Raw genomic sequence first — 72089 nt, 5'->3', positions numbered from 1 at the left:
AGCATTTTAAGCAGAGTTGTGCACTTTTGCATGAAAAGTCATATTTCAGCCTGAAACGTTGATTTTTCACTCTAAACTGCTTTTCTGAGCTGGAAATCACTTTAAACGGCTTAGAATGCTCCTGTAAGCATTTTAAGCAGAGTTGTGCACTTTTGCATGAAAAGTCACATTTCAGCCTGAAACGTTGATTTTTGCCTCTAAACTGCTTTTCTGAGCTGGAAATCACTTTAAACGGCTTGTTTCATCGTTAGAATGCTCCTGTAAGCATTTTAAGCAGAGTTGTGCACTTTTGCATGAAAAGTCATATTTCAGCCTGAAACGTTGATTTTTCACTCTAAACTGCTTTTCTGAGCTGGAAATCACTTTAAACGGCTTAGAATGCTCCTGTAAGCATTTTAAGCAGAGTTGTGCACTTTTGCATGAAAAGTCATATTTCAGCCTGAAACGTTGATTTTTCACTCTAAACTGCTTTTCTGAGCTGGAAATCACTTTAAACGGCTTAGAATGCTCCTGTAAGCATTTTAAGCAGAGTTGTGCACTTTTGCATGAAAAGTCATATTTCAGCCTGAAACGTTGATTTTTCACTCTAAACTGCTTTTCTGAGCTGGAAATCACTTTAAACTGCTTGTTTCATCGTTAGAATGCTCCTGTAAGCATTTTAAGCAGAGTTGTGCACTTTTGCATGAAAAGTCACATTTCAGCCTGAAACGTTGATTTTTCACTCTAAACTGCTTTTCTGAGCTGGAAATCACTTTAAACGGCTTAGAATGCTCCTGTAAGCATTTTAAGCAGAGTTGTGCACTTTTGCATGAAAAGTCATATTTCAGCCTGAAACGTTGATTTTTCACTCTAAACTGCTTTTCTGAGCTGGAAATCACTTTAAACGGCTTAGAATGCTCCTGTAAGCATTTTAAGCAGAGTTGTGCACTTTTGCATGAAAAGTCATATTTCAGCCTGAAACGTTGATTTTTGCCTCTAAACTGCTTTTCTGAGCTGGAAATCACTTTAAACGGCTTAGAATGCTCCTGTAAGCATTTTAAGCAGAGTTGTGCACTTTTGCATGAAAAGTCATATTTCAGCCTGAAACGTTGATTTTTCACTCTAAACTGCTTTTCTGAGCTGGAAATCACTTTAAACGGCTTAGAATGCTCCTGTAAGCATTTTAAGCAGAGTTGTGCACTTTTGCATGAAAAGTCACATTTCAGCCTGAAACGTTGATTTTTCACTCTAAACTGCTTTTCTGAGCTGGAAATCACTTTAAACGGCTTAGAATGCTCCTGTAAGCATTTTAAGCAGAGTTGTGCACTTTTGCATGAAAAGTCACATTTCAGCCTGAAACGTTGATTTTTGCCTCTAAACTGCTTTTCTGAGCTGGAAATCACTTTAAACGGCTTAGAATGCTCCTGTAAGCATTTTAAGCAGAGTTGTGCACTTTTGCATGAAAAGTCATATTTCAGCCTGAAACGTTGATTTTTCACTCTAAACTGCTTTTCTGAGCTGGAAATCACTTTAAACGGCTTAGAATGCTCCTGTAAGCATTTTAAGCAGAGTTGTGCACTTTTGCATGAAAAGTCATATTTCAGCCTGAAACGTTGATTTTTCACTCTAAACTGCTTTTCTGAGCTGGAAATCACTTTAAACGGCTTAGAATGCTCCTGTAAGCATTTTAAGCAGAGTTGTGCACTTTTGCATGAAAAGTCATATTTCAGCCTGAAACGTTGATTTTTCACTCTAAACTGCTTTTCTGAGCTGGAAATCACTTTAAACGGCTTAGAATGCTCCTGTAAGCATTTTAAGCAGAGTTGTGCACTTTTGCATGAAAAGTCACATTTCAGCCTGAAACGTTGATTTTTGCCTCTAAACTGCTTTTCTGAGCTGGAAATCACTTTAAACGGCTTAGAATGCTCCTGTAAGCATTTTAAGCAGAGTTGTGCACTTTTGCATGAAAAGTCATATTTCAGCCTGAAACGTTGATTTTTCACTCTAAACTGCTTTTCTGAGCTGGAAATCACTTTAAACGGCTTAGAATGCTCCTGTAAGCATTTTAAGCAGAGTTGTGCACTTTTGCATGAAAAGTCACATTTCAGCCTGAAACGTTGATTTTTGCCTCTAAACTGCTTTTCTGAGCTGGAAATCACTTTAAACGGCTTAGAATGCTCCTGTAAGCATTTTAAGCAGAGTTGTGCACTTTTGCATGAAAAGTCATATTTCAGCCTGAAACGTTGATTTTTGCCTCTAAACTGCTTTTCTGAGCTGGAAATCACTTTAAACGGCTTAGAATGCTCCTGTAAGCATTTTAAGCAGAGTTGTGCACTTTTGCATGAAAAGTCATATTTCAGCCTGAAACGTTGATTTTTGCCTCTAAACTGCTTTTCTGAGCTGGAAATCACTTTAAACGGCTTAGAATGCTCCTGTAAGCATTTTAAGCAGAGTTGTGCACTTTTGCATGAAAAGTCACATTTCAGCCTGAAACGTTGATTTTTGCCTCTAAACTGCTTTTCTGAGCTGGAAATCACTTTAAACGGCTTAGAATGCTCCTGTAAGCATTTTAAGCAGAGTTGTGCACTTTTGCATGAAAAGTCATATTTCAGCCTGAAACGTTGATTTTTCACTCTAAACTGCTTTTCTGAGCTGGAAATCACTTTAAACGGCTTAGAATGCTCCTGTAAGCATTTTAAGCAGAGTTGTGCACTTTTGCATGAAAAGTCATATTTCAGCCTGAAACGTTGATTTTTCACTCTAAACTGCTTTTCTGAGCTGGAAATCACTTTAAACGGCTTAGAATGCTCCTGTAAGCATTTTAAGCAGAGTTGTGCACTTTTGCATGAAAAGTCATATTTCAGCCTGAAACGTTGATTTTTGCCTCTAAACTGCTTTTCTGAGCTGGAAATCACTTTAAACGGCTTAGAATGCTCCTGTAAGCATTTTAAGCAGAGTTGTGCACTTTTGCATGAAAAGTCATATTTCAGCCTGAAACGTTGATTTTTCACTCTAAACTGCTTTTCTGAGCTGGAAATCACTTTAAACGGCTTAGAATGCTCCTGTAAGCATTTTAAGCAGAGTTGTGCACTTTTGCATGAAAAGTCATATTTCAGCCTGAAACGTTGATTTTTCACTCTAAACTGCTTTTCTGAGCTGGAAATCACTTTAAACTGCTTGTTTCATCGTTAGAATGCTCCTGTAAGCATTTTAAGCAGAGTTGTGCACTTTTGCATGAAAAGTCATATTTCAGCCTGAAACGTTGATTTTTCACTCTAAACTGCTTTTCTGAGCTGGAAATCACTTTAAACGGCTTAGAATGCTCCTGTAAGCATTTTAAGCAGAGTTGTGCACTTTTGCATGAAAAGTCACATTTCAGCCTGAAACGTTGATTTTTGCCTCTAAACTGCTTTTCTGAGCTGGAAATCACTTTAAACGGCTTAGAATGCTCCTGTAAGCATTTTAAGCAGAGTTGTGCACTTTTGCATGAAAAGTCATATTTCAGCCTGAAACGTTGATTTTTCACTCTAAACTGCTTTTCTGAGCTGGAAATCACTTTAAACGGCTTAGAATGCTCCTGTAAGCATTTTAAGCAGAGTTGTGCACTTTTGCATGAAAAGTCACATTTCAGCCTGAAACGTTGATTTTTGCCTCTAAACTGCTTTTCTGAGCTGGAAATCACTTTAAACGGCTTGTTTCATCGTTAGAATGCTCCTGTAAGCATTTTAAGCAGAGTTGTGCACTTTTGCATGAAAAGTCATATTTCAGCCTGAAACGTTGATTTTTCACTCTAAACTGCTTTTCTGAGCTGGAAATCACTTTAAACGGCTTAGAATGCTCCTGTAAGCATTTTAAGCAGAGTTGTGCACTTTTGCATGAAAAGTCATATTTCAGCCTGAAACGTTGATTTTTCACTCTAAACTGCTTTTCTGAGCTGGAAATCACTTTAAACGGCTTAGAATGCTCCTGTAAGCATTTTAAGCAGAGTTGTGCACTTTTGCATGAAAAGTCACATTTCAGCCTGAAACGTTGATTTTTGCCTCTAAACTGCTTTTCTGAGCTGGAAATCACTTTAAACGGCTTAGAATGCTCCTGTAAGCATTTTAAGCAGAGTTGTGCACTTTTGCATGAAAAGTCATATTTCAGCCTGAAACGTTGATTTTTCACTCTAAACTGCTTTTCTGAGCTGGAAATCACTTTAAACGGCTTAGAATGCTCCTGTAAGCATTTTAAGCAGAGTTGTGCACTTTTGCATGAAAAGTCATATTTCAGCCTGAAACGTTGATTTTTCACTCTAAACTGCTTTTCTGAGCTGGAAATCACTTTAAACGGCTTAGAATGCTCCTGTAAGCATTTTAAGCAGAGTTGTGCACTTTTGCATGAAAAGTCATATTTCAGCCTGAAACGTTGATTTTTCACTCTAAACTGCTTTTCTGAGCTGGAAATCACTTTAAACGGCTTAGAATGCTCCTGTAAGCATTTTAAGCAGAGTTGTGCACTTTTGCATGAAAAGTCATATTTCAGCCTGAAACGTTGATTTTTGCCTCTAAACTGCTTTTCTGAGCTGGAAATCCCTGAAACGTTGATTTTTGCCTCTAAACTGCTTTTCTGAGCTGGAAATCACTTTAAACGGCTTAGAATGCTCCTGTAAGCATTTTAAGCAGAGTTGTGCACTTTTGCATGAAAAGTCATATTTCAGCCTGAAACGTTGATTTTTCACTCTAAACTGCTTTTCTGAGCTGGAAATCACTTTAAACGGCTTAGAATGCTCCTGTAAGCATTTTAAGCAGAGTTGTGCACTTTTGCATGAAAAGTCATATTTCAGCCTGAAACGTTGATTTTTCACTCTAAACTGCTTTTCTGAGCTGGAAATCACTTTAAACGGCTTAGAATGCTCCTGTAAGCATTTTAAGCAGAGTTGTGCACTTTTGCATGAAAAGTCATATTTCAGCCTGAAACGTTGATTTTTCACTCTAAACTGCTTTTCTGAGCTGGAAATCACTTTAAACGGCTTAGAATGCTCCTGTAAGCATTTTAAGCAGAGTTGTGCACTTTTGCATGAAAAGTCATATTTCAGCCTGAAACGTTGATTTTTCACTCTAAACTGCTTTTCTGAGCTGGAAATCACTTTAAACGGCTTAGAATGCTCCTGTAAGCATTTTAAGCAGAGTTGTGCACTTTTGCATGAAAAGTCATATTTCAGCCTGAAACGTTGATTTTTCACTCTAAACTGCTTTTCTGAGCTGGAAATCACTTTAAACGGCTTAGAATGCTCCTGTAAGCATTTTAAGCAGAGTTGTGCACTTTTGCATGAAAAGTCATATTTCAGCCTGAAACGTTGATTTTTCACTCTAAACTGCTTTTCTGAGCTGGAAATCACTTTAAACGGCTTAGAATGCTCCTGTAAGCATTTTAAGCAGAGTTGTGCACTTTTGCATGAAAAGTCATATTTCAGCCTGAAACGTTGATTTTTCACTCTAAACTGCTTTTCTGAGCTGGAAATCACTTTAAACGGCTTAGAATGCTCCTGTAAGCATTTTAAGCAGAGTTGTGCACTTTTGCATGAAAAGTCATATTTCAGCCTGAAACGTTGATTTTTCACTCTAAACTGCTTTTCTGAGCTGGAAATCACTTTAAACGGCTTAGAATGCTCCTGTAAGCATTTTAAGCAGAGTTGTGCACTTTTGCATGAAAAGTCATATTTCAGCCTGAAACGTTGATTTTTCACTCTAAACTGCTTTTCTGAGCTGGAAATCACTTTAAACTGCTTGTTTCATCGTTAGAATGCTCCTGTAAGCATTTTAAGCAGAGTTGTGCACTTTTGCATGAAAAGTCATATTTCAGCCTGAAACGTTGATTTTTCACTCTAAACTGCTTTTCTGAGCTGGAAATCACTTTAAACGGCTTAGAATGCTCCTGTAAGCATTTTAAGCAGAGTTGTGCACTTTTGCATGAAAAGTCATATTTCAGCCTGAAACGTTGATTTTTGCCTCTAAACTGCTTTTCTGAGCTGGAAATCACTTTAAACGGCTTAGAATGCTCCTGTAAGCATTTTAAGCAGAGTTGTGCACTTTTGCATGAAAAGTCATATTTCAGCCTGAAACGTTGATTTTTCACTCTAAACTGCTTTTCTGAGCTGGAAATCACTTTAAACGGCTTAGAATGCTCCTGTAAGCATTTTAAGCAGAGTTGGGCACTTTTGCATGAAAAGTCACATTTCAGCCTGAAACGTTGATTTTTGCCTCTAAACTGCTTTTCTGAGCTGGAAATCACTTTAAACGGCTTAGAATGCTCCTGTAAGCATTTTAAGCAGAGTTGTGCACTTTTGCATGAAAAGTCATATTTCAGCCTGAAACGTTGATTTTTCACTCTAAACTGCTTTTCTGAGCTGGAAATCACTTTAAACGGCTTAGAATGCTCCTGTGAGCATTTTAAGCAGAGTTGTGCACTTTTGCATGAAAAGTCATATTTCAGCCTGAAACGTTGATTTTTCACTCTAAACTGCTTTTCTGAGCTGGAAATCACTTTAAACGGCTTAGAATGCTCCTGTAAGCATTTTAAGCAGAGTTGTGCACTTTTGCATGAAAAGTCATATTTCAGCCTGAAACGTTGATTTTTCACTCTAAACTGCTTTTCTGAGCTGGAAATCACTTTAAACGGCTTAGAATGCTCCTGTAAGCATTTTAAGCAGAGTTGTGCACTTTTGCATGAAAAGTCATATTTCAGCCTGAAACGTTGATTTTTCACTCTAAACTGCTTTTCTGAGCTGGAAATCACTTTAAACGGCTTAGAATGCTCCTGTAAGCATTTTAAGCAGAGTTGTGCACTTTTGCATGAAAAGTCACATTTCAGCCTGAAACGTTGATTTTTCACTCTAAACTGCTTTTCTGAGCTGGAAATCACTTTAAACGGCTTAGAATGCTCCTGTAAGCATTTTAAGCAGAGTTGTGCACTTTTGCATGAAAAGTCATATTTCAGCCTGAAACGTTGATTTTTCACTCTAAACTGCTTTTCTGAGCTGGAAATCACTTTAAACGGCTTAGAATGCTCCTGTAAGCATTTTAAGCAGAGTTGTGCACTTTTGCATGAAAAGTCATATTTCAGCCTGAAACGTTGATTTTTCACTCTAAACTGCTTTTCTGAGCTGGAAATCACTTTAAACGGCTTAGAATGCTCCTGTAAGCATTTTAAGCAGAGTTGTGCACTTTTGCATGAAAAGTCATATTTCAGCCTGAAACGTTGATTTTTCACTCTAAACTGCTTTTCTGAGCTGGAAATCACTTTAAACGGCTTAGAATGCTCCTGTAAGCATTTTAAGCAGAGTTGGGCACTTTTGCATGAAAAGTCACATTTCAGCCTGAAACGTTGATTTTTGCCTCTAAACTGCTTTTCTGAGCTGGAAATCACTTTAAACTGCTTGTTTCATCGTTAGAATGCTCCTGTAAGCATTTTAAGCAGAGTTGTGCACTTTTGCATGAAAAGTCATATTTCAGCCTGAAACGTTGATTTTTCACTCTAAACTGCTTTTCTGAGCTGGAAATCACTTTAAACGGCTTAGAATGCTCCTGTAAGCATTTTAAGCAGAGTTGTGCACTTTTGCATGAAAAGTCATATTTCAGCCTGAAACGTTGATTTTTCACTCTAAACTGCTTTTCTGAGCTGGAAATCACTTTAAACGGCTTAGAATGCTCCTGTAAGCATTTTAAGCAGAGTTGTGCACTTTTGCATGAAAAGTCATATTTCAGCCTGAAACGTTGATTTTTCACTCTAAACTGCTTTTCTGAGCTGGAAATCACTTTAAACGGCTTAGAATGCTCCTGTAAGCATTTTAAGCAGAGTTGTGCACTTTTGCATGAAAAGTCATATTTCAGCCTGAAACGTTGATTTTTCACTCTAAACTGCTTTTCTGAGCTGGAAATCACTTTAAACGGCTTAGAATGCTCCTGTAAGCATTTTAAGCAGAGTTGTGCACTTTTGCATGAAAAGTCATATTTCAGCCTGAAACGTTGATTTTTCACTCTAAACTGCTTTTCTGAGCTGGAAATCACTTTAAACGGCTTAGAATGCTCCTGTAAGCATTTTAAGCAGAGTTGTGCACTTTTGCATGAAAAGTCATATTTCAGCCTGAAACGTTGATTTTTCACTCTAAACTGCTTTTCTGAGCTGGAAATCACTTTAAACGGCTTAGAATGCTCCTGTAAGCATTTTAAGCAGAGTTGTGCACTTTTGCATGAAAAGTCACATTTCAGCCTGAAACGTTGATTTTTCACTCTAAACTGCTTTTCTGAGCTGGAAATCACTTTAAACGGCTTAGAATGCTCCTGTAAGCATTTTAAGCAGAGTTGTGCACTTTTGCATGAAAAGTCATATTTCAGCCTGAAACGTTGATTTTTCACTCTAAACTGCTTTTCTGAGCTGGAAATCACTTTAAATGGCTTGTTTCATCGTTAGAATGCTCCTGTAAGCATTTTAAGCAGAGTTGGGCACTTTTGCATGAAAAGTCACATTTCAGCCTGAAACGTTGATTTTTGCCTCTAAACTGCTTTTCTGAGCTGGAAATCACTTTAAACGGCTTGTTTCATCGTTAGAATGCTCCTGTAAGCATTTTAAGCAGAGTTGTGCACTTTTGCATGAAAAGTCACATTTCAGCCTGAAACGTTGATTTTTCACTCTAAACTGCTTTTCTGAGCTGGAAATCACTTTAAACTGCTTGTTTCATCGTTAGAATGCTCCTGTAAGCATTTTAAGCAGAGTTGTGCACTTTTGCATGAAAAGTCATATTTCAGCCTGAAACGTTGATTTTTCACTCTAAACTGCTTTTCTGAGCTGGAAATCACTTTAAACGGCTTAGAATGCTCCTGTAAGCATTTTAAGCAGAGTTGTGCACTTTTGCATGAAAAGTCACATTTCAGCCTGAAACGTTGATTTTTCACTCTAAACTGCTTTTCTGAGCTGGAAATCACTTTAAACGGCTTAGAATGCTCCTGTAAGCATTTTAAGCAGAGTTGTGCACTTTTGCATGAAAAGTCATATTTCAGCCTGAAACGTTGATTTTTGCCTCTAAACTGCTTTTCTGAGCTGGAAATCACTTTAAACGGCTTAGAATGCTCCTGTAAGCATTTTAAGCAGAGTTGGGCACTTTTGCATGAAAAGTCACATTTCAGCCTGAAACGTTGATTTTTGCCTCTAAACTGCTTTTCTGAGCTGGAAATCACTTTAAACGGCTTAGAATGCTCCTGTAAGCATTTTAAGCAGAGTTGTGCACTTTTGCATGAAAAGTCATATTTCAGCCTGAAACGTTGATTTTTCACTCTAAACTGCTTTTCTGAGCTGGAAATCACTTTAAACGGCTTAGAATGCTCCTGTGAGCATTTTAAGCAGATTTGTGCACTTTTGCATGAAAAGTCATATTTCAGCCTGAAACGTTGATTTTTCACTCTAAACTGCTTTTCTGAGCTGGAAATCACTTTAAACGGCTTAGAATGCTCCTGTAAGCATTTTAAGCAGAGTTGTGCACTTTTGCATGAAAAGTCATATTTCAGCCTGAAACGTTGATTTTTCACTCTAAACTGCTTTTCTGAGCTGGAAATCACTTTAAACGGCTTAGAATGCTCCTGTAAGCATTTTAAGCAGAGTTGTGCACTTTTGCATGAAAAGTCATATTTCAGCCTGAAACGTTGATTTTTCACTCTAAACTGCTTTTCTGAGCTGGAAATCACTTTAAACGGCTTAGAATGCTCCTGTAAGCATTTTAAGCAGAGTTGTGCACTTTTGCATGAAAAGTCATATTTCAGCCTGAAACGTTGATTTTTCACTCTAAACTGCTTTTCTGAGCTGGAAATCACTTTAAACGGCTTGTTTCATCGTTAGAATGCTCCTGTAAGCATTTTAAGCAGAGTTGTGCACTTTTGCATGAAAAGTCATATTTCAGCCTGAAACGTTGATTTTTCACTCTAAACTGCTTTTCTGAGCTGGAAATCACTTTAAACGGCTTGTTTCATCGTTAGAATGCTCCTGTAAGCATTTTAAGCAGAGTTGTGCACTTTTGCATGAAAAGTCACATTTCAGCCTGAAACGTTGATTTTTCACTCTAAACTGCTTTTCTGAGCTGGAAATCACTTTAAACGGCTTAGAATGCTCCTGTAAGCATTTTAAGCAGAGTTGTGCACTTTTGCATGAAAAGTCATATTTCAGCCTGAAACGTTGATTTTTCACTCTAAACTGCTTTTCTGAGCTGGAAATCACTTTAAACGGCTTAGAATGCTCCTGTAAGCATTTTAAGCAGAGTTGGGCACTTTTGCATGAAAAGTCACATTTCAGCCTGAAACGTTGATTTTTGCCTCTAAACTGCTTTTCTGAGCTGGAAATCACTTTAAACTGCTTGTTTCATCGTTAGAATGCTCCTGTAAGCATTTTAAGCAGAGTTGTGCACTTTTGCATGAAAAGTCATATTTCAGCCTGAAACGTTGATTTTTCACTCTAAACTGCTTTTCTGAGCTGGAAATCACTTTAAACGGCTTAGAATGCTCCTGTAAGCATTTTAAGCAGAGTTGTGCACTTTTGCATGAAAAGTCATATTTCAGCCTGAAACGTTGATTTTTCACTCTAAACTGCTTTTCTGAGCTGGAAATCACTTTAAACGGCTTAGAATGCTCCTGTAAGCATTTTAAGCAGAGTTGTGCACTTTTGCATGAAAAGTCATATTTCAGCCTGAAACGTTGATTTTTCACTCTAAACTGCTTTTCTGAGCTGGAAATCACTTTAAACGGCTTAGAATGCTCCTGTAAGCATTTTAAGCAGAGTTGTGCACTTTTGCATGAAAAGTCATATTTCAGCCTGAAACGTTGATTTTTGCCTCTAAACTGCTTTTCTGAGCTGGAAATCACTTTAAACGGCTTAGAATGCTCCTGTAAGCATTTTAAGCAGAGTTGTGCACTTTTGCATGAAAAGTCATATTTCAGCCTGAAACGTTGATTTTTCACTCTAAACTGCTTTTCTGAGCTGGAAATCACTTTAAACGGCTTAGAATGCTCCTGTAAGCATTTTAAGCAGAGTTGTGCACTTTTGCATGAAAAGTCATATTTCAGCCTGAAACGTTGATTTTTCACTCTAAACTGCTTTTCTGAGCTGGAAATCACTTTAAACGGCTTGTTTCATCGTTAGAATGCTCCTGTAAGCATTTTAAGCAGAGTTGTGCACTTTTGCATGAAAAGTCATATTTCAGCCTGAAACGTTGATTTTTCACTCTAAACTGCTTTTCTGAGCTGGAAATCACTTTAAACGGCTTAGAATGCTCCTGTAAGCATTTTAAGCAGAGTTGTGCACTTTTGCATGAAAAGTCATATTTCAGCCTGAAACGTTGATTTTTCACTCTAAACTGCTTTTCTGAGCTGGAAATCACTTTAAACGGCTTAGAATGCTCCTGTAAGCATTTTAAGCAGAGTTGGGCACTTTTGCATGAAAAGTCACATTTCAGCCTGAAACGTTGATTTTTGCCTCTAAACTGCTTTTCTGAGCTGGAAATCACTTTAAACTGCTTGTTTCATCGTTAGAATGCTCCTGTAAGCATTTTAAGCAGAGTTGTGCACTTTTGCATGAAAAGTCATATTTCAGCCTGAAACGTTGATTTTTCACTCTAAACTGCTTTTCTGAGCTGGAAATCACTTTAAACGGCTTAGAATGCTCCTGTAAGCATTTTAAGCAGAGTTGTGCACTTTTGCATGAAAAGTCATATTTCAGCCTGAAACGTTGATTTTTCACTCTAAACTGCTTTTCTGAGCTGGAAATCACTTTAAACGGCTTAGAATGCTCCTGTAAGCATTTTAAGCAGAGTTGTGCACTTTTGCATGAAAAGTCATATTTCAGCCTGAAACGTTGATTTTTCACTCTAAACTGCTTTTCTGAGCTGGAAATCACTTTAAACGGCTTAGAATGCTCCTGTAAGCATTTTAAGCAGAGTTGTGCACTTTTGCATGAAAAGTCACATTTCAGCCTGAAACGTTGATTTTTGCCTCTAAACTGCTTTTCTGAGCTGGAAATCACTTTAAACGGCTTAGAATGCTCCTGTAAGCATTTTAAGCAGAGTTGTGCACTTTTGCATGAAAAGTCATATTTCAGCCTGAAACGTTGATTTTTCACTCTAAACTGCTTTTCTGAGCTGGAAATCACTTTAAACGGCTTAGAATGCTCCTGTAAGCATTTTAAGCAGAGTTGTGCACTTTTGCATGAAAAGTCATATTTCAGCCTGAAACGTTGATTTTTCACTCTAAACTGCTTTTCTGAGCTGGAAATCACTTTAAACGGCTTAGAATGCTCCTGTAAGCATTTTAAGCAGAGTTGTGCACTTTTGCATGAAAAGTCATATTTCAGCCTGAAACGTTGATTTTTCACTCTAAACTGCTTTTCTGAGCTGGAAATCACTTTAAACGGCTTAGAATGCTCCTGTAAGCATTTTAAGCAGAGTTGTGCACTTTTGCATGAAAAGTCATATTTCAGCCTGAAACGTTGATTTTTCACTCTAAACTGCTTTTCTGAGCTGGAAATCACTTTAAACGGCTTAGAATGCTCCTGTAAGCATTTTAAGCAGAGTTGTGCACTTTTGCATGAAAAGTCATATTTCAGCCTGAAACGTTGATTTTTCACTCTAAACTGCTTTTCTGAGCTGGAAATCACTTTAAACGGCTTAGAATGCTCCTGTAAGCATTTTAAGCAGAGTTGTGCACTTTTGCATGAAAAGTCATATTTCAGCCTGAAACGTTGATTTTTCACTCTAAACTGCTTTTCTGAGCTGGAAATCACTTTAAACGGCTTGTTTCATCGTTAGAATGCTCCTGTAAGCATTTTAAGCAGAGTTGTGCACTTTTGCATGAAAAGTCATATTTCAGCCTGAAACGTTGATTTTTCACTCTAAACTGCTTTTCTGAGCTGGAAATCACTTTAAACGGCTTAGAATGCTCCTGTAAGCATTTTAAGCAGAGTTGTGCACTTTTGCATGAAAAGTCATATTTCAGCCTGAAACGTTGATTTTTCACTCTAAACTGCTTTTCTGAGCTGGAAATCACTTTAAACGGCTTAGAATGCTCCTGTAAGCATTTTAAGCAGAGTTGTGCACTTTTGCATGAAAAGTCATATTTCAGCCTGAAACGTTGATTTTTCACTCTAAACTGCTTTTCTGAGCTGGAAATCACTTTAAACGGCTTAGAATGCTCCTGTAAGCATTTTAAGCAGAGTTGTGCACTTTTGCATGAAAAGTCATATTTCAGCCTGAAACGTTGATTTTTCACTCTAAACTGCTTTTCTGAGCTGGAAATCACTTTAAACGGCTTAGAATGCTCCTGTAAGCATTTTAAGCAGAGTTGTGCACTTTTGCATGAAAAGTCACATTTCAGCCTGAAACGTTGATTTTTGCCTCTAAACTGCTTTTCTGAGCTGGAAATCACTTTAAACTGCTTGTTTCATCGTAGAATGCTCCTGTAAGCATTTTAAGCAGAGTTGTGCACTTTTGCATGAAAAGTCATATTTCAGCCTGAAACGTTGATTTTTCACTCTAAACTGCTTTTCTGAGCTGGAAATCACTTTAAACTGCTTGTTTCATCGTTAGAATGCTCCTGTAAGCATTTTAAGCAGAGTTGTGCACTTTTGCATGAAAAGTCACATTTCAGCCTGAAACGTTGATTTTTGCCTCTAAACTGCTTTTCTGAGCTGGAAATCACTTTAAACGGCTTAGAATGCTCCTGTAAGCATTTTAAGCAGAGTTGTGCACTTTTGCATGAAAAGTCATATTTCAGCCTGAAACGTTGATTTTTCACTCTAAACTGCTTTTCTGAGCTGGAAATCACTTTAAACGGCTTAGAATGCTCCTGTAAGCATTTTAAGCAGAGTTGTGCACTTTTGCATGAAAAGTCATATTTCAGCCTGAAACGTTGATTTTTGCCTCTAAACTGCTTTTCTGAGCTGGAAATCACTTTAAACGGCTTAGAATGCTCCTGTAAGCATTTTAAGCAGAGTTGGGCACTTTTGCATGAAAAGTCACATTTCAGCCTGAAACGTTGATTTTTGCCTCTAAACTGCTTTTCTGAGCTGGAAATCACTTTAAACGGCTTAGAATGCTCCTGTAAGCATTTTAAGCAGAGTTGTGCACTTTTGCATGAAAAGTCATATTTCAGCCTGAAACGTTGATTTTTCACTCTAAACTGCTTTTCTGAGCTGGAAATCACTTTAAACGGCTTAGAATGCTCCTGTGAGCATTTTAAGCAGATTTGTGCACTTTTGCATGAAAAGTCATATTTCAGCCTGAAACGTTGATTTTTCACTCTAAACTGCTTTTCTGAGCTGGAAATCACTTTAAACGGCTTAGAATGCTCCTGTAAGCATTTTAAGCAGAGTTGTGCACTTTTGCATGAAAAGTCATATTTCAGCCTGAAACGTTGATTTTTCACTCTAAACTGCTTTTCTGAGCTGGAAATCACTTTAAACGGCTTAGAATGCTCCTGTAAGCATTTTAAGCAGAGTTGTGCACTTTTGCATGAAAAGTCATATTTCAGCCTGAAACGTTGATTTTTCACTCTAAACTGCTTTTCTGAGCTGGAAATCACTTTAAACGGCTTAGAATGCTCCTGTAAGCATTTTAAGCAGAGTTGTGCACTTTTGCATGAAAAGTCATATTTCAGCCTGAAACGTTGATTTTTCACTCTGAACTGCTTTTCTGAGCTGGAAATCACTTTAAACGGCTTGTTTCATCGTTAGAATGCTCCTGTAAGCATTTTAAGCAGAGTTGTGCACTTTTGCATGAAAAGTCATATTTCAGCCTGAAACGTTGATTTTTCACTCTAAACTGCTTTTCTGAGCTGGAAATCACTTTAAACGGCTTGTTTCATCGTTAGAATGCTCCTGTAAGCATTTTAAGCAGAGTTGTGCACTTTTGCATGAAAAGTCATATTTCAGCCTGAAACGTTGATTTTTCACTCTAAACTGCTTTTCTGAGCTGGAAATCACTTTAAACGGCTTAGAATGCTCCTGTAAGCATTTTAAGCAGAGTTATGCACTTTTGCATGAAATGTCATATTTCAGCCTGAAACGTTGATTTTTCACTCTAAACTGCTTTTCTGAGCTGGAAATCACTTTAAATGGCTTATTTCATCGTTAGAATGCTCCTGTAAGCATTTTAAGCAGAGTTGGGCACTTTTGCATGAAAAGTCACATTTCAGCCTGAAACGTTGATTTTTGCCTCTAAACTGCTTTTCTGAGCTGGAAATCACTTTAAACTGCTTGTTTCATCGTTAGAATGCTCCTGTAAGCATTTTAAGCAGAGTTGTGCACTTTTGCATGAAAAGTCATATTTCAGCCTGAAACGTTGATTTTTCACTCTAAACTGCTTTTCTGAGCTGGAAATCACTTTAAACGGCTTAGAATGCTCCTGTAAGCATTTTAAGCAGAGTTGTGCACTTTTGCATGAAAAGTCATATTTCAGCCTGAAACGTTGATTTTTCACTCTAAACTGCTTTTCTGAGCTGGAAATCACTTTAAACGGCTTAGAATGCTCCTGTAAGCATTTTAAGCAGAGTTGTGCACTTTTGCATGAAAAGTCATATTTCAGCCTGAAACGTTGATTTTTCACTCTAAACTGCTTTTCTGAGCTGGAAATCACTTTAAACGGCTTAGAATGCTCCTGTAAGCATTTTAAGCAGAGTTGTGCACTTTTGCATGAAAAGTCACATTTCAGCCTGAAACGTTGATTTTTGCCTCTAAACTGCTTTTCTGAGCTGGAAATCACTTTAAACGGCTTAGAATGCTCCTGTAAGCATTTTAAGCAGAGTTGTGCACTTTTGCATGAAATGTCATATTTCAGCCTGAAACGTTGATTTTTCACTCTAAATTGCTTTTCTGAGCTGGAAATCACTTTAAACGGCTTAGAATGCTCCTGTAAGCATTTTAAGCAGAGTTGGGCACTTTTGCATGAAAAGTCACATTTCAGCCTGAAACGTTGATTTTTGCCTCTAAACTGCTTTTCTGAGCTGGAAATCACTTTAAACTGCTTGTTTCATCGTTAGAATGCTCCTGTAAGCATTTTAAGCAGAGTTGTGCACTTTTGCATGAAAAGTCATATTTCAGCCTGAAACGTTGATTTTTCACTCTAAACTGCTTTTCTGAGCTGGAAATCACTTTAAACGGCTTAGAATGCTCCTGTAAGCATTTTAAGCAGAGTTGTGCACTTTTGCATGAAAAGTCATATTTCAGCCTGAAACGTTGATTTTTCACTCTAAACTGCTTTTCTGAGCTGGAAATCACTTTAAACGGCTTGTTTCATCGTTAGAATGCTCCTGTAAGCATTTTAAGCAGAGTTGTGCACTTTTGCATGAAAAGTCACATTTCAGCCTGAAACGTTGATTTTTGCCTCTAAACTGCTTTTCTGAGCTGGAAATCACTTTAAACGGCTTAGAATGCTCCTGTAAGCATTTTAAGCAGAGTTGTGCACTTTTGCATGAAAAGTCATATTTCAGCCTGAAACGTTGATTTTTCACTCTAAACTGCTTTTCTGAGCTGGAAATCACTTTAAACGGCTTGTTTCATCGTTAGAATGCTCCTGTAAGCATTTTAAGCAGAGTTGTGCACTTTTGCATGAAAAGTCATATTTCAGCCTGAAACGTTGATTTTTCACTCTAAACTGCTTTTCTGAGCTGGAAATCACTTTAAACGGCTTAGAATGCTCCTGTAAGCATTTTAAGCAGAGTTGTGCACTTTTGCATGAAAAGTCATATTTCAGCCTGAAACGTTGATTTTTCACTCTAAACTGCTTTTCTGAGCTGGAAATCACTTTAAACGGCTTAGAATGCTCCTGTAAGCATTTTAAGCAGAGTTGTGCACTTTTGCATGAAAAGTCACATTTCAGCCTGAAACGTTGATTTTTCACTCTAAACTGCTTTTCTGAGCTGGAAATCACTTTAAACGGCTTAGAATGCTCCTGTAAGCATTTTAAGCAGAGTTGTGCACTTTTGCATGAAAAGTCATATTTCAGCCTGAAACGTTGATTTTTCACTCTAAACTGCTTTTCTGAGCTGGAAATCACTTTAAACGGCTTAGAATGCTCCTGTAAGCATTTTAAGCAGAGTTGGGCACTTTTGCATGAAAAGTCACATTTCAGCCTGAAACGTTGATTTTTGCCTCTAAACTGCTTTTCTGAGCTGGAAATCACTTTAAACTGCTTGTTTCATCGTTAGAATGCTCCTGTAAGCATTTTAAGCAGAGTTGTGCACTTTTGCATGAAAAGTCATATTTCAGCCTGAAACGTTGATTTTTCACTCTAAACTGCTTTTCTGAGCTGGAAATCACTTTAAACGGCTTAGAATGCTCCTGTAAGCATTTTAAGCAGAGTTGTGCACTTTTGCATGAAAAGTCACATTTCAGCCTGAAACGTTGATTTTTCACTCTAAACTGCTTTTCTGAGCTGGAAATCACTTTAAACGGCTTAGAATGCTCCTGTAAGCATTTTAAGCAGAGTTGTGCACTTTTGCATGAAAAGTCATATTTCAGCCTGAAACGTTGATTTTTCACTCTAAACTGCTTTTCTGAGCTGGAAATCACTTTAAACGGCTTAGAATGCTCCTGTAAGCATTTTAAGCAGAGTTGTGCACTTTTGCATGAAAAGTCATATTTCAGCCTGAAACGTTGATTTTTCACTCTAAACTGCTTTTCTGAGCTGGAAATCACTTTAAACGGCTTAGAATGCTCCTGTAAGCATTTTAAGCAGAGTTGTGCACTTTTGCATGAAAAGTCATATTTCAGCCTGAAACGTTGATTTTTCACTCTAAACTGCTTTTCTGAGCTGGAAATCACTTTAAACGGCTTGTTTCATCGTTAGAATGCTCCTGTAAGCATTTTAAGCAGAGTTGTGCACTTTTGCATGAAAAGTCATATTTCAGCCTGAAACGTTGATTTTTCACTCTAAACTGCTTTTCTGAGCTGGAAATCACTTTAAACGGCTTAGAATGCTCCTGTAAGCATTTTAAGCAGAGTTGTGCACTTTTGCATGAAAAGTCACATTTCAGCCTGAAACGTTGATTTTTCACTCTAAACTGCTTTTCTGAGCTGGAAATCACTTTAAACGGCTTGTTTCATCGTTAGAATGCTCCTGTAAGCATTTTAAGCAGAGTTGTGCACTTTTGCATGAAAAGTCATATTTCAGCCTGAAACGTTGATTTTTCACTCTAAACTGCTTTTCTGAGCTGGAAATCACTTTAAACGGCTTAGAATGCTCCTGTAAGCATTTTAAGCAGAGTTGTGCACTTTTGCATGAAAAGTCACATTTCAGCCTGAAACGTTGATTTTTCACTCTAAACTGCTTTTCTGAGCTGGAAATCACTTTAAACGGCTTAGAATGCTCCTGTAAGCATTTTAAGCAGAGTTGTGCACTTTTGCATGAAAAGTCATATTTCAGCCTGAAACGTTGATTTTTCACTCTAAACTGCTTTTCTGAGCTGGAAATCACTTTAAACTGCTTGTTTCATCGTTAGAATGCTCCTGTAAGCATTTTAAGCAGAGTTGTGCACTTTTGCATGAAAAGTCACATTTCAGCCTGAAACGTTGATTTTTCACTCTAAACTGCTTTTCTGAGCTGGAAATCACTTTAAACGGCTTAGAATGCTCCTGTAAGCATTTTAAGCAGAGTTGTGCACTTTTGCATGAAAAGTCATATTTCAGCCTGAAACGTTGATTTTTCACTCTAAACTGCTTTTCTGAGCTGGAAATCACTTTAAACGGCTTAGAATGCTCCTGTAAGCATTTTAAGCAGAGTTGTGCACTTTTGCATGAAAAGTCATATTTCAGCCTGAAACGTTGATTTTTGCCTCTAAACTGCTTTTCTGAGCTGGAAATCACTTTAAACGGCTTAGAATGCTCCTGTAAGCATTTTAAGCAGAGTTGTGCACTTTTGCATGAAAAGTCACATTTCAGCCTGAAACGTTGATTTTTGCCTCTAAACTGCTTTTCTGAGCTGGAAATCACTTTAAACGGCTTAGAATGCTCCTGTAAGCATTTTAAGCAGAGTTGTGCACTTTTGCATGAAAAGTCATATTTCAGCCTGAAACGTTGATTTTTCACTCTAAACTGCTTTTCTGAGCTGGAAATCACTTTAAACGGCTTAGAATGCTCCTGTGAGCATTTTAAGCAGATTTGTGCACTTTTGCATGAAAAGTCATATTTCAGCCTGAAACGTTGATTTTTCACTCTAAACTGCTTTTCTGAGCTGGAAATCACTTTAAACGGCTTAGAATGCTCCTGTAAGCATTTTAAGCAGAGTTGTGCACTTTTGCATGAAAAGTCATATTTCAGCCTGAAACGTTGATTTTTCACTCTAAACTGCTTTTCTGAGCTGGAAATCACTTTAAACGGCTTAGAATGCTCCTGTAAGCATTTTAAGCAGAGTTGTGCACTTTTGCATGAAAAGTCATATTTCAGCCTGAAACGTTGATTTTTCACTCTAAACTGCTTTTCTGAGCTGGAAATCACTTTAAACGGCTTAGAATGCTCCTGTAAGCATTTTAAGCAGAGTTGTGCACTTTTGCATGAAAAGTCATATTTCAGCCTGAAACGTTGATTTTTCACTCTAAACTGCTTTTCTGAGCTGGAAATCACTTTAAACGGCTTAGAATGCTCCTGTAAGCATTTTAAGCAGAGTTGTGCACTTTTGCATGAAAAGTCATATTTCAGCCTGAAACGTTGATTTTTCACTCTAAACTGCTTTTCTGAGCTGGAAATCACTTTAAACGGCTTGTTTCATCGTTAGAATGCTCCTGTAAGCATTTTAAGCAGAGTTGTGCACTTTTGCATGAAAAGTCATATTTCAGCCTGAAACGTTGATTTTTCACTCTAAACTGCTTTTCTGAGCTGGAAATCACTTTAAAAGGCTTAGAATGCTCCTGTAAGCATTTTAAGCAGAGTTATGCACTTTTGCATGAAATGTCATATTTCAGCCTGAAACGTTGATTTTTCACTCTAAACTGCTTTTCTGAGCTGGAAATCACTTTAAATGGCTTATTTCATCGTTAGAATGCTCCTGTAAGCATTTTAAGCAGAGTTGGGCACTTTTGCATGAAAAGTCACATTTCAGCCTGAAACGTTGATTTTTGCCTCTAAACTGCTTTTCTGAGCTGGAAATCACTTTAAACTGCTTGTTTCATCGTTAGAATGCTCCTGTAAGCATTTTAAGCAGAGTTGTGCACTTTTGCATGAAAAGTCATATTTCAGCCTGAAACGTTGATTTTTCACTCTAAACTGCTTTTCTGAGCTGGAAATCACTTTAAACGGCTTAGAATGCTCCTGTAAGCATTTTAAGCAGAGTTGGGCACTTTTGCATGAAAAGTCATATTTCAGCCTGAAACGTTGATTTTTCACTCTAAACTGCTTTTCTGAGCTGGAAATCACTTTAAACGGCTTAGAATGCTCCTGTAAGCATTTTAAGCAGAGTTGTGCACTTTTGCATGAAAAGTCATATTTCAGCCTGAAACGTTGATTTTTCACTCTAAACTGCTTTTCTGAGCTGGAAATCACTTTAAACGGCTTAGAATGCTCCTGTAAGCATTTTAAGCAGAGTTGTGCACTTTTGCATGAAAAGTCACATTTCAGCCTGAAACGTTGATTTTTGCCTCTAAACTGCTTTTCTGAGCTGGAAATCACTTTAAACGGCTTAGAATGCTCCTGTAAGCATTTTAAGCAGAGTTGTGCACTTTTGCATGAAATGTCATATTTCAGCCTGAAACGTTGATTTTTCACTCTAAACTGCTTTTCTGAGCTGGAAATCACTTTAAACGGCTTAGAATGCTCCTGTAAGCATTTTAAGCAGAGTTGGGCACTTTTGCATGAAAAGTCACATTTCAGCCTGAAACGTTGATTTTTGCCTCTAAACTGCTTTTCTGAGCTGGAAATCACTTTAAACTGCTTGTTTCATCGTTAGAATGCTCCTGTAAGCATTTTAAGCAGAGTTGTGCACTTTTGCATGAAAAGTCATATTTCAGCCTGAAACGTTGATTTTTCACTCTAAACTGCTTTTCTGAGCTGGAAATCACTTTAAACGGCTTAGAATGCTCCTGTAAGCATTTTAAGCAGAGTTGTGCACTTTTGCATGAAAAGTCATATTTCAGCCTGAAACGTTGATTTTTCACTCTAAACTGCTTTTCTGAGCTGGAAATCACTTTAAACGGCTTGTTTCATCGTTAGAATGCTCCTGTAAGCATTTTAAGCAGAGTTGTGCACTTTTGCATGAAAAGTCATATTTCAGCCTGAAACGTTGATTTTTGCCTCTAAACTGCTTTTCTGAGCTGGAAATCACTTTAAACGGCTTAGAATGCTCCTGTAAGCATTTTAAGCAGAGTTGTGCACTTTTGCATGAAAAGTCATATTTCAGCCTGAAACGTTGATTTTTCACTCTAAACTGCTTTTCTGAGCTGGAAATCACTTTAAACGGCTTGTTTCATCGTTAGAATGCTCCTGTAAGCATTTTAAGCAGAGTTGTGCACTTTTGCATGAAAAGTCATATTTCAGCCTGAAACGTTGATTTTTCACTCTAAACTGCTTTTCTGAGCTGGAAATCACTTTAAACGGCTTAGAATGCTCCTGTAAGCATTTTAAGCAGAGTTGTGCACTTTTGCATGAAAAGTCATATTTCAGCCTGAAACGTTGATTTTTCACTCTAAACTGCTTTTCTGAGCTGGAAATCACTTTAAACGGCTTAGAATGCTCCTGTAAGCATTTTAAGCAGAGTTGTGCACTTTTGCATGAAAAGTCACATTTCAGCCTGAAACGTTGATTTTTCACTCTAAACTGCTTTTCTGAGCTGGAAATCACTTTAAACGGCTTAGAATGCTCCTGTAAGCATTTTAAGCAGAGTTGTGCACTTTTGCATGAAAAGTCATATTTCAGCCTGAAACGTTGATTTTTCACTCTAAACTGCTTTTCTGAGCTGGAAATCACTTTAAACGGCTTAGAATGCTCCTGTAAGCATTTTAAGCAGAGTTGGGCACTTTTGCATGAAAAGTCACATTTCAGCCTGAAACGTTGATTTTTCACTCTAAACTGCTTTTCTGAGCTGGAAATCACTTTAAACGGCTTAGAATGCTCCTGTAAGCATTTTAAGCAGAGTTGTGCACTTTTGCATGAAAAGTCATATTTCAGCCTGAAACGTTGATTTTTCACTCTAAACTGCTTTTCTGAGCTGGAAATCACTTTAAACGGCTTAGAATGCTCCTGTAAGCATTTTAAGCAGAGTTGTGCACTTTTGCATGAAAAGTCATATTTCAGCCTGAAACGTTGATTTTTGCCTCTAAACTGCTTTTCTGAGCTGGAAATCACTTTAAACGGCTTAGAATGCTCCTGTAAGCATTTTAAGCAGAGTTGTGCACTTTTGCATGAAAAGTCATATTTCAGCCTGAAACGTTGATTTTTCACTCTAAACTGCTTTTCTGAGCTGGAAATCACTTTAAACGGCTTAGAATGCTCCTGTAAGCATTTTAAGCAGAGTTGTGCACTTTTGCATGAAAAGTCATATTTCAGCCTGAAACGTTGATTTTTCACTCTAAACTGCTTTTCTGAGCTGGAAATCACTTTAAACGGCTTAGAATGCTCCTGTAAGCATTTTAAGCAGAGTTGTGCACTTTTGCATGAAAAGTCATATTTCAGCCTGAAACGTTGATTTTTCACTCTAAACTGCTTTTCTGAGCTGGAAATCACTTTAAACGGCTTGTTTCATCGTTAGAATGCTCCTGTAAGCATTTTAAGCAGAGTTGTGCACTTTTGCATGAAAAGTCATATTTCAGCCTGAAACGTTGATTTTTCACTCTAAACTGCTTTTCTGAGCTGGAAATCACTTTAAACGGCTTGTTTCATCGTTAGAATGCTCCTGTAAGCATTTTAAGCAGAGTTGTGCACTTTTGCATGAAAAGTCACATTTCAGCCTGAAACGTTGATTTTTCACTCTAAACTGCTTTTCTGAGCTGGAAATCACTTTAAACGGCTTGTTTCATCGTTAGAATGCTCCTGTAAGCATTTTAAGCAGAGTTGTGCACTTTTGCATGAAAAGTCATATTTCAGCCTGAAACGTTGATTTTTCACTCTAAACTGCTTTTCTGAGCTGGAAATCACTTTAAACGGCTTAGAATGCTCCTGTAAGCATTTTAAGCAGAGTTGTGCACTTTTGCATGAAAAGTCATATTTCAGCCTGAAACGTTGATTTTTCACTCTAAACTGCTTTTCTGAGCTGGAAATCACTTTAAACGGCTTAGAATGCTCCTGTAAGCATTTTAAGCAGAGTTGTGCACTTTTGCATGAAAAGTCATATTTCAGCCTGAAACGTTGATTTTTCACTCTAAACTGCTTTTCTGAGCTGGAAATCACTTTAAACGGCTTAGAATGCTCCTGTAAGCATTTTAAGCAGAGTTGTGCACTTTTGCATGAAAAGTCATATTTCAGCCTGAAACGTTGATTTTTCACTCTAAACTGCTTTTCTGAGCTGGAAATCACTTTAAACGGCTTGTTTCATCGTTAGAATGCTCCTGTAAGCATTTTAAGCAGAGTTGTGCACTTTTGCATGAAAAGTCACATTTCAGCCTGAAACGTTGATTTTTCACTCTAAACTGCTTTTCTGAGCTGGAAATCACTTTAAACGGCTTAGAATGCTCCTGTGAGCTTTTTAAGCAGAGTTGTGCACTTTTGCATGAAAAGTGACATTTCAGCCTGAAACGTTGATTTTTCACTCTAAACTGCTTTTCTGAGCTGGAAATCACTTTAAACGGCTTGTTTCATCGTTAGAATGCTCCTGTAAGCATTTTAAGCAGAGTTGTGCACTTTTGCATGAAAAGTGACATTTCAGCCTGAAACGTTGATTTTTCACTCTAAACTGCTTTTCTGAGCTGGAAATCACTTTAAACGGCTTGTTTCATCGTTAGAATGCTCCTGTAAGCATTTTAAGCAGAGTTGTGCACTTTTGCATGAAAAGTGACATTTCAGCCTGAAACGTTGATTTTTCACTCTAAACTGCTTTTCTGAGCTGGAAATCACTTTAAACGGCTTGTTTCATCGTTAGAATGCTCCTGAGAGCTTTTTAAGCAGAGTTGTGCACTTTTGCATGAAAAGTGACATTTCAGCCTGAAACGTTGATTTTTCTCTCTAAACTGCTTTTCTGAGCTGGAAATCACTTTAAACGGCTTGTTTCATCGTTAGAATGCTCCTGTGAGCTTTTTAAGCAGAGTTGTGCACTTTTGCATGAAAAGTGACATTTCAGCCTGAAACGTTGATTTTTCACTCTAAACTGCTTTTCTGAGCTGGAAATCACTTTAAACGGCTTGTTTCATCGTTAGAATGCTCCTGTAAGCATTTTAAGCAGAGTTGTGCACTTTTGCATGAAAAGTGACATTTCAGCCTGAAACGTTGATTTTTCACTCTAAACTGCTTTTCTGAGCTGGAAATCACTTTAAACGGCTTGTTTCATCGTTAGAATGCTCCTGTGAGCTTTTTAAGCAGAGTTGTGCACTTTTGCATGAAAAGTGACATTTCAGCCTGAAACGTTGATTTTTCACTCTAAACTGCTTTTCTGAGCTGGAAATCACTTTAAACGGCTTGTTTCATCGTTAGAATGCTCCTGTGAGCTTTTTAAGCAGAGTTGTGCACTTTTGCATGAAAAGTGACATTTCAGCCTGAAACGTTGATTTTTCACTCTAAACTGCTTTTCTGAGCTGGAAATCACTTTAAACGGCTTGTTTCATCGTTAGAATGCTCCTGTGAGCTTTTTAAGCAGAGTTGTGCACTTTTGCATGAAAAGTGACATTTCAGCCTGAAACGTTGATTTTTCTCTCTAAACTGCTTTTCTGAGCTGGAAATCACTTTAAACGGCTTGTTTCATCGTTAGAATGCTCCTGTGAGCTTTTTAAGCAGAGTTGTGCACTTTTGCATGAAAAGTGACATTTCAGCCTGAAACGTTGATTTTTCTCTCTAAACTGCTTTTCTGAGCTGGAAATCACTTTAAACGGCTTGTTTCATCGTTAGAATGCTCCTGTGAGCTTTTTAAGCAGAGTTGTGCACTTTTGCATGAAAAGTGACATTTCAGCCTGAAACGTTGATTTTTCACTCTAAACTGCTTTTCTGAGCTGGAAATCACTTTAAACGGCTTGTTTCATCGTTAGAATGCTCCTGTGAGCTTTTTAAGCAGAGTTGTGCACTTTTGCATGAAAAGTGACATTTCAGCCTGAAACGTTGATTTTTCACTCTAAACTGCTTTTCTGAGCTGGAAATCACTTTAAACGGCTTGTTTCATCGTTAGAATGCTCCTGAGAGCTTTTTAAGCAGAGTTGTGCACTTTTGCATGAAAAGTGACATTTCAGCCTGAAACGTTGATTTTTCACTCTAAACTGCTTTTCTGAGCTGGAAATCACTTTAAACGGCTTGTTTCATCGTTAGAATGCTCCTGTGAGCTTTTTAAGCAGAGTTGTGCACTTTTGCATGAAAAGTGACATTTCAGCCTGAAACGTTGATTTTTCTCTCTAAACTGCTTTTCTGAGCTGGAAATCACTTTAAACGGCTTGTTTCATCGTTAGAATGCTCCTGTGAGCTTTTTAAGCAGAGTTGTGCACTTTTGCATGAAAAGTGACATTTCAGCCTGAAACGTTGATTTTTCTCTCTAAACTGCTTTTCTGAGCTGGAAATCACTTTAAACGGCTTGTTTCATCGTTAGAATGCTCCTGTGAGCTTTTTAAGCAGAGTTGTGCACTTTTGCATGAAAAGTGACATTTCAGCCTGAAACGTTGATTTTTCTCTCTAAACTGCTTTTCTGAGCTGGAAATCACTTTAAACGGCTTGTTTCATCGTTAGAATGCTCCTGTGAGCTTTTTAAGCAGAGTTGTGCACTTTTGCATGAAAAGTGACATTTCAGCCTGAAACGTTGATTTTTCACTCTAAACTGCTTTTCTGAGCTGGAAATCACTTTAAACGGCTTGTTTCATCGTTAGAATGCTCCTGTGAGCTTTTTAAGCAGAGTTGTGCACTTTTGCATGAAAAGTGACATTTCAGCCTGAAACGTTGATTTTTCTCTCTAAACTGCTTTTCTGAGCTGGAAATCACTTTAAACGGCTTGTTTCATCGTTAGAATGCTCCTGTGAGCTTTTTAAGCAGAGTTGTGCACTTTTGCATGAAAAGTGACATTTCAGCCTGAAACGTTGATTTTTCTCTCTAAACTGCTTTTCTGAGCTGGAAATCACTTTAAACGGCTTGTTTCATCGTAAAAATGCTCCTTGTGAGCTTTTTAAGCAGAGTTGTGCACTTTTGCATGAAAAGTGACATTTCAGCCTGAAACGTTGATTTTTCTCTCTAAACTGCTTTTCTGAGCTGGAAATCACTTTAAACGGCTTGTTTCATCGTAAAAATGCTCCTGTGAGCTTTTTAAGCAGAGTTGTGCAATTTTGCATGAAAAGTGACATTTCAGCCTGAAACGTTGATTTTTCACTCTAAACTGCTTTTCTGAGCTGGAAATCACTTTAAACGGCTTGTTTCATCGTTAGAATGCTCCTGTGAGCTTTTTAAGCAGAGTTGTGCACTTTTGCATGAAAAGTGACATTTCAGCCTGAAACGTTGATTTTTCACTCTAAACTGCTTTTCTGAGCTGGAAATCACTTTAAACGGCTTGTTTCATCGTTAGAATGCTCCTGTGAGCTTTTTAAGCAGAGTTGTGCACTTTTGCATGAAAAGTGACATTTCAGCCTGAAACGTTGATTTTTCACTCTAAACTGCTTTTCTGAGCTGGAAATCACTTTAAACGGCTTGTTTCATCGTTAGAATGCTCCTGTGAGCTTTTTAAGCAGAGTTGTGCACTTTTGCATGAAAAGTGACATTTCAGCCTGAAACGTTGATTTTTCACTCTAAACTGCTTTTCTGAGCTGGAAATCACTTTAAACGGCTTGTTTCATCGTTAGAATGCTCCTGTGAGCTTTTTAAGCAGAGTTGTGCACTTTTGCATGAAAAGTGACATTTCAGCCTGAAACGTTGATTTTTCACTCTAAACTGCTTTTCTGAGCTGGAAATCACTTTAAACGGCTTGTTTCATCGTTAGAATGCTCCTGTGAGCTTTTTAAGCAGAGTTGTGCACTTTTGCATGAAAAGTGACATTTCAGCCTGAAACGTTGATTTTTCACTCTAAACTGCTTTTCTGAGCTGGAAATCACTTTAAACGGCTTGTTTCATCGTTAGAATGCTCCTGTGAGCTTTTTAAGCAGAGTTGTGCACTTTTGCATGAAAAGTGACATTTCAGCCTGAAACGTTGATTTTTCACTCTAAACTGCTTTTCTGAGCTGGAAATCACTTTAAACGGCTTGTTTCATCGTTAGAATGCTCCTGTGAGCTTTTTAAGCAGAGTTGTGCACTTTTGCATGAAAAGTGACATTTCAGCCTGAAACGTTGATTTTTCTCTCTAAACTGCTTTTCTGAGCTGGAAATCACTTTAAACGGCTTGTTTCATCGTAAATATGCTCCTGTGAGCTTTTTAAGCAGAGTTGTGCACTTTTGCATGAAAAGTGACATTTCAGCCTGAAACGTTGATTTTTCACTCTAAACTGCTTTTCTGAGCTGGAAATCACTTTAAACGGCTTGTTCATCGTTAGAATGCTCCTGTGAGCTTTTTAAGCAGAGTTGTGCACTTTTGCATGAAAAGTGACATTTCAGCCTGAAACGTTGATTTTTCACTCTAAACTGCTTTTCTGAGCTGGAAATCACTTTAAACGGCTTGTTTCATCGTTAGAATGCTCCTGAGAGCTTTTTAAGCAGAGTTGTGCACTTTTGCATGAAAAGTGACATTTCAGCCTGAAACGTTGATTTTTCACTCTAAACTGCTTTTCTGAGCTGGAAATCACTTTAAACGGCTTGTTTCATCGTTAGAATGCTCCTGTGAGCTTTTTAAGCAGAGTTGTGCACTTTTGCATGAAAAGTGACATTTCAGCCTGAAACGTTGATTTTTCTCTCTAAACTGCTTTTCTGAGCTGGAAATCACTTTAAACGGCTTGTTTCATCGTTAGAATGCTCCTGAGAGCTTTTTAAGCAGAGTTGTGCACTTTTGCATGAAAAGTGACATTTCAGCCTGAAACGTTGATTTTTCTCTCTAAACTGCTTTTCTGAGCTGGAAATCACTTTAAACGGCTTGTTTCATCGTTAGAATGCTCCTGAGAGCTTTTTAAGCAGAGTTGTGCACTTTTGCATGAAAAGTGACATTTCAGCCTGAAACGTTGATTTTTCACTCTAAACTGCTTTTCAGCCTGAAACGTTGATTTTTCACTCTAAACTGCTCTTCTCAGCTGGAAATCACTTTAAACGGCTTGTTTCATCGTTAGAATGCTCCTGAGAGCTTTTTAAGCAGAGTTGTGCACTTTTGCATGAAAAGTGACATTTCAGCCTGAAACGTTGATTTTTCTCTCTAAACTGCTTTTCTGAGCTGGAAATCACTTTAAACGGCTTGTTTCATCGTTAGAATGCTCCTGTGAGCTTTTTAAGCAGAGTTGTGCACTTTTGCATGAAAAGTGACATTTCAGCCTGAAACGTTGATTTTTCACTCTAAACTGCTTTTCTGAGCTGGAAATCACTTTAAACGGCTTGTTTCATCGTTAGAATGCTCCTGTGAGCTTTTTAAGCAGAGTTGTGCACTTTTGCATGAAAAGTGACATTTCAGCCTGAAACGTTGATTTTTCACTCTAAACTGCTTTTCTGAGCTGGAAATCACTTTAAACGGCTTGTTTCATCGTTAGAATGCTCCTGTGAGCTTTTTAAGCAGAGTTGTGCACTTTTGCATGAAAAGTGACATTTCAGCCTGAAACGTTGATTTTTCACTCTAAACTGCTTTTCTGAGCTGGAAATCACTTTAAACGGCTTGTTTCATCGTTAGAATGCTCCTGTGAGCTTTTTAAGCAGAGTTGTGCACTTTTGCATGAAAAGTGACATTTCAGCCTGAAACGTTGATTTTTCACTCTAAACTGCTTTTCTGAGCTGGAAATCACTTTAAACGGCTTGTTTCATCGTTAGAATGCTCCTGTGAGCTTTTTAAGCAGAGTTGTGCACTTTTGCATGAAAAGTGACATTTCAGCCTGAAACGTTGATTTTTCACTCTAAACTGCGTTTCTGAGCTGTTAGAATGCTCCTGTGAGCTTTTTAAGCAGAGTTGTGCACTTTTGCATGAAAAGTGACATTTCAGCCTGAAACGTTGATTTTTCTCTCTAAACTGCTTTTCTGAGCTGGAAATCACTTTAAACGGCTTGTTTCATCGTTAGAATGCTCCTGAGAGCTTTTTAAGCAGAGTTCTGCACTTTTGCATGAAAAGTGACAATTCAGCCTGAAACGTTGATTTTTCACTCTAAACTGCTTTTCAGCCTGAAACGTTGATTTTTCACTCTAAACTGCTCTTCTCAGCTGGAAATCACTTTAAACGGCTTGTTTCATCGTTAGAATGCTCCTGAGAGCTTTTTAAGCAGAGTGGTGCACTTTTGCATGAAAAGTGACATTTCAGCCTGAAACGTTGATTTTTCTCTCTAAACTGCTTTTCTGAGCTGGAAATAACTTTAAACGGCTTGTTTCATCGTTAGAATGCTCCTGTGAGCTTTTTAAGCAGAGTTGTGCACTTTTGCATGAAAAGTGACATTTCAGCCTGAAACGTTGATTTTTCACTCTAAACTGCTTTTCTGAGCTGGAAATCACTTTAAACGGCTTGTTTCATCGTTAGAATGCTCCTGAGAGCTTTTTAAGCAGAGTTGTGCACTTTTGCATGAAAAGTGACATTTCAGCCTGAAACGTTGATTTTTCACTCTAAACTGCTTTTCTGAGCTGGAAATCACTTTAAACGGCTTGTTTCATCGTTAGAATGCTCCTGTGAGCTTTTTAAGCAGAGTTGTGCACTTTTGCATGAAAAGTGACATTTCAGCCTGAAACGTTGATTTTTCACTCTAAACTGCTTTTCTGAGCTGGAAATCACTTTAAACGGCTTGTTTCATCGTTAGAATGCTCCTGTGAGCTTTTTAAGCAGAGTTGTGCACTTTTGCATGAAAAGTGACATTTCAGCCTGAAACGTTGATTTTTCACTCTAAACTGCTTTTCTGAGCTGGAAATCACTTTAAACGGCTTGTTTCATCGTTAGAATGCTCCTGTGAGCTTTTTAAGCAGAGTTGTGCACTTTTGCATGAAAAGTGACATTTCAGCCTGAAACGTTGATTTTTCACTCTAAACTGCTTTTCTGAGCTGGAAATCACTTTAAACGGCTTTTTCATCGTTAGAATGCTCCTGTGAGCTTTTTAAGCAGAGTTGTGCACTTTTGCATGAAAAGTGACATTTCAGCCTGAAACGTTGATTTTTCACTCTAAACTGCTTTTCTGAGCTGGAAATCACTTTAAACGGCTTGTTTCATCGTTAGAATGCTCCTGAGAGCTTTTTAAGCAGAGTTGTGCACTTTTGCATGAAAAGTGACATTTCAGCCTGAAACGTTGATTTTTCACTCTAAACTGCTTTTCTGAGCTGGAAATCACTTTAAACGGCTTGTTTCATCGTTAGAATGCTCCTGTGAGCTTTTTAAGCAGAGTTGTGCACTTTTGCATGAAAAGTGACATTTCGGCCTGAAACGTTGATTTTTCACTCTAAACTGCTTTTCTGAGCTGGAAATCACTTTAAACGGCTTGTTTCATCTTTAGAATGCTCCTGTGAGCTTTTTAAGCAGAGTTGTGCACTTTTGCATGAAAAGTGACATTTCAGCCTGAAACGTTGATTTTTCACTCTAAACTGCTTTTCTGAGCTGGAAATCACTTTAAACGGCTTGTTTCATCGTTAGAATGCTCCTGAGAGCTTTTTAAGCAGAGTTGTGCACTTTTGCATGAAAAGTGACATTTCAGCCTGAAACGTTGATTTTTCACTCTAAACTGCTTTTCTGAGCTGGAAATCACTTTAAACGGCTTGTTTCATCGTTAGAATGCTCCTGAGAGCTTTTTAAGCAGAGTTGTGCACTTTTGCATGAAAAGTGACATTTCAGCCTGAAACGTTGATTTTTCACTCTAAACTGCTTTTCTGAGCTGGAAATCACTTTAAACGGCTTGTTTCATCGTTAGAATGCTCCTGTGAGCTTTTTAAGCAGAGTTGTGCACTTTTGCATGAAAAGTGACATTTCAGCCTGAAACGTTGATTTTTCACTCTAAACTGCTTTTCTGAGCTGGAAATCACTTTAAACGGCTTGTTTCATCGTTAGAATGCTCCCATGAGACCAGGTTGCAACAAAGTTAGAAAAGACGCAATTAATTACTGGGAGAGTAGTGGTCTAATGGTAAGAGTCGAACTTAACAAACCTTTCACTGCTTGCAGTAAGGCTAAAGTGCTACGTGAATAAGATGGGTGTAGTTTTGTGCTACTAGCTGTAAAGTGTTTTGGCACTATTGAGTTATAAATACTGCCCAGTAATACTTAACTAGATGTAAATCACAATTCTTGTGTCAATGTTTGTTTGTAATCTTTTTCAGCTATCCATCTGAAAAAGAAAAGCTGGCACTCTCAAAGGAGATTGTGTTGTTGGATTATGGTCTCATTTGGTCAAAAAGAGGGACATGTACCGTAAGGATGCTTTTACATACTTCATTTATGTGTATGAAATTACTTACTTGACAATGTGTATAAAAACTGTACTTGACTCTAACTAAGTGCTATTTTTGCATTGATCATGATAGGAGCATTTTTTTTTTTGATGGGCCATCACACAGTGGATTTATAAAAATGAGATTACAGAACATCAGACGGTAGCTTCAACAGAGTTGAAGTGGGAGGACATCATCAATAAAGAATGCCATTGACCAAACCTTCAGTCATCAAAGAAGATTGATACAGGTAATGACAAAATCACCAATTATTGGTGAAATCTTTAAGGAATATCCCCAATTTCTGGACATGCCAGTGTTTCTAATATACTTAAAGGCGGAGTGCACAATGTTTGAAAGCCAATGTTGATATTTGAAATCAGCTAAACAAACACGCACCTACCCCAATAAAATCTGGACCTTCTTTTAAAAGACCCGCCCCACACATACGCAACCCGGCACGGATGTCAGTTAGTAGACACGCTCCTTTCTGCTGATTGGCTATAAATGTGTTTTGGTAGTCGGCCCGTCTCCTTTTCCAAAGCATTTTTCAAACATTGTGCACTCCGCATTTAAATGAAGATAACTTTACACAAAGTGTTTCATAATTCCAATATTAATATTTCTTTTTAAATTCACTGAAGGGGGACATCAAGTTTTCCAGACTTACCGATGGGAAAGAAGAAATGGGAATGTGACAATTATTGAGAAACTCAGGGGAAAAGCATCTTTAGAGAAGAAAATGGACATCAGACATTTATTGAAGAAAGCTGACAGTCAACATAATGGTATGATTTCCTATCTCTGTTCCAAATGTTTAATTTGGAAAATGACGTTTATAATGTAACATTCAAAGTATGATATAAAAGTAATCATTTTTTAAGAATTTTTTCTTATAATTTATATTTTGCATGTGACCTGCATGTTTACTACACCCAGATGAGATCGTTCATCTTCTGCTGTGTGAATTCTGCTGTGTCAGTCCTGTGGGACTTGATGCCGGTAGGCTTTGTGACTCTAAACTTTATATAAAATAAGTAATTTTCATGCAAAAACATTTTCTAATGATGTTCATTGTTTCATTTGTGTAGGCTGGTAGCAGTGTGACGTCTTTGCTTACTAAATTATCAAAGGGTGTCTGAAATCAGCTCTGCCACAGTTGGTTTCCAACGGTTCTTCAGGACATGGAGGCTACTACGTAACTGTTGCAATGAACGATTCTTTTGCCTTTCCACCTGATGTTGACAATCTGACCTGTGCGGTACTGAAAACAACTTGCACTGACATATCTTAAAATATATCAGTGCCCTTTGTTTTGCCTCAAAATGCACACCAGTAATGTTTTTTGTTGAAACCAGTTATATTTCCTAATTAAACTAAGGCCTAGTCCTGGATTAAGCTAATCCCCTGTCCGGGAAACCGCCCCTAAATGTTTTGTGACGGAATTTCTTTGAATACACTTGTCAAGTTCATTTTAAGTATTTTTCTAAATGTAAGATAACATGTTAATGTTTCAGGACAAGTTAAAAAATTTTGATAACTTGCATGTTGGAAACGATTTCAGACATTGTTCTATTCAACAACACAGTTGCTTTTAAATTCAATGAATTATTTTATAAATAGTGTTTTAAAACGTATCAATGTAATGTATGTTTGAAGTAATTATACTTGCACTTACATTTATTTAAATTAGCATACATCTAGCAACATAAAGTACTAGCATATTTTCATGCAAGCATTAATTGTCAAATATTTGTTATTTTACAAATAAATAGTTTGTGAACAATATTCAATAGTTGTCTGCTTGATTTCATAATTTTTTACAAATCATATGTTTTTTTCTCTTTAATATTAAAACTAAACAATTACTCGGTAACACACAGTTGTGTTAAAATTAATAGAAAGTTACACATTAATGTGTTTACTGAAGCAACACATTTTTGTGTTGCATTTTATAACACATATTCTGTGTTAAATTTAACTCAACATGTGTTGTCCCTGCGCACACTCAGAACATGTGTAAAAAATAACACATGTTGTGTTGTTTTTAACACATTTGTTTTAAGAGTGTAAGGCAAGCATATCATCTTTTCAAAAATTCTTTTCACTTTCTGGTAAGCCGTGCTAGGTGGATGTTTTACCACCCTCAGGAGATTCCTGGACCATCAGTCACTTACCAGGCTTGTTACACTGTCATCACACCGTGGACATTGATGCTTAAAACCATCCCTTTCCCTATTTTACACACACTTCAGGTTTGCAACTGGCATTACTAATAAAAAATTATAACTTGTAATAAAAATAATAAATGCAAAAGATAATACCTTGTTAATAAATGATAACAAAGTCAAAAAATTATAAATGTTAATAAAAAAATAATAAATGCATTAGTATAGGTGACACCCTATGTCCAGTTTAACATGACCAGTAACATAATTATTTTCACATGAGAGTGTTTTGCTTTGGTGGGCAGTCCACACAGAGTCTTTCTAAGAAACATGAATTCTATAAGTATACGTGTAGGGTGCATCTTCCAGCTTTGAAGGTCTTCAACCCATGCGCTTTAGCGTAGAGGGCCGTGTGAGGGAGGAGGGTACTAGAGCCTCGTTGGTTCCCCATCACACATGGATGTTGTCCTCAAATGTATCTCCCTCGTCGTCCTCATTAATTTGTACCCTTTGGTACATTATCTTACCCATTCCTTTGTCGATAGTTTTCTCAATCAAACCCCTGATACATGGTATGCAACAACAACCACACAATGCAAGGATAGCAACAGCTACAGCAGTTGACATCAGTAAAGAAGTTATCAGTGTACTCCACTTCCCAAACTATTTTCCATCCTTTTTTTTTAAACGGATCATCTACCCCAGAGTTCTCAGCCAATTCATTTGACAAGGCAGTCAAACCTTCTATGCCCTTATAATGCTCCCATCAGGGGCAGTATTGTCAGAAATACATTTTCAGCATCCATCATTTATAATTTTTTAAACACCCCCCTTTTCAGCCAACCACATATCTAATTCCAGCCTGTTTTGCCATCAGTGACGTTAGTCCCATTTGTTCAGTTATCCCCTTAACGTAATACAATTAATTCATCCAGTCCACATTTTTATTGAGGGTTGACCACCAGAAAAGAATTGACTCAAAACTTGCAACACTTTGTATTCATCTAGCACCCCCCTTGGAACCCCTATGGCATCTATACTGTACACTCTATATCAGGGGTGGGCATTCCTGGTCCTGGAGGGCCAATGTCTGGCAAAGTTTAGCTCCAACCCTAATCAAACACACCTGAGAATCCCAATCAAATGCTTCAGTATAACTTGGAAATGACATTCAGGTGTGTTTGATTAGGGTTGGAGCTAAACTTTGCAGGACAGTGGCCCTCCAGGACCAGGACTCGTGGTCCAGGACCCCTGCTCTATATATACACATATTATCATAAGATCCACCAGGCAGATTTCTTTTCTGTCTCTTAACACTTATTTTATCATGTATACCCCAAAATCAGATAATGAAAACATTTGAAATGGCATTATTAATTGTACAAGGGTACAGGTTCCCTTCCAATTTACTCTCAAACTTGGCCTTAGAGAGCAAGTTGTAAGTTAATCCACCCATTCACTCCAAGTGAATGTAGCAGAGCGATGCTAGAGAGAGACATGAGCCTAAGATTTTAAAGAACTCCGACTACGCCACCCCGGGAATTGCACCCGGGGAAATCTCAAATTACCCAAAATGACGGGTGAAGGACACAGTTTCGTTCCCTTATAATAAAGTAGGCAGGAGACGTGGGTATCATACAAAATGTTACAGAATTTTATTTATACAAAATATTTAAAACACTAGATTAAGAGACACACAAAGTACTCATACAGTACTCCCTCAAAAGAAAGAGGAAGACACAATATTAATTATAACAAAAATATCAAATCAAAACAAATAAAGAGAATGGTTACCAGCAGGGCTGAGGCTCCCAACGGCAGAGGACAGAGTTAAGTTCGAGCAGAGCACACTACCACACAACAACACACACCAAAGTTCACTCAAACCACACTACGAAACACACAAGATGTTACACAGCACACGGTGAGAAGCACCACCACCAATGTAGAAATTCCTGTCACCCGTGGGACCCCAGCTCCAGCGAAAAACCAAAAAATAAAGGTTCAAAACACTTAAAGAACATAAATTATAAACACATTTAACTACTAGTCACATGCACGTTCAATTCAATTCAATTTCAATTCAATTTTATTTCACAAGTGTTAATTGTTGCAAAGCAGCTTTACATGAGAACACAGAAAATCAATAGATAATATAAAAAGTAGAGATAGCGGCTAAGGTTAAACCATACAAGCGAGCATATTAATAATGTAACAACGTATACAGTAAAGTGATAAGTTAAGCCAAAGTGGGCTGACTCTACCCTGGGACGAAAAAAAAACCCCTAGGAAAAAACCCAATGGGAAAAACTCCTAGAAGGACAAAAACCCTTGGGAGGAATTAATATATATATAGTGTCAGAGCCATAACTATATGTTAAGGATTTGTTTTATATTAGGTGTAGTTATATTTTGTATAAATGTATATTTCTGTGTTTTATTTTATATAACGTGACTTTTAAGTGTTGCGTAGGCGGAGCTAATAGGAAGTAGAATTACGAAGAAGAGGAGTTGGTGCTAGACAGTCTTTTGACCGTGAAAAACTGGAATTGAATAATTTGAAACTGGAATAAGTATTTGTTTTTTGAATAAGTTTGTTTTTCATATTTTGTGTTTGACTACAAGAAAAGTAAACAATTAAGCAACGATTCACGCGTCAAATCCTTTGTGCATCAACAATGTGGAAATGGTGAATAAAGAATTATATATTGGATCGCTAATACATTTAGTCAAAAGACTTCTTCACATTGGAATTGCGTGAAGCTATAACAGGATTTCTGGAATTAGGAACATTATAGATGCTGTGAGAGCGAGGCAAAAAGTGGATGACGACGGACGAAAGTGAAAGCAAAGAAGAGTCAGATGCGCAAATTTCTCTGGACTCCTTGGATAATTAGAGACATTTCATTTGTTTCTTGAGGCTGGACTTTTTGAAAGGTAATTTGTACTTTGCTATTACGTTTATCTTTATATTGTGCTGAACTCGTTAAATGATGGAGGACGCAGAAGAAATTGCTGACCCAGATAAAGATGGCCAGAAGAGGGAGCCAAAGTACACGCAAAAAGCACTGGAGGAGCGTTTGAATAGGCTCGTCAATTTAAGAAAGTCAAAAATGGCTCAAATTACCATACAAATGAAAGAAATTGACAAGTTAAAAGAAAATGATGAAAATGTGGAAAAAATTAAAAAAGAAGTTCTTTCTACTCTTACTAAATTGTATCAGGAGTTCATTGAGTTAAATGAAAAGCTACAAGAGCTTTTGCAGGATGAGGAAAAGGAGGATGATCAGAGAATCTGGTTTGAGCCCAAATCATCAAATATCAGAGATTTTATTCTTACTACTGAACAGTGGATTGAACATGTAAGGAATGAAAGTGCCGCTAAAAATAAGGAAATTTCTCCAAGTGATAGTGTTTCTGAAGTGGCTTCTGTTGTGAGAAAAAATAGTAGAACAGGTTCATTAGTTGGACGTAGTTCTGTTGCCTCATCAAACACCAGTTCAAGTTCAATGTTGAGAATGAAAGCGGAGGCAGAGAAAGCTGCCCTGTTAGCTAAAGCTGCTGCTTTAAAAAAGAAACAAGCCTTACAGATAGAAGAGGTAAACCTAAAAAGTAAGTTGGAGCAATTAGAACTGCAGACAGCAATTGCAATTTCTAATGCAAAACTGAAAGTGTATGAGGAACATGAAAGTTCTGGTGGATCAGTGCAAGGATGTTTACAACCAAAACAAGTAATAAAGAAAGAAAGTCAGAATTTAAAAAAGATCCTGATGATGATGACAGATGTGATGTTACATATGCAACAAAAAGAGATCAAACGCCTACTACCAATCAACTTCGACTGCACACTAGTGTTGCTTCAAATTTTCCAAAATCTGAAAATACAGAGGATAATTTGTTTCAAATAATGAAAAGACAAAATGAGATCACACAAATGCTGGTAAAACAACAAAGTCTTTCACAACTACCTCAAAGAGATGTTCCAGTCTTTCGTGGTGATCCTCTTGACTTCATAGCATTTATGCGAGCCTTTGACAATAGCATAGACAGCAAAACAGAGAATGCTAAAGACAAACTGTTTTATTTGGAACAATATACTTGTGGTGAGCCCCAAGACTTGGTAAGGAGTTGCGGACATATGAGTGTAGAAAATGGATACAAGGAAGCAAGAAGATTGTTGCAACATCATTACGGTGATTAACTCAAAATAGCCTCAGCATACATTGAGAAAGCACTGAAATGGCCTCAAATCAAATATGAAGATGGGAAGATGCTAAGTGCATATGCTCTTTTCTTAATTGGATGTCACAACACAATGCAGGATGTAGATTATATGGCTGAGATGGACAACCCTACCAACATGAGGGTTATTATATCCAAACTTCCCTACAAAATGAAAGAAAATTGGAGAAACGTGGCATATGATATTCATGAAAAGACAGGTAGAAGAGCAAGGTTTGGAGACTTAGTGCAATATATCGACCGTCAAGCCAAAGTAAAAAATGACCCATTGTTTGGAGATCTCCATGAGCTAGCAAGTGCTGACATGAGCAAGAAAAGCAAAGCTTCTGACTTTAAACAAAAGCATGTTGCAACCAAGGGAAGTAGTTTTGTTACAAGTGCTTGTATTGAAACAAAAAGAGACAAGGAGACAAATAGAGAAAGAAAACCTCAATTTGACAAAGCAGATCAGGCCACATGTATTTTCTGTCGGAGGAATCATGCCTTAAATTCTTGCTTCAAGTTTAAAGAACAAGTACACAAGGACAAAATTGAGTTTTTGAAAATGAAAGGACTGTGTTTTGGATGTCTCACACAAGGACACTTAAGCAAAGATTGCAAGAAAAGGCTTACTTGTCAAGAATGTTCCAAGATGCACCCAAGCATTTTGCACATTACAAATGAAAACTGTTTCCCATCTGGCAATTATGAGGAGAACAAAACTAGCACAAGAACCACTTCCACAGAACATGAGACTTGTGGATACACTGGGGCCGGAAACGACGAATGCATTCTTGCTATAGTTCCAGTGAAGATAAAATCAAAGAAAAGTGACCAAACGGTAAAGACATATGCCTTCATTGATCAAGGAAGTTCGGCAACATTTTGTACCGAGTCTTTAATGAGAGATCTGAATTTGAAAGGCAGAAAGACGGAGATTCTTCTTCGTACAATGGGACAATAAAAACCTGTACATAGTCACATTTTGTCAGACCTGGAAATAAGCGGTTTGGAAAGTGAAAACTATATAGAGCTGCCTAAAGTATTTACTCAGAAAGAGATTCCAGTAAAACAGGAAAATATACCTCAACAACAGGACTTGGAAAAATGGCCATATCTAAAACAAGTAAGGCTTCCTTATCTCAAAGCAGAGGTAGGCCTGTTGATTGGTGCTAATGCACATAGAGCTACCGAACCATGGCAAATAATAAATAGTGTAGGAAACGGACCTTACGCTATCAAGACAGCACTTGGATGGATAGTTAATGGGCCTTTGCGAACTGACGTGAATGCAGATTACGAATGGAACAGAACTCTAAATTTCAGTGTGAACAGGATTTCAGTAGCAGACATTGAAACGCTGTTGGTAGAACAATTCAATGCTGACTTCCCAGAACGCAACTACAGCGACAAAACTGAAATGTCACACAACGACCTGAGATTTTTGCAGTCTGTTGAACAGTCAGTACAACTTAAGGATGGACATTACTATATTGCATTACCCTTTAAGAGGCATCCTGTCAATATGCCCAATAACAAATGCATTGCAGAACAAAGAGCTATTGGTCTAAAAAGAAAGCTCAGCAAGAATCCAGACTTCCACAAAGACTATAAGTCGTTCATGGCAGACATAATTGAAAAGGACTATGCTAAAAAAGTCCCTTCAGAACAACTGCAACGTGCAGACAGAGTGTGGTATATTCCACATCATGGGATATATCACCCAAAAAAGAACAAAATAAGAGTTGTTTTCGACTGCACTGCAACCTACCAAAACGTCTCTCTGAATAATCAGCTGTTGCAGGGACCAGACCTGACTAACACTCTCATTGGTGTTTTGAATCGTTTCAGGCAAGAACCCATTGCTATTATGGCAGACATAGAGTCAATGTTCTACCAAGTAAGAGTTCCAGACAATGATTCTGATCTTTTGCGATTTTTGTGGTGGCCTGATGGGGATCTTACTAAGCCTGTAGAGGAATACAGAATGAAGGTGCACCTGTTCGGAGCCACCTCATCTCCCAGTTGTGCATGCTTTGCACTGCGAAAGGCTGCAATTGACGGGAAAACAGAGGAAACAGCTGAAGCTGCCAACACCATTCTAGAAAACTTCTACATGGACGACTGCTTAAAATCTGTCACCTCTGAGGAAGCAGCAATCAAACTATTACAAAGTTTGATATCTCTATGCTCTAAAGGCGGATTTCATCTGAATAAGTGGGTAAGCAATAGTAGAGCAGTCCTGTTGTCATTTCCAGAAGCAGAGAGAGCAAAAGAGATTCGGGACTTGGATTTCAACAAGAACAATCTACCAGTTGAAAGAGCTTTAGGAGTACGTTGGTGCACAGAATCTGATACATTCAAATTCTTTATAAATGTACAAGACAGACCTGCAACAAGAAGAGGAATGCTTTCAGTGGTGAACTCTATATACGATCCCCTTGGTTTAGTAGCACCTTGTATTCTTCCTGCAAAGCTCATTCTGAGACAACTGTGCCAGGACAGGATAGGATGGGATCAGAACATGCCGGAGAAGCAGGCACTGAAATGGGTTTCGTGGCAAAACGACATACAACAGCTGTCAGACTTCAAAGTAAGCAGATGCTTCAGGCCACACAATTTCGGACACAGTAAGTCTGCTCAGTTACATCATTTCGCGGATGCGAGTGAAAATGGATACGGAACCGTTTCTTATTTAGTGCTCACAAATGAACAGGAACAAAAGCACTGTACATTAGTAATGGCAAAATCCAGAGTTGCGCCTCTGAAACAAATTACAATACCCAGAATGGAGTTGACTGCAGCAGTTGTTGCAGCAAAAATGGACCGAATGCTAAAACAAGAGTTGCAGTTAAGTCTTAATTACTCTGTGTTTTGGACAGATAGCCTTACAGTACTACAGTGTATTGAGAATGAATCCTCAAGGTTTAAAACATTTGTTGCCAATCGGGTTTCGTTCATCAGAGAAGCTTCTGAGCCCTCACAGTGGAGATATGTTAGCTCTTTACTGAACCCAGCAGACATGGCATCCAGAGGCATAAAAGTGGAACACTTTATGAAAAAGAAAGATTGGATACAAGGACCAGAGTTCATTTGTAAACCTGAGAGTGAATGGCCATCGCGACCAGACAAATCAGGTGCAATAGAGGTTGAATTGAAAAAGCCAGTTGTAGTTAACTGCATCAGTGCTACAGGAAAAGCAAACCCTCTGGATAAACTGATTGAGTATTATTCAGACTGGTACAGATTGAAGAGAGCAATCGCTTGGATGTTAAGGCTCAAGGAAATCCTTTGGCAGCTATCAAAAAAGAGGCACGAAATGCAAGCTACCATAAGTCAAACTGAAAATGATCCGAGCAAACAACAAGATCTTTTGCAAACTCAAATGCTCGAGCTGAAACAGACATTGACCAAAGAATTTATTTCATTTGAAGATCTGGAAAAAGCCAAACTCAGTCTTATTCGTTACAGTCAAAAACAAACATTTCCTGATGATTTCAAGTGTTTGCAAAACAGCAAAGATGTCAAAAGAAGTAGTCCTCTGTACAAACTGGACCCTGTGGTGCAAGATGGTATCCTCAGAGTAGGTGGTCGTTTGAATAAGTCTGCAATGCCAGAATCTGCTAAGCATCCAGCGATTCTTGATAGAAAGCAACATATAACTTCTTTGATTCTGAAGGATATACATAAAAACACAGGACACAGTGGGAGAAATCAAATGCTTGCAAGGCTTCGATGTAAGTTTTGGGTCTCATCTGCCAACACAGCCATACGAAAGCTGATTTCTAAATGCACAGTATGTAGAAGAGTAAATGCCAAAGTCAACGAACAAAAAATGGCTGATTTACCAAGAGATCGTCTGTTGCCAGATAATCCTCCCTTTACACATACAGGTGTAGATTATTTTGGTCCTTTCTTCATAAAACGTGGACGCAGCATGATCAAAAGGTATGGAGTGTTGTTTACGTGTCTGACGGTAAGAGCAGTTCATATAGAAGTGGCCAACAGTCTGGATACTTCATCCTGCATAAATGCCATTCGACGCTTCATCTGCAGAAGAGGACAGGTGTGTACAATTCGATCTGACAATGGCACAAACTTTATTGGTGCTGAAAGAGAGCTTAAAGAAGCTATTCAAGAACTGGATCAGTCAAAAATAGAGGAAGTACTTGTACAAAAAGGAATAAAGTGGATTTTTAATACTCCTACCGCATCATATCAAGGAGGAGTGTGGGAGAGACAGATTCGTTCAGTACGAAAGATTCTGAATTCCATATTGAATCAACAGGTGTTGGATGATGAGGGACTGTACACAATTTTGTGTGAAGTGGAAGCCATCATAAATGATCGTCCAATTACGAAAGCATCGGATGACCCAAATGACTTGGAGCCCTTGACCCCAAATCATCTCCTGCTTATGAAAAAACAACCAGTCTTGCCGCCAGGAGTATTTATCAGACAGGATTGTTATTCACGCAGAAGATGGAGGCAAATTCAATATATGGCAGACCTTTTTTGGTCTAGATGGACTAAGGAGTACCTGCCATTGTTACAGGAGCGACAGAAGTGGCAGAAGTTGAATAGAAATCTACAGATGTAAACATTTCGAACCCACATTACCACTCTCACTTAAAGTTGCGTGTTACACCGCTTCTTACGCCAGGCACAACACCTTACGGACACCGGCATACAGCTGTCATGGCAGCCACCAGTGCCCTGGCATACAGGGAGTCAGCCTGATAGGCTAGCACTCTTAAAACCCATTGAAGTGTGCAAACAGGCTACAACATCGGAGACAACACACTGGAATTCCAAATTAGTTTTAAAATCACACACACAACACATTAAAATGATCATATGCTAGGAGCTAGCACGCTTACCTGTAACGACCTTCAATAGACGCAGGGGGAGGGAAATCAGACGTGAAACATACACGGCTTCAACCAATTAGCCTTTAAGTAGAGAGCCCTCCTCTCTCATAGGGGAACACAGCTGTCAATCACCTGGTCCCACTACATTCAGAAATATACTGTAGGAAATAGATTTAAAAATATATATATTTTTCTTAATGCACTAATTAGGCTTCTGGAGCCTTTTTTGTTAGGAAATTTTAGACCCGCCTCTAAAAACCGCCAAACCGGAAGTGACATCATCAGAGGTAAACGATGAATCACAATGACAGTTCTTCGGATACTGAGGAAGTAGTAAGTGTTCTTACTCATATGACGGACCACAGCCTTACAAATATGAGCCAGTTATGCAGCCAAGAGAGCAGGGACAGGCCAGGATTCAACAGGTCGGTCAAAGGAGACAAATTGAGTTGTGGTGTGAGGAGAACCAGTGGAGAACCGGGCAGGTTTCATGGTGAGAGATCAGTGTTTATAGATACATACACGTCAGGTAACGAGATGTAACATGTGCTCAGATCATAAAATTGGACAGATTATCATCATTAATCATGCAATAGCAAAGAAAGTACTGGTCATCTAGTGTTGCTACCTAACAGTAACATAAACTAGTAAGTGTTGAGCAGGTGTAATGTTGCATTTGTTAATATCCGTCCCCACTTACATTACGTGATGCAGCAGTTTCTCATCACAGCAGGAGAGGGACAGGAGCATTTACCCGAAACCCGTTCTTGTTTAATAGGTGCTTGTGTGGGAAATGTGTGCCTATGGCCACAGCTGAGGAAAGTCAGTGCTGCAGGGAGTTGGATGCATGCTGGGCATTGGTGGAAAACGTCACCCCCAGACTTCAAGTGCAGTGCCTGACTCTGCATGCGGGCTTTGAGGCCTGTTGTCTAAATCCATATGTGCTACAGATAGCCTACATGCACTTTAGACAGGAACATGGACCTCTCCAGGCCAGCAGAAATCAGTAGGTTTAGGGCAGAGACATTTTTTTTACTATTACCAATTGTACTACCTATGTGTGTAAGGGAAAGTAAATGTAACTAATTTGAATATTAAAACAATCTGAATGAATTTGTTTTAATTACAAATTGTGTATATCACACTTTTGATGCCACTGTTATAAGACAATAATTAAATATTTTGTCCCCATCTCCAGACAGTACCGCTATACAGCGTACAGGCAAGTTGTCCGCTGGGCCTATGGTGTAGACACATCAGAAAGCCATTACCTGCATGTGTTGTGTCCGCTATTGGAGGCTAGTTTCCGGAGGAAGGTGGTCTTTATAAAGGCTTTGAATGGCCCCATTTTGGTGATGAATAAAACAAAGAAATTACTATTTGTCTTATTTTACCATAATTTACATCAAATATATACCAAGCAGATATGCATGTGTGGTAAATTCAATTTAGTTTTTATTTATGTAGCACCTAGAGAGAAATATACCATTTCACCCATTTAAAAGCATTTCATAATTGTTCAGTAATTTGGGAGGTTGTCACAGCAATGTGTTAACGCAGTGGTTCTCAAACTTTGTCGGCATCCCTTCGTGGCCCCCCCCCCCAGAAAGTGTATGACACAAAACATTGCGAAACTTACAATTTGAGGGAAAAAAAACATTACATTACACACTGTGGTGGTGTTGGTTAGTAGCCTTATTTTTCTGAGGTTTAATTACACAGAATTTATGATGTTTTTATGTATCATCTCAGTGCCCGCAGTTTGAGAACCACTGCATTATCGTGTGTTGAATCTTGAATGCTGTGCTTTATATAAGTCAACAGCCTCATCCTTGTCGATCCTCTGGTAGGAGCTGGAGAGGGGTGCAGGTGCATTTAAAAACAGAACAGTGCTGGATTCTCGTAGACTCTGTGGTGACGTGGAATATTCCACTCTAAGAGACTCCATGAGGGATGATGCATATGCTGGGGGAAAGGATGCACACGTTTAGATCAGTCACTGCAGACTCGTGGTCTGATTTACTTAATTATATTTAGGAACTATGAAGCTGCTTACTGTATGATGGCTTTTCCTTAACAGGACGGACTCCCCAGCTACCTTTGCGGAACCTAGGGTAGCGAACAGCATAACACGCCTCACCATCACTGGTTTGAGCATCTTGTCTGTCGGAGTTGTGGTTAAAGTTCAGGGCTGCAAGGAGAAGTCTGTAAAAAAGTTAATTTCTACCCATTACAAGTTGTACATATGTGAATAAACCCAGATGTAAAAACAACACACAGAAAATGTGGAAAACCCTTATATATAGTGAGAGAATATAAAATATAAAACATTCCTACTACCTGTTCATAGGGTACAACAGTTTTGAAAAAAATTGGATTGCCAAGGTTTTAATTTCTTTGTTCAAGCTCTTTGAAGTGGTGGTGATTCAAATTTATATTATTTTTGAGAGCGTTAAGCAATGCTGTTGTTCAAACATAAATAAGCTTGTAATCATTTGCTGCAAATTTAATGAAAGATGGGCTGCTGTGCATTAGTTTCAGAGAGTGCTCATTCTTTCATCATAACATACTAACCTGCTGTACATCCCAAGAAAGGAAAAACCAGTGTGTTTTGGTGCAAAGTGCAGCATGAGAGAGTGAAATGCCTCTAGTGAAAAGGTCTGATGCTGTGGGGACAACTGACGAACATCATTCACCAGCGCTGTTCTAGAAGCTATACTCTCCAGTTTAACTGCTACAGTTGATCCTACAGAAACACACATTTTGTTTTTACCATGAAATTATGTTAAAATGAGTATGTAGTGCACTTACACTGGATAATGTGAATGTTGAGTATGCAATGCAAGAAATATCCAGATGTATTTTATACTTAGGTCTCTGAAATGTCAAACAGTCGTTATTTGGAAAACAAGAACAATGACGTTTCTCTATAAATTTGCAGCCACATAATGAACCTAGTAGGTTGTACCTGGTTCCAGCCACGCCTTGTTTCTTGCTTCCCCCTCTAGAGATAGATGTGCACAGCAGGGAAACGTAGGAGTGTCATGTACGTGGATGTCCTGAACATGGTTGACCATACTTTTCCATTTAGCCTCCATCACATCTGCATCTCCATCAGGAGTGGAAGCTGCAGTCCAGTAGAGTTGGTTAACTACAGCTGGCCTCCACAGCTTCAGATCTTCACACTCCCTGTCCTTAGCAGCAGCATCCAAAGCTTTCCCTACACCTGTTTTAGAACAGACACATACAACATTACAAAATGTTAAAAAAGTAAAATGTAATTATAGGCAACCTAAAATAAAATACCTACACACTACCTTTTGCCAATATGCCATTTGTCAAAGAAATGGTTGGTTCCCTTTGAACACAACTCCTCCCGCACCCATTTGGCAACCTAAATCATGGGACACAACACATAGATAATAAAAAAATTAAGCTCTAAATATAGTCAGCAGAATGATATTTTGTGTGTACATGTGCGTGTCTTTACCTGCCGATTTCTGTCTGTGATGATGGCTAACACTTGCATATTTTGCTCAGTCAGAAACCTTATGCTGCGCTTTAGACCCTCTAACTCACACCAGCTGCTACTTGGGACTTCTGAGCTCTGTATAAAACATTTCACCATGTCACTTTGTTACATCAGATGGGTGATACTGATATGTGTGTTTCATAACATGAACTTACCTGTACAAGCTGAAGATCTAAAACCTTGTTTATTCGGTCTTCGATCAAAGAATATGTGCCGTACTTTGCACAATGGCCAGGAGAATCCGACCTATGAATGGCAAGAACAGTTTAATTAAGCATTTAAGCACAAAAATAATACATTGAACAATATTAAGCTATATAAGTGTGCAACCTGCAGTCACCAGACAGGATCAGTCCCCCACTCATCTCCTTCAGATCTCTTATTATTCCTGCCTGTTCATTCTGCCAAGCCTTAAAGGCGGAGTCCATGATGTTTGAAAGCCAATGTTGATATTTGAAATCACCTAAACAAACACGCCCCTACCCCAATAGAATCTGGACCTTCTGTTGATAGACCCGCCCCACACATACGCAACCCGGCATTTGATTTGATTGGCTATAAGTGTGTTTTGGTAGTCGGCCCGTCTCCTTTTCCAACGCGTTTTTCAAACATCGTGGACTCCGCCTTTAATGATAGTAGGAATTGTATACAATCGCTGATGGCAGAAGAAGGTGTTGACAGTGATGCACTGAAACCCAAAGAGTTTCAACATCCTAATGGTTTGGGTAGCCATGCAACCTGAAAAGTGTATGGCCCCACTCAGTAAGAGGTTGCATGCTGGCATATTGCGATGCAGCACTGGCTGGTTCTGCTAGAAACGCTGGTACCCACATGCTGCACAGACCTAAGAAATGTATAAAAAGGGCAAAAAATGACTATACCATAAAAACATAAATGTATGTAAAGAAAATAAAAAATACAAGTTTGGGAAGTTTTTTTACAAAATAAAAAACAGCCCTTACCTGCTTTACTTTTAAAAAAGTTCCCTCCTGCCTCTCAACATTTCCTTTTTCCACTACAGGCTGGGCAAATTGTAAAGAGAGACATCAGCTGGCTTCGGCACACAATGAACTTGTCAGCAGCACTGAATAAAAGGAGGGCATTATTTTTGATTTGACATAATTTGGTTAATACAGATAATCTAAAGGTAAAATAATACATTCTTACATGTGGTCAGGGGGAGTTTCCTGCAGTGTATCCTCCCCAGATGAATCACTTGTCTTTTCACCTTCTGAGGTCCACAACACATCCTCAGGATCATCCATGAAAAGAGAGGACGAATCATCATCGTTGTGCACAGGACTGGTAGATGGAGCGGATGTTTTTGTCTGAGTCCCCACACTAACCATCTTGGGCTGTGCCTGAACAGCTATAACAAAAACAGGTCTACCTTATAGAATTGTGTAACAGCATGTCACTGCTTAGGTATCGCTGTCAAATCCCACAACAAATCTGTCACACAATCTAAATGTGTTAATTTAGTTGTTTAAAAATGAAAAATAGTGCCTCATACATGGCTGCATCATACAGAAATATTTTACTATGTATTTGCCCTCGTGCATTTTGTAAACAGATGGTGGAATGTACAACTACTTTTAGATATGACTCCTGGTAATCTACCTGATGAATGATGTAAAGGTCTGAGGTTGCACTGTGAGCCAAAGGCATGCACTGATGACACAGGGACCAGTGGAGAGAAAGCCTCCTCCTCTGGGTCAGCAAGCACTGCAGCACTGGCTGTCGACAGATTACCTTCCATGTCTCCCAACAACTTATAAACAAAACCACATGAAAATACATTATGAATTAGTTGTAGAACTTAACTAAACTGTAACTACACGTTATAATATTGCAAACTGAAAGTACCAGAATGATTTCAATAATTAGATGAAACGTGATGTGTATAAGTTGTTAAGCACGACTGCGACGGTGAACGTGATTTCAGAAAGTATGATGTGATCCTGACAACATCATTGTTGGTCCTGGATCAACATTTCCATTAACCAATCAGATTGCAGGATTAGGATTAGTGTGCATGTTAGATTTAGGATTGGGTTAAGGGCTTTTAAGAAATGCTCCTCAAACTATTATTTCACACTTATTTAAGGGTTTAAACTAGGATTTGAGTTAAGAGTAATTGTGGTATGTCTGATTAAAACGTTGATCCAGGATCACATTTTACTTTGTGAAATCACGGTGACCACGCAGCTACACATCGTGTTTTATCTAATTTTTATAATAATGTTTAAAAACAAGACTTACTGTACACAGTTTGCGTTTTCGTTCAGCTGCACCTCTGACAGATCCATTACCATCCTTTTTCCTGCCGGCGCCATCGCGACAGATCGGGCGGACTTGATGGAGGTGCTGCGTGCACCGAAGGAACCGCACCAGCTCTGAGTCTCACAGAGTTTTTGCTTCGGTAGCCCATGTTGACCTCCATCATATCGCTGTCATTATAATCCTCCGGCCTAAAGTGAATGCTGCACACTACCGCGTTTTTCGATACAGATGCAGAAGTGAAATCCTGTCTCCTCATCTGCACAAAACACACCCAGGCACGGAAGACAGTGCCATCCTTGGTCTTTTTCGGAAACTTAAAGACGCGATGTCCTGACAGACTGGAGTTTGTGCAACATCCACAAACACAATAATTTACCATGACGATGATAAACTGAAATCCAACACTATCAAGAACACACCAAATTGCAACTGCTTTCACTGAATTCCAAACTACTCTGCACTGAGCCAGGGTACAGCCTGTAAGACACTCCCTCTGCCTACGTAATATGACGCGTTGTTGAAAAAAATAACGGGATTTTGAGAACTGTCTTAGAAACAGTCACTTTTTTTTTACAAAATTTGTGCGCTCAGAGTCTTGTTAAAATTTTTTACTTTCGCATTCAATTTTTATATGGTACTTTCATACAAGGTTATATATTTATCTCACAAAAAATGTAACCTGCAATATGCACTTTAATTTCATGTCACCACACATCCACCATAAGTCTGCCCTTCCTGTGGTCTGGCCTATAAACCAGCTTGCCTTGTATCCCTATTTGTCATTTGTAACATCAATTTCACTGTGGCACCACCTATCTGTAAAATTTTTAACATTTTCGTATACCATGGCTCTTTTAAAACATGTATAATTACCCTTATAAGCCTGTATATTTGGTGGCAGATACATTTTCATCTTTGTAAACAAATAAGAAACAGTCATGCACACTTCATCCTCCACAACCTTAAATGCTTCGATCATACACATTAAACCTTGTTTATCATTTTCTTCATTCAACCGAAATGGTGAGGTGGCCAGACTTGGTCTAGCCGTAGCACATGCAATGCAATCAGACACACCCACTTGCCATTACCCATTCAAACCATTCATTATGATCTCCGAACCCAGTTTCTATTGCTAACTTCTCTTCTACAGTTGTAACATTAATAACAGTTGGGGTCAATGCGTAATCGGTTGATGGATCTGCCTCCTCAGATTTTCTGTTTCTTCTGGCATTGGTTCTGATTTCTCCCATATATCTATTAGAAACTGACCCTTTTGGTCTTTTCAGACATATCTGCTCCTAACACAAACAGTCCTCTGATGCACCCGCATCTTTTAGCGTGATTATTAATGGATTACATTCCCCTTCTCTACAATTTTCTGGGCTGCTTCCTTTTATAATGCTCAATCTTTATAGCAAGTTCACAGTTTCTGTACGTCTTTTCTGTGCCGCCCAAGGGGTGTAACCCCATGATTGTGGGCTAGTGTTCCAACCTACATACTTCCATTCTGGACACCACTGCAAGTAGGCAATTCCCTCAACAGTAACACAAATGTATTTGTCACTACTTAGGAACTCTTATGGTTCACTGTGCAATGTGCCACACGACAAAAATCCACTTTGTAAGTTTTAGTTTCCCCTACCTGAAACCTTAAGATTGGTGTTCCACTTGAATGTGGTGTGTTAAACACTACAGACAGGCTATTAAAACCGCTATTAAAACTGCCAAATCTACCTATCTTAGCAAGATTATAAATGAGAATCATAATAACCCTCGTTTCCTCTTTAGCACAGTTGCAAAACTGACTAGAAACAAAGAACAAACAGAAACCAATAGTAACTTCAACACAATAGTAACGACTTCATGAACTTCTTTTCTAACAAAATTACTGCTATAAGGGAAAACATCGTAGCTACCCAGGCAGCCACCACTCTACCCATTAGTTCACTTAACACTAGACTACCATACGAACATCTTGATTCATTTAAACCTACTACAATAGATGAGCTCTCTAGACTTGTTACATCATCCAAATCATCGTCCTGTATATTAGACCCCGTTCCCACAAAACTACTGAAAGAGGTATTCCCTGTAGTGTCAACCCCGGTTCTAAATATCTTTAACTCATCGCTAGAAATAGGATACGTTCCAGAAGCTTTCAAACTAGCAGTTATTTTACCGCTGATTAAAAAAACACAGCTTGATCAGGGAGAGCTTAATAACTTTAGACCAATCTCCAATCCTGCCAGTTATGCACATTCTTGACAAATAATAGTACATATGAAAAGTTCCAATCAGGATTCAGGCCCCACCATAGCACAGAGACAGCGTTGCTTAGAGTTACAAATGACCTCCTATTAACATCCGATCGGGGATGAAATCTCAATTTTTATATTATTAGACCTTAGTGCAGCCTTTGACACAATAGATCACACAATCTTACTCAATAGACAAGAAAACTATGTTGGTATCAGTGGTCAGGCACTAGCCTGGTTTAGGTCGTATCTAACCAATCGCTATCACTTTGTTTATGTAAATGAGGAAGAGTCATATCACTCCCTGGTTCAATACGGTGTACCGCAGGGATCGGTTTTAGGTCCTATCCTGTTCTCGTTATACATGTTACCCCTAGGAGACATTATAAGGAAACATAACATAAGTTTTCACTGCTATGCGGATGATACCCAGCTTTACATCTCCTCACATCCCAGCGAAACACACACGTTTTCTAAGCTAACAGACTGCCTTACATTGTTAGTGACTGGATGGCACATAACTTTCTTAAGCTGAACTACAATAAGACAGAGATACTTATTATTGAACCGAATCGCTACAAACATAATGTGTCATATTACAAGTTGCACATAGATGGCTGCACTGTGGTGCCATCTTCCACGGTTAGGAACTTAGGTGTGATGTTCGACAGCAACTTATCCTTCGATAGTCATATCGCCAACGTCTGCCGCACAGCATTCTTCCATCTTAGAAATATCTCGAAAATACGCCATATACTGTCTACATCTGACCCAGAGAAGCTTATCCATGCTTTTATGACCTCTAGAATAGACTATTGTAACTCGCTACTCGGGGGATGCCATGCAAATCAAGTAAACAAGTTTCAGCTAGTTCAAAACGCTTCCGCAAGGGTACTTACTTGATCTAAAAAGTACGACCACATAAGCCCAATTCTGGCATCTTTACACTGCCTACCAGTTAAATATCGCATACAATTTAAAATATCACTAATCACCTACAAAGCTTTAAATGGCCTAGCACCCTCATATCTTAGAGAATTACTATCAGAATACAATCCATCACGCACACTACGGTTGCAAAATTCTGGTCTCTTGATTATCCCTAGACCAGTAATTCTTAAAGTGTGGTCCGCGGACCACTAGTGGTCCACCAAACCCCCCCAGTGGTCTGCCAAAAGATGACCTAAACTGTGACCTAAATGTTTATACAATCGTCACTTATTTAAGTAGATTTTTAATGCACTTGCAAAACTGTGATATCAGTTCTTGCCATTCTGTTTTAATAACGTAAAAATGGATCGGTGGCTAAACCAAAGAGGAGTCAAAAGAAGGATCAAGCGTCAACTGAAAGCAGCTAAAATCCAGTGAGCTTTTAGTTTTGTAATGTACTAGTTTTTGTTTCATGTGTAAATCCCTTTAATTTCAGTGATTTTGGACATTAAGGGGATTTTTTTTTCAGCATTTTATTGTTACCATAGTTACAACCATAGACTTCATATACCCACCACCTCAGTTTTAAAGTAAGGGCTCTTTGGAGTGACATTAAGTGGGACCTAGGCTGTTATACTATGTTTAATTGCAGTTTTTTTTTCATATGTGCAGTTTGTTGCTCACATTAAGCTGCAACTCATTTCACATTTACTTGTTCAAATGAAATAAAATTGATATAATCATTTCTGAACATAGCATTGCATTTGTGTTTAAAAAATTAGTTTTTGACTTGAAACAGTTGCATATTAAACTTTATCTTAGCTTATCCTTCCTATTTTGTTGTTTTTTGGGGGCGTGTAAGAGTGGGATTCTGTTAGGTGGTCCTCAGAAAAAATTTGAAGATAAAGTGGTCCTTGGGCTGAAAAAGTTTGAGAAACACTGCCCTAGACTATCAAAAGTGTCTAAAAGTGGAAGATCCTTTTCCTACTTAGCCCCTAAGCTTTGGAATGATTTACCAACCGATGTCCAAGAATCAGACACAGTCGATAATTTTAAATCTAGACTTAAAACTTTTCTCTTCAACAAAGCATTCGCATAATTTTTCTAGTAAAAGAACTAAACTCGAAATAGTTATTTGTACGGAACAAAGCACTCGTGGTCATAACACAGACCAACCAAATAAATAAATAAATAAATAAAAACCTTATCTTAACGTATGGTCGGATTGCAATTTTGGAACTTTCGTGTGTCTTGTAAATAGGATGCCATACAGACCCGTTTGCCACTGAACCTGCATTAACGACGACAGTGGGGCTCCCGGCCTTAGTCAAACGGGTTGGCACGTATGGTCGGGTTAAGATTTTGCGTTTTCATGTGTCTTGTGAATAGTATGCCATACAAACCCGTTTGCCACTGAACCTGCATTAACGACGACAGTGGGGCCTCCAGCCTTAGTCAAACGGGTAGACACGTATGGTTGGGTTGTGATTTTGGCATTTTCATGTGTCTTGTGAATAGTATGCCATACAGACCCGTTTGCCACTGTACCTGCATTAACGACGACAGTGGGGCCTCCAGCCTTAGTCAAACGGGTTGACACGTATTGTCAGGTTGCGATGTTGCCGTTTTCTCGTGATCTTGTAAATAGTATGCAATATAGACCCGTTTGCCACTGAACCTGCATTAACGACGACAGTGGGGTTACAGGCCTTAGTCAAACGGGTCGACAGGTTTCATTTTCTCTTAAAGATCGGAAGGTGACCCTTAGTTACCATATATACCGTCGCAGTGGGCCCCCAATTTGCAAAATCCTCAACTGTGGATAATATAATTATGCCGCAATAGTTAGTCTGTCTGAAACTAAGCTGATTAAACCACATCACTGTGTGACACTTGCATTACATGTGAACGGCCCCTACGCTAATATGATTTTGTTTTTCTCTCCCTGTCTCGTCCTCGACCCTGAGGACAATGAAACAAACAGACCCAGTTCCGGTAGATGTGAAAGTCGACACACCTCAGATCTACTGGTCGTCCTTCAATGTGATGCCCAGCTGATGCCTGACCAAGGATCACCGGCAGGACCCGCTTAATCTACACTTAATCTCTGCTTAATCTCCGCTTAATCTCATTATCCGTTTATATGTGTGTATATACATGTATATCTACCAAGGGTTTTTCCCTCCTAGGACTTTTTATTTTTTATTTCCTCGGCTAAACAACCCGGGGTTTTTGTTTTTTTTCTCCTAGGGGTTTTTTTACCCCGGGGAGGTAGCCTGCTTGGGCTTAACTTAGCTTCTTCTTCTAGACGTTACATTAGTAATACGCTCGCTTATAATGTCGAGTCATAGCCGCAGCAAATTTGACTACTTAGGCTATTGTGTATTATGTTGTGCTATCTGTGGTTTTTCTGTGCTTTTAATACTTCTATTAATGTAAAGCTGCTTTGAAACAATTAAGTATTGTGAAAAGCGCTATATAAATAAAATTGAATTGAATTGAATGTCTAACCACTGATCGTCTGCGTTCTATCCTTTTCATCTACCCCGTTCCACCAGGTGTCATTGTCTCGATATACTGAACTAACAGGTCTGTATGTCTTTCATGGGTTCTCACCTTTGATAATTACCACTGTACCATTTCTTGCTCTCTCAATTGTATCTTCTGCAATCATTAACACCATCATTCCTAAAACACACAACCCCAGAATTCCACAGTCATTCTTATTTTTTTTAATTTTTTTTTGCATGATTTCCCATAGCTCCTGTACTGACCATCCTGTTTCACTTACTCTGCTCCATGATCTTGGTGTTTCTTTAAAAACTACCTGTTGATATTTATTTTTCCCTTTTTGGATGCTTGGATAGAATTCTTTTACACAATAAAAAAAATACTCTTACTTTGTCAGAAAACATATACTTTTGTATGATTGTACATCCTACAGCAATTATACTTGACTCTTCTTTTAATACTTTTTCACAATTCTTACGTTTACCCACAGGTAATGTCCCGCAGAGTGCCTCAATTTCGTATTGGTTTGTTGGCATTATCCACACGTCTGGATCTAAGGAAAAAGCTTCAGAATTCATTCATATGATATTTATCAGTTCATTTATGAGATGCAGTTTCAGATGGCCTTGAAGATTGTGCTGGTATGCAATGAGTATTGTGGTACCACAGCTTTGAGCCTTTTACCTGTACAGCTGTTGGACTAGCAGCAGTCACCTCACAGGGCCCCTCCCTTCTGGGGTCACTCCACTTACGTTGGTACACTTTGATGTACATCCACGTTCCCACAGGAAATGGTGTTGCAATCTCCTCGTCACCAGATGTCTTTCTGGGCCTGCTTTCAATCTGTAAAATAACTTTATGGTTTCTCATCAATGCAGCAATATGTTTATTCAATTTGATATAAAATTGCAATATATTTGGAATAAAAGTGCATTATATATATTGTACACTGCAAAATCCCGGGAGCCAAACCAACACTGCCCAGCGCTCACACTGGTCCACTCCGGAGTGCCAAAAAAGCAACACCGGAGAGAGCCAAAAGCAGCAATCTGTGACTTTATCCTCTCTATCACCATCTCTGTTTGAAACCTAAAATTGCATTTTACAACTTACTTGTAGAGTTATTTTCTGAACTTAGGATGAGATGTTGGCTGTTTCATTTAAAGTCACCATTATTGTGATCACTGGTTGTTTTAGTTGGACTAAACTCTTGACTATTAGTTCTTTCTAACTGCTATATCTTAGTGTGTTTGAAACACATTGTTATAGCAAGGAAATGGTTATTGTGTGAGTGAATATTGATGGTTAAAACAAAATGTCAAACATAATCATTTAATGAACAGATTTATTAATATAGTTTTCCCCCTCATCAGAAGCATCATTTTCTATTAACAATAAATTACGTTCAAGGTCCAGAACTCTCATAGCAGTTTATCATTCTGAAGGATTTTGATAGTGTGCACATAAAGCATTAACCTCTGAACACTGTAGACACAAAGACATCAAGAATCGGAGTATAAATCTCAACAATGGTGACAAAGAATATGGTAAAAAAGTTCATTATTTATTCACGCCGCAGTGCATTCTGGGAGTTCTGGATAAGATTTGTAATTTGTTAATACCCAGCATGCATTGCAGCATGAAGTTTTTCATTTTATTGTCACCATCATTGTGATTCACACTCCGACTCCCGATGTTTAAGTGTCTAGATTATTCTGCAATTAATCTGTAAGTGTCAGTGTTTAAAAATGGTTCAGAATGAAAAACTGCTGGCTCTCATACTACAGTACCATATTATTGACAGAAATAAATGCTTCTGGTAAGAAATCACTAAATAAATTATTTTTTTAAGAGTGCTATTTGAAAGTATATACTATCTACCATTGTATGTACTAGCGTCTCCTCTTTGGCCACAAAATACATGTTTTGAACACATGTAATTATAACAGCCAAAGAAAACTGAAAAGCTAAGATTAAGACTCAACAGTCCAATCAAAACAACCAGTGATCACAACAATGGTGACCCCAAACGAAACAGCCAACATCCCATCCCAAGCCCAGAAAACAACTCCACAAGCAAGATCCAAAATGCAATTTCAGTTTCCAAACAGAGACGGTGATAGAGAGCACAAAGTCACAGACCGCAGCCCTCAACTCTCTCCGGTGCTACCCCTTCAACACTCCGGGGAGTGGACCTATACAAACACCGCGCAGTGCCCAACCAACTCCCGGGACCCTGCAGTGCACAGTTCTCTCATCACTCCATATTTAACATATGGAATCGAAATCTAGGGGAATAAATATAAAGTTAGAACTACTCCAGGTTTTCTACTACAAAAAAAGGTTATCAGAATAATTACACATTCTTCATATAATACTCCAACAAATCCTTTGTTTATTTAGTTAAAAACATTAAAATTCTATGATTTGGTAGATTTGTATACAGCTAAACTTGTGTATAAGGCAAGACAGTCCTTGCAAGCTATGTTTAGCTTGAGAGACAGTATTTATGACCTTAGAGGGGCTTATATGTTTAATATACCATATTGTAGAACCAATTTAAAAAGAAACTGTCCATCAAATAAAGGTGTTCAGCTTTGGAATAGCTTCCCTGATGAGTTAAAAAAGGCCAGGTCATTAATACAATTTAAAATACTTTATAAAGGATTGGTAATGAAAAGATATATTGAATAGTGATGATAAATTAATAGTGAAAATAATAACATTAATAATAATAATGTTCTTCTAAATATATACTGAAAATATTTTATTTCGCTATATTAAATTAATGATAATTAGTGCCGCTTGTGTGGAGTTAAGGGTAGGCATAATAAGCTTTTGCTTCAGCCTACACCTTTTGGTCAATAAAAGTGTAATGGAAGGGAAAAAAACTTTTTTTCTTTTGAATGATTTTGTATGTGTATATGCATAACTGTATGTATGTACTTACAAGTTAATAAAATAAATAATTCATTTCATTTTTTAGATCCTCCACATGCTCCAAATAATATATTTTTGATTGGCTTTGAACATTGGTCTCCCTGTTACCATTTCATGAGGGGATAAACGGGTTTCCCTGTTAGTACTAGATCTAATGGCCATGAGCGCTATTGGTAAGGCCTGAACCCAATTTAGTTTAGTCTGTGCACAGATTTTGGCTATTTTTGATTTAAGTATGCCGTTACACCTCTCAACCGCCCCTTGAGACTGTGGATGATACACTGATCCAAATTGTTGGGTTATTCCTACCCTAGCAAGTGCTTTTCTCAACAGGTTGGCCTGAAATCCTGGTCCATTATTTGACTGTAATTCCTTGGGAAGTGCAAATCTTGCGACCACTTCCCTCTTAAGTGCTCCAGCCACTGCTTGCACACACTGTGTTCACACTGGATAAGCTTCTGTCCATCTCAAAACACATTTTTCTCCTTAATTGGGTGGATCATATCTACAAAATCCATCACTAGATGCACAAATGGTCCTTCCACACTTGGTAACAGACGCATTGGATGTACTGCTGGTTTGACATTTCTTTTCATATATATGTCACACTCTGACAAAAATTGGCTAATCTTATTTTGCATATTGATAAACCAGAAACCCTGTTGTCTCAAAATCTTATCTATCATCTCCCCCCTCGTGCAATGTTTACTATCATGCGCGCTCATCATTACCATTTTCTCAATTCTGGATATTATTACTGATTGTTGTTGCTCTGTTCTCAACAAACCTTTTACATTGACAACACCTCTGCTTTGCCACTCCATCTTTTCATTTTTTTACGCTGTATTTTGCATGTCTCTGATTTAATGTACAGTTACGTCTGCGGAAATGCTCACCGGTTCACTGTCTTTCTTTTTACCTGACCTTGTCTCTACCATGGTCATGGTTTCAAACCGCTCTGGTTTTACCGCGCCTGATTTTGCTTCCTCTATGCGTTTTCATTTCCTTTGTCAATAATTGAGTCTCCTTTTGTGTGTGCTGCACACTTAATTACATTTACTTTAGCTGTTTTTTATATTGCCTCAAATAGTTGTGTGATCTGTGTAAGATGTTAAATTGATTGGCCATTACTTCTCTTGAACTCATTTTCACCACATATCAGTATTTACATTGATTTCCGTACCTTTTCCAATTTCACATGCTTCAATTAATGCTCTTAATTCTGCACACCGGGCACACATGTGTCCATCACTCCTCAATACTTTAAAAATGCCATCATTTGCTTCACTGTGTTTGGCTTTGGATAGTCAAGCATGGTTTTATGGTGTTTGTCACAATTTTTTTCCCTTCAGAGATTACTCTTCCTAGGTATTGTACACTGGTTTCAGCAACCATCAGCCATCCCTATCCTGTTCAGTTCTTCCAGAACAGCTTTCGTTAGCTCTAAACAACCCTCTTTTGTGTCATGTGCAATTAGGATGTCATCTACATATTGCAGACACACTACCTCTCTCATCTCTGGGGATAACTAGGTTATCCTTTAGCAATTGGTTAAACAAATGAGGTGAATAGACAAAGCCCATAGGAAGACCTTACGAGTATTTCCTACCCTCAAACGTGAATGCAAACAGATCCCTGCTCGCACTGTTCAATGGAACAGTAAGAAATGCAGAAGTCAGATCAATGGTGCTTAACCATTTTTTGCTTGGGTCAATGTTGTTTAAAATAACATATGGATTTGGTACTACAGCCTCAATAGGCTTAGTGATCTCATTTACTGCTCTTAAATCATGTACTAATCTCCATTTCCCATTTGGCTTCCTAACTGGAAGAATCAGTGTGTTACACTCTGACTGACTTTCAACCAGCACTCCTGCATGCAACATTACCTCAATTACTTGCCTGATCACTTCTCTGGCCTCATCTGACATCCTGTACTGTCGTTTGAATGGTCTTTTTCTCCCAGCTTTAGTATCAATTACTACTGGTTCTACATCGGTCATCTAACCCGCATCAAACTCATTTGTTGACCATAACTAACACGTGAAGTACACGCCCATTACTGCTGAACAAATCGTGCATCGGAGCTCCGTTGAATTCATCACCTAAATCCTTTTGTCTTACTATCTTATTCCTATTTATTTAATATAACTTATTAGTTTATCCTAGGAATACTTTACCATGACGATTATTGAGCAGTACTACCACGTGAAACTATTTATCACTAATAAACACCCAGTGTTAGCATATAGCCCGCTAGCATCAACAAACGGTGCCAGCTGAAGCTAGCATTCGGAGATCTAATGGCGGATTCATCTGATATATGCTTTTCTGACCTGTTCTCACCTGAGCGGGAAGCTGTGGAGGAGTTGATACCCGGTTTTAGCAGATCCAACGCGAGGTACAGCCCCCACTTTACCCTGGCTCCGGACGTTCGCAGGCGACCGAGGCGTGCAACAAGCGAGCACCCCACGCGATGCAGCTCCGCGGACCGCGTTCGGGTAAACGAAGATGCCATCGCCCAACATGAAAGCACTAAGACTCCGCTTGTTATTTTAACATGTACTACTTGCCACATGTATAGTTTAGCTTCTGCCGTTAGCATAGATGGGTTTACATGCACCTAGTGTATTGAAGTAGTAAGGTTGACTGAGAAAGTTGCTGAACTAGAATCGCGCATCCGAACACAGTTGAGGATAGCAAAACCGCTAATATTATAGTTGCAAATACTGTATCGAGCGAAAAGACTAATGGCTCAGTTTCGACATCAGATGCTAATGTAAATATTACAAATACTGTTTTGAGCGGGCATAGTGTTTATCAAAATACACATGGCTCGGTTCCGACATCAGAGTCAAGTCGGCGGCCTAACTGGGTGACTGTCAGGCGGCATAGTCATATACGGCGTCCTTCTAAGACCCATACGGTAATTTCTAACAGATTCGATCCCCTAAGCAGTACACCAGCTGAAACGCCTGTTAAAAGTGCCCTGGTCATTGGAGATTCTGTACTCAGGAACACTAACACAAACACCACAGTCGACTGTATACCTGGAGCTAGAGCGTCTGACATTAGATCCAAACATAAAGTGCTGGCTAATGCTAAGCGGAAGTTTTCTAAGATTGTTATTCACGCTGGCACGAATGACACCAGGCTCCGCCAGTCGGAAATCACCAAAGATACTATTAAGGAGATGTGTGAAATAGCAAAAACAATGTCAGACAATGTAATATGCTCTGGTCCTCTCCCCGCCTACCGGGGGGATGAAACACATAGTAGATTAGTGTCTCTCAATGGCTGGATGTCAATGTGGTGCCCTCAGCATAACGTAGGGTTTATAGACAATTGGAAGCATTTCTGGGGAAGACCTGACCTGCTAAAGAGAGATGGCCTTTATCCGTCATCGGAAGGAAGTGCTATACTCACTAGAAATCTGATCAATAGTCTTAATTCTGATATAGTCTGACTATCCAGGGCCCAGGTCAGGAAACAGATTTCCCAGCACTTCGAGCTGATCTTACCAGAATATCAACACATTCCAACTGTATCTGTTCCCCGAACAAACAAATACAGAGCACCGCTTGCCACATCTGGTACAAATCTGATTAATATAAAATTAGAAAACAATACATTTACAGATGAACCTCGAATGTTAAAATTCGGTCTTCTTAACATTAGCTTCTTACCAATAAAGAACCTATTATCAATGAAATAATTACAGACCAAAACTTAGATGCACTCTGTTTAACAGAAACCTGGCTAAAAGCAGACGACTACAATAGTTTAAATGAATCCACCCCACAAGACTATTATTATAAACACGAACCTCGATTAAAGGGGAGAGGGGGTGGTGTAGCTACAATATACAACAAAACTTTTAAAGTAAACCAAAAATCTGAACTAAAATTTAAATCATTTGAACTAATGTTGTTAAATATGGAAATAACTGATCGTAACAACAAACAGCTTTCTTTTGCCTTAGCTACAATCTATAGACCTCCGGGCCACCATGCAGATTTCCTTAAAAAAATAGCAGATTTCCTGTCTGAGCTTGTAGTCACTGTAGATAAAGCTCTTATTGTTGGTGATTTTAATATCCATGTTGATAACCCAAAAGATGCATTAGGACGTGTGTTTATAGATGTTCTAAATTCTCTCAGTATTAAACAAAACGTTTCAGGGCCCACGCATACTCGTAAGCACTTACTTACTTACTTACGCCTACCGCCCAACTTTGGGCATAGGCCACGAACAAGGGCTCTCCAGTTGTCCCGGTCCTGGGCCAGCTTCTACTCGTAAGCACACATTAGACTTAATTCTGTCACTCTGACTCAATATTAATGACATCGAAATATCACCTCAGAGTGATGCAGTTTCTGACCATTACCTTGTGTCATACACTGTACTTCTAGATAGGATCACTCAATCCACAACATGCTACCGACTAGCCAGAATAATAATTTCCACCACTAAAGATAGCTTTATTAGCACTCTTCCAGACCTGTCCCAAATGAAACATGTCGCAGATAACTGTGACGATCTAGATACTGTAATAAAAAACCTGAAGAATGTGCCAGCTCCATGGTATGACCATCACACCGCAGCTCTTAAAAAGGCAGCTAGAAAAAATGAAAGAAATTATAGAAGCACAAAGTTAGAGGTATGGCGTGCAGCATGGAAAGAGAGTGTTAAACACTACAGACAAGCTATTAAAACCGCTAGATCTACCTATCATAGCAAGCTTATAAATGAGAATCATAATAACCCACGTTTCCTCTTTAGCCCAGTTGCGAAACTGACTAGAAACAAAGAACAAACAGAAACCAATAGTAAACTTCAACACAATAGTAATGACTTCATGAACTTCTTTTCTATCAAAATTACGGCTTTTAGGGAAAACATCGTAGCTACCCAAGCAGGCACCATTCTACCCATTAGTTCACTTAACACTAGACTACCATACGAACATCTTGATTCATTTAAACCTACTACAATAGATGAGCTCTCTAAACTAGTCACATCATCCAAATCATCGTCCTGTATATTAGATCCCGTTCCCACAAAACTACTTAAAGAGGTATTCCCTGTAGTGTCAACCCCGGTACTAAATATCTTTTATACATCACTAGAAATAGGATACGTTCCAATAGCTTTCAAACTAGCAGTTATTAAACCGCTGATCAAAAAACCACAGCTTGATCAGGGAGAGCTTAATAACTTTAGACCAATCTCAAATCTCCCTTTTCTTTCGAAAATATTAGAAAAGGTAGTGGCAAGCCAGCTATGCACATTCTTGACAATTAATTGTACATATGAAAAGTTCCAATCAGGATTCAGGCCCCACCACACCACAGAGACAGCGCTGCTTAGAGTTACAGATGACCTATTAACATCCGATCGTGGTGAAATCTCAATCCTTATATTATTAGACCTTAGTGCAGCCTTAGACAAAATAGATCACACAATCTTACTCAAAAGGCTAGAAAACTATGTTGGTATCAGTGGTCAGGCACTAGCCTGGTTTAGGTCGTATCTAACCAATCGCTATCACTTTGTTTATGTAAATGAGGAAGAGTCATATCACTCCCTGGTTAAATACGGTGTACCGCAGGGATCAGTTTTAGGTCCTATCCTGTTCTCGTTATATATGTTATATCTCAAAAATATGCCATATACTCTCCAGAATAGACTATTGTAACTCGCTACTCAGGGGATGCCATGCAAATCAGGTAAACAAGCTTCAGCTAGTTCAAAAAGCTTCTGCAAGAGTACTTACTCGATCTAAGAAGTATGACCACATAAGCCCAATTCTGGCATCTTTACACTGGCTACCAGTTAAATATCGCATACAATTTAAAGTATCACTAATCACCTATAAAGCTTTAAATGGCCTAGCACCCTCATATCTTAGAGAATTACTATCAGAATACAATCCATCACGCACACTACGGTCGCAAAATTCTGGTCTCATGATTATCCCTAGAATATCAGAAGTGTCTAACATTATCAGGAAACATAACCAAAGTTTTCACTGCTATGCGGATGATACTAGGCTTGTTGCGATAGTCGGTGAAACGGTGATTACCAGTGCTTCAGCCTCTCACCGGTTAGATCACTTGCCCACCGCGACACCGTCTTTCACCGTCGTTTTGATATTTTCTTGTAATTAAATTATTTAGTTTCGTTAGAGAGAGCAAACAATTACAACTGAATGTGTCTGCTGCCTGAATTCAGTGGAGCTGAACGCGCGTCATCACAAAGCAGCGGCTGCGGGTGTCAGATTTCATCTATTCCTGTCAGACTGCGGTGAGCAGATGATGGCAGAAGCCGCATGCTTACTTTTTTGTTTAATATAAGAGAGATTGTTTTGTTGTTGTGTTTTTCATTAAGATTAATAATAAACCCATCAATCAAGTAGCGCTTTATGGAGGAATAGTGCTCTAGCTGGGACTGGCGGGTTTCTGTCAGAAGTACCTGCGCACATTGACTCAAGCACTTAAACAACCCAGTCCCACCCCACGGCGCCAACACCCGACGACACTTGACCATGCGTCAATATGTTGACGCGGAGGGTATACCTTTCGCGTCATTTTTTGACGAACTGGGGACTTCAATACTATTAAGTCCGTTGCATTCTCTTTCCTATTTTCTTTCGGTTTAGGGTTAGATTTACATAATGACATCCCTACCCAAACCTAACTCTAACCCCAAGGCCAGGTGAGAACTGTTTAATTTCGCGTACGTAATAGTATTGAAGTCCCCAGTTCGTCAAAAAATGACGTATACCCTCAACATATTGACGCATGGTCAAGTGTCGTCAAATATTGACGCCATGGGGCGAGACTGTGCTGACTTAAACCAGCGGGTGCACCCGCATTTGCACGCAAATTCATACGCGATTTAATGCAGCGTACGCAAGCGTTAGATTTAAACAACAGCATCTAATTCAAAAGTGAAAGTAAAATGCGCAGGTCCATGTGCATTTATAAGCCCCTCTCACCCGGTGAAACCAGTATCACCGGGTTTGTCACGCGCTGATTAACCGGTGAGAAAATTCTGTCACCGCAACAACCCTAGATGATGCCCAGCTTTACATCTCCTCACATCCCAGCGAAACACACGTTTTCTAACAGACTACATTAGCGATGTTAGTGACTGGAACTGTGGATAACATAATTATGCCGCAATAGTTACCCTGTCTGGAACTAAGCTGATTTAAACCACATCTCTGTGTGACACTTGCATTACATGTGAACGGCCCCTGCGCTAATATGATTTTGTTTTTTGCTCCCTGTCTCGTCCTCGACCCCGAGGACAATAAGACGGACAGACCCAGTTCCGGTAAATGTGAAGGTCGGCACACCTCTGGTCTACTGGGCGTCCTTCAGCGTGATGCCCAACTGATACCTGACCAATGATCACCGGCAGAACCCGCTTAATCTCCGCTTAATCTCCGCTTAATCTCCTTATCCGTTTATATGTGATATATATATATATATATATATATATATATATGTACATATATCTCCCAAGGGTTTTTCCCTCCTAGGACTTTTTTTATTTCCTCGGCTAAAAAGCCCGGGTTTTTTTCTCCTAGGGGTTTTTTTAACCCGGGGAGGCAGCCTTCTTGGGCTTGGCTTCCTCTTCTAGACGTTACATTAGTAATACACTCGCTTATAATGTTGAGTCATAGCCGCAGCAAATTTAACTGCTTATGCTATCATGTATTATGTCGCTTTTCTGTGCTTTTCACTGTTTCTATTAGGGGTGTGACGGTTATTATATAACCGTGAGACCGACAGTTATAGTTGAACACTGTCATTAGAACTCTATAACCGACAAAACCGTGTTATTCAAATATTAAAAAATATTTATCATAAAGAATGTTTAAATACTAATTAAAAACAATTGTCAACAGTCTGTGTTACACGCCCCACCATGTTATCATGTCACGCAATGAAAAATACAGAGCGGAGCAGACACTGACAATGCGCTGACATACAGGAGAGACCAGGGCACTTTTTGGTTACTTTTGAGAATAAACATATTAAACAAAGTCTCACCTTTCAAATCATCTCTTCCTTCTATTTAATTTATAGAATCAAATAAACATGAACAACCATAAGATGTTTTAACCGCGGAAAGGCTCCGCCCCGCTTTTCAAGTTCAAATCCTCCCATGTTAATCTACTAACTCTCCTGAAAGCACATTCACTGCTAGTTGTCTTGCTGTTAATTGTAAATAAACGTAGAGCAAATAGCTAATCAGTGTCTAGCTTATTCAAATGCTGGTTTCACATCGCAAGCATGAGCACTGAGCAGCGCGTATGCGGAGAGCGTTTGCCGCGCGTGGCCATTGTGCTTTTACACCGGCTGCGTTTGCAGCACATATGGCGCAGTAGTTAAATAACAGTATAACAATCTCAAGTTCACATTACTTTATTTTACATACATTTATGAGCAAAACCTCTTCAAGACGCTTTTTAATCCACATTGTTTTCGTGCTGTTCTGGTCCGTGTAATGACATATAGACACAATTATAGACATTAAAAGCCCGTGGCACAAATCTGTTTCTCTGAAGATTATTAAGATAATGATAGATATAGGATTAATTTATGCTGGGCAGAGAGTGAAAGCGCAGTCTTCTGGCAACAGTGTGTTTTTTAAATATTTAATTGCTTTCTGTTAAATTTCTCAAAGTATTTACTGTTTAAAACACACTTGGTATCACATTCATGATTTTATGGTAAAATGACACTTTCGCGTCAATCCACGAGCATTTAAACAAGCAACCCAGACGGTTATGTGACGAACCGTCACATTTGACTCACGTCATAACCATCATCACCAATTCTGAAACTGGCACAGCCCTACCTGGGGGCCTTCCTAATGTCTTTGTGTCTTTTCTTTTCTTCCAGACTAACTTGAGCCAGCTTTTGTTCAGTCTCTTTAGCTTGTTGCTCTAAGTCTCTTTCGTGTTTCTGGCGTTTGGAGGCATGGTGTTTCAGGGTCTCCACCCACTGGCTGTGTGGCATTGCATCTAGCCCTGGGGTGTCACTCAGTTTGTTTTGCATAGACACTGGCAGTGTGTCCAGCAGTTCCTTTCTGAGCAGTCTGGTTTCAAAGTCTCTTGGGTCAGTGGGATCTTTTCTCAGCCCCTGCCCTCTCCAAGTTTGCATGTTTTTAGCAATCCACAGTGCATAGTCCCCCTGGCCCAGTGCAGCGGGGTCAGTTTGGTGCTGTCAAACTTGACAGGGAACTCAGTTCTCAAGGCACCCCAAAGTCTGCCTCTGTAACTGTCAAGAGCCTGGCCGTCAAAATCAGATGAAACCATACCTGCTGACCACAACACATCCTCCATTTCCCTCAAACTAGTGATTTTTGCCAGTAAGGCTTTTATGTCACCCACCACCAATCTCGTACCTTGCGTCTCTTTCTCCAACACACCGATCCAGGGACCAGCACCGTCTCTTAAACTTGGCAACAAATTTATTATAGTCTCTAAACCCCTATGAGCCCATGGGACATACACAGCTGTTTTCCCTTTAATTTGCAACGGAAATACACTCACACCTGGCTCATTCATTCCACCTCTAGGGGTGCTTCTCAATAATGGGGATCTGTCCTCTATTGGGTCAAAGTCTAAAGCTAATGTGTCCCTATACTCCACATCTCTGTTTCTCTCCTCTACCAACATCTTAGCTCTGTAAGTTCTTAATCCATCAAGTCCTGACATTTTTGTACTCTTGGGTACTCTTGTGTCATTTTCATATTTAGCCAGTCATCAGTTTCTCGGTTTCTCTGTTCCATAGCCTGCACTGCCCTAACCTTTTGGTGCTTAATCACCATTTCTTTTGCTATCTCTCCATCCTGCCTTTCTTGTTCCAAAATCGTCCTTTCTTCCTCTTGTAATCTTTTAACAAGCTCTCTGTCCTGCGATAGCCCGGCTAAACCCAAAGACTTCACCTCTTTAGATAATTCTGTTATTTCCTTTGCTCTCTGTTCAATTATTCGGTCCAGATGTTCTAACTGAGTCCTGGTATACTGATTAGCTCCTCCTGCTGCCTGACTTTGTTCAACTTCTAATTCCCATTTAAGATGTTCCTTTAATAACTTGATACAGTGTGTTAGCATTTAGTGAAGCAACAGGGGTGGTTGGGGCTGGAGTGATAGCTATAAAGGGAGGGCTACTTTCAGAGAGAGTTGTGAAGGGAGAGCGACTCTCAGAGAGAGCTGTAAAGGGAGGGCTGTTTGTGTGTGTGTGGTAGAGGGAGGGCAGTTTGTGTGTGTGGTAAAGGGGGGGGGGGCATGGATTGAGGGAGGCAGAGGTAGTGGGCAGTGCATAGGGCAGTGGCTTAACTGTTTTAGTTACGACAGGTAATTGGTTTGCAGTGTCTACTGGCTGTTCTAGCAATCTTGTCTTTTCTGTTCTTTCTTTGTGCTTTGTCAGCTCTTGAGCTCTGATCTCTTCTCTATCAGCCATCACTCTTTCAGCTTCCTTACTCCAGTAACCTCTAGCTTTTTCCCACAATTCCATTCCATCTAACAAAGCTTTTCTCTTTTTCTTCTTTCCATCTTTCTTGGTTTTCAAATCCTGATTAGCTATGTTATTAGACATCCAAATTTTCATACTATTTAGTTTTTCTTTATTACATGTTCCATGTTCTGGTCAGTGAAAGGGAGGCTGCTCTCCTTTCTTATATTTGTTACTTCTTGTATAAGATTTTAGATCATTACATCACTTAGCCAATGCTTTTCCATCAAAAACTTTGTCTTGTAAGTTACACCATTCTACCGGGGCCACAGTCAGTGGCGGCTGGTGCTAAAAAATTTGGGGGGGGCGCAAACACACTCAAAATCAAACTTTTACTGTAGTAATGCAGTACTCTTAATAGCCATTTATCAGGTGATGAGTATCATTAGGCTACTACTTAGCTAAAATGCTGAAAATGTTACAGTTGAAATCAAACACACAAAATAAATGTACTATGAATCTGTAATGAACGAACTAATATCAAGGTAATTATACGCACGCACGCACGCACACACACACACACACACACACACACACACACACACACACACACACACACACACACACAGAGGATGCGATAGACTTTTTCAATCTCAGTCATTTTTTTTGATAAACAGCGTTGTAAAGAGTCATTCACAGTCAGTTATTATCCGTCATTTCATGTTTTAATTATTTTCATTTTCGTTTACATGTCCATTTCTAATCATAAACTTACACAAGCATACAAGTCAAATGTGTTTATTCATTTGTAGAGAACAGATAAACGAAGACCGTGCAACACTTTACATGTTTAACAACACATGAAGCAGATTACTGAATGTTTTTTTTTCTCACAGTGACAGCGGAGGCAATAAAACACGGAGCTTTATGCTGAACAGGCAAATATGAACAAATCAAATAACAAAATACTACTGTGATTAAAATATCAATAAACATGTAAAAATCTGAATTGAACTAAACTCATCTGAAACCATCTTGTGTAATAAACGCATGAAGGCAGATTAAAGGCGGAGTCCATGATGTTTGAAAGCCAATGTTTATATTTGAAATCACCTAAACAAACACGCCCCTACCCCAATAGAATCGGGACCTTCTGTTGATAGACCCGCCCCACACATACGCAACCCGGCATTTGATTGGCTATAAGTGTGTTTTGGTAGTCAGCCCGTCTCCTTTTCCAACGCGTTTTTCAAACATCGTGGACTCCGCCTTTAATGCAGACTCTTGTCATTAGATTTTGTATCTTTACCTTAGACCAATCAGTGTATGACATCAAAATATCGCAAGAATGTTTAGAAACCAGGGCATCATTTGAGCAACACACTGCCACCAACTGGACATGCCTAGGAATTACATTCTCAAGTTAAGTTGTATGGGCAATCTGCCAAAATGGCGTTCAGATGTTTCTTTATCCTGCTTAAATTTTCTCCGTCAAAGACTTTTCGTTTAACGCGACCGAAGACACACAAAAAGAGACAATAAAGTTGCCTAATCACAGACTCATACGTTTCTTTTTGCTTTTACAGCAATAGCACAAGCACATTTTTCCCTCACAACAGACTAAGTACATACAGTCCATCAGCTCAATATGCATGGAATATACAGGATTATATGTGCTCTCGCTCTCATTATGTCCACGCAACACAATCTCAAACGCGCCACAAAAGTTCATGTCATGCACGTACATCACGCATTCAGACTTTAAAACGGCAAACAGGGAAAAAAATAAAACTCAAGACTTACATGATATCCAGCTAGTCAACTCCGTTTGCCATGAGAAGTGGTGGAGCACACAGACTGCCATCATTTGACTCCATTGTTCGATCTGGTACAAGATTCTTAATCCTTTATTTATTCATCAATTAAATACATTGTATAGGGTGATTTTGTAAGGATAAAAGCATATTTTCCTTCATCTCAAGATATTTCATTTGCTTTCACTGATCTGTACTGTAACTATCAGTTAACACAGCAATCTCCAACGCGGTTATGAGACTCTGAGAATGATCCAATCACAGGAGGTAAAAAACATTAAAAGCAATATTGATTCGCTTACAACATAAGTGGGAGGGTTTGCGGCGCACAGTCCTGCGCCCCAGGGCGGATCCGAAACCAGCCACTTAGAGCTCAGCCTCAGGTCACATGTTTTCGAAAAAAGAGAATCAAAGAAAAACCGCCAGCTCCATGGTATGACCATCACACCGCAGCCCTCAAAAAGTCAACTAGGAAAATGGAAAGAAATTATAGAAGCACAAAGTTAGAGGTATGGCGTGCAGCATGGAAAGAGTGTTAAACACTACAGACAGGCTATTAAAACCGCCAGATCTACCTATCTTAGCAAGCTTATAAATGAGAATCATAATGTTTTTGACACATGCTTGGATGTCTTTGGGCTAAGCCCCGGATATTCACTGACCCTAGAACCGCCCTTGTTTCAAACTAGCAGTTATTAAACCGCTGATCAAAAAACCACAGCTTGATCAGGGAGAGCCCAACAACTTTAGACCAATCTGAAATCCCCCCCTTCCCTCAAAAATATCAGAAAAGGTAGTGGCAAGCCAGTTATGCACATTCTTGACAAATAATAGTACATATGAAAATTTCCAATCAGGATTCAGGCCCCACCATAGCACAGAGACAGCGTTGCTTAGAGTTACAAATGACCTCCTATTAACATCTGATCGTGGTGAAATCTCAATTCTTATATTACTAGACCTTAGTGCAGCCTTTGACACAATAGATCACACAATCTTACTCAATAGACTAGAAAACTATGTTGGTATCAGTGGTCAGGCGCTAGCCTGGTTTAGGTCGTATCTAACCAATCGCTATCACTTTGTTTATGTAAACGAGGAAGAGTCATATCACTCCCTGGTTAAATACAGTGTACCGCAGGGTTCGGTTTTAAGTCCTATCCTGTTCTCGTTATATATGTTACCCCTAGGAGACATTATCAGGAAACATAACATAAGTTTTCACTGCTATGCGGATGATACCCAGCTTTACATCTCCTCACATCCCAGCGAAACACACACGTTTTCTAAGCTAACAGACTGCATTAGTGATGTTAGTGACTGGATGGCACAAGACTTTCTTAAGCTCAACTCCAATAAGACAGAGATACTTATTATTGAACCGAATCGCTACAAACATAATATGTCAGATTACAAGTTGCACATAGATGGCTGCACTGTGGTGCCATCTTCCACGTTTAGGAACTTAGGTGTGATGTTCGACAGCAACTTATCCTTCGATAGTCATATCGCCAACGTCTGCCACTCAGCATTCTTCCATCTTAGAAATATCTCAAAAATACGCCATATACTGTCTACATCTGACGCAGAGAAGCTTATCCATGCTTTTATGACCTCTAGAATAGACTATTGTAACTCGCTACTCGGAGGATGCCATGGAAATCAAGTAAACAAGCTTCAGCTAGTTCAAAACGCTTCTGCAAGGGTACTTACTCGATCTAAAAAGTATGACCACATAAGCCCAATTCTGGCATCTTTACACTGGCTACCAGTTAAATATCGCATACAATTTAAAATATCACTAATCACCTACAAAGCTTTAAATGGCCTAGCACCCTCATATCTTAGAGAATTACTATCAGAATACAATCCATCACGCACACTACGGTCGCAAAATTCTGGTCTCTTGATTATCCCTAGACTATCAAAAGTGTCTAAAAGTGGAAGATCCTTTTCCTACTTAGCCCCTAAGCTCTGGAATGATTTACCAACCGATGTCCGAGAATCAGACACAGTCGATCATTTTAAATCTAGACTTAAAACTTTTCTCTTCAACAAAGCATTCGCATAATTTGTCTAGTAAAGGGTCTTAACTCGAAATAGTTATTTGTACGGAACAAAGTTTTTCTCTCCCTGTCTCGTTCTCGACCCCGCGGACAATGGGACAAACAGACCCAGTTCCGGTAGATGTGAAAGTTGGCACACCTCTGATCTACTGGTCGTCCTTCAACGTGATTAACATAGTTTAATATTGAAAATGAGTAGACTATTCCTTTAAATTGTATATTTTTTGTCTAAAAACTAGTATTATTTTCTTAGGTCATTTTGCTCATCAAGAAAATACATCTTGATTTAAGAATTTTTTGAAAACAAGACAAAAATACTAAGTAAGAAAGTCATTTTTTGCAGTGTATGCAAACTCTTCGTAGTTGTTTCACAGAGCAATTTATAGTATCATAGTTCATCGATAAATTACTCTCAAATACTCA

The 72089-nt window shown here is 38.7% G+C and overlaps 1 protein-coding gene across 4 annotated transcripts; it reads right to left on the bottom strand.

Moving 5' to 3' along the window:
- Positions 1 to 43944: 43944 nt before the first annotated feature.
- On the bottom strand, positions 43945 to 70383 carry LOC141369022 (uncharacterized). Of its 4 annotated transcripts, none has more exons than XM_073874009.1 (13): positions 69903 to 70383; positions 48653 to 55215; positions 48011 to 48161; positions 47558 to 47759; positions 47353 to 47474; positions 46721 to 47234; positions 46546 to 46636; positions 46349 to 46465; positions 46176 to 46252; positions 45827 to 46084; positions 45433 to 45604; positions 44915 to 45063; positions 43945 to 44823 (listed from the first exon to the last, which is right to left on the bottom strand). In XM_073874009.1, exons 10-13 carry the CDS (start codon positions 45954 to 45956, stop codon positions 44636 to 44638), a joined length of 639 nt encoding a protein of 212 aa, XP_073730110.1. In that variant the 5' UTR covers positions 45957 to 46084; positions 46176 to 46252; positions 46349 to 46465; positions 46546 to 46636; positions 46721 to 47234; positions 47353 to 47474; positions 47558 to 47759; positions 48011 to 48161; positions 48653 to 55215; positions 69903 to 70383; the 3' UTR covers positions 43945 to 44635. The 4 variants fall into 4 exon arrangements, with proteins under 4 accessions (XP_073730110.1, XP_073730112.1, XP_073730109.1 ...); XM_073874011.1 differs by having other exon boundaries at positions 48011 to 54925; positions 55057 to 55215; XM_073874008.1 differs by having other exon boundaries at positions 48011 to 55215.
- Positions 70384 to 72089: the final 1706 nt, after the last annotated feature.

Source organism: Misgurnus anguillicaudatus, chromosome 12 (genome assembly GCF_027580225.2).
Source record: "Misgurnus anguillicaudatus chromosome 12, ASM2758022v2, whole genome shotgun sequence".
Taxonomy (NCBI): domain Eukaryota; kingdom Metazoa; phylum Chordata; class Actinopteri; order Cypriniformes; family Cobitidae; genus Misgurnus; species Misgurnus anguillicaudatus.
The sequence above is the reverse complement of the archived record's forward strand: the minus strand, read 5'-3'. Positions and strand labels throughout refer to the sequence as shown.

What these genes read in the sequence shown, in the direction of transcription:
- LOC141369022 (XM_073874008.1), bottom strand. Translation starts at nt 45,956, where the DNA reads ATGGAGGCTAAATGGAAAAGTATGGTCAACCATGTTCAGGACATCCAC. An exon ending in CAAGGCGTGGCTGGAACCAG is followed by an intron (nt 45,605 to 45,826) that starts GTACAACCTACT and finishes GTGTTTCTGTAG; the next exon opens with GATCAACTGTAGCAGTTAAA. An exon ending in TAAGGAAAAGCCATCATACA is followed by an intron (nt 44,824 to 44,914) that starts GTAAGCAGCTTC and finishes CCTTTCCCCCAG; the next exon opens with CATATGCATCATCCCTCATG.